This window comes from Macaca mulatta, chromosome 5, assembly GCF_049350105.2.
Source record: "Macaca mulatta isolate MMU2019108-1 chromosome 5, T2T-MMU8v2.0, whole genome shotgun sequence".
Classification (NCBI taxonomy): domain Eukaryota; kingdom Metazoa; phylum Chordata; class Mammalia; order Primates; family Cercopithecidae; genus Macaca; species Macaca mulatta.
In genome coordinates this window covers 28,183,777-28,255,865 of record NC_133410.1, presented here as the reverse complement: position 1 = coordinate 28,255,865, position 72,089 = coordinate 28,183,777, and positions in this window count along the sequence as shown.

Below are 72,089 nucleotides of genomic sequence, written 5' to 3'. Positions count from 1 at the left end.
GCAAGATCTTCCAGTGGAGGACTTATATCAGAAGGACAGAATTTATATACAATGACTATTCGATAATGATATGGTTTGACTGTGTCCCCACCCAAATCTCATCTTGAATTTCCACGTGTTGTGGGAGGCATCCAGTGGGAGGTAATGGAATCATGGGGGCAGGTCTTTCCCGTGCTGTTCTTGTGATAGCGGTTCTCACAAGATCTGATGATATCATAAGGGAGAATTTCCCTGCCCAATCTCTCTCTTTGCCTGCTGCTATCCACTCAAGATGTCACTTGCTCCTGCTTGCTTTCCACCATGATTGTGAGGCTTCCCCAGCCACGTAGAACTGTAAGTCCAACTAAACCTCTTTCTTTTTAAATTGCCCAGTCGTAAGTATGTCTATACCCGCAGCACGAAAACGTACTAATACAGATAACATAGAAGGAGAACTTAGAAGGCGTATCTCCTTTTTGAGGCAGTATCAAAAAGCAGTAAATATTAGATTACCTAACTTCTTTTCATAGGAAATGCAACCTTGTGTAAAATGAGGATTTAGGAGCCCTAATTGGGTGGCATTCCGTGGGACAAACATAAGTCTTTATACACTGTACCTCCAGTGGAATAGATCTATCAGTATCTACTTTCTCTGATTTTAATTAATAACAGGATACTTCTGGGAGGCAACAGGATGGTTCCCTTCCCTCATACCTTTGTATTCCCACCTGCTGCTGCCTAAAATGATATTGTTTACAGCTATGGCAATAAGTGTACTATCTCCTTTCTGTTATGGAGTCAATATCCCCATTGCATTATCCTTCCAGCTTGGCATATAAATAAAAGTGATATTTTTCTTATATTTATAGTTAAAATGATATTTTCCTTATTTGCAGCAAGTTTCATAGTCCTTGATCCATTCTGAATTTGTGCTTTCTGAGTGCTGCTTTTCTGTGTAGAAATAAGGATGAATCGTAATACTCAAACTCAGATATGCATGTTATTTTTTTACTCCAAGCTTCCTTTTGGATATTCTAAAAGAATGCTTGATCTCAGTCCTTCTTCTTATCCTCTATGACTGTGGTTGAGCCACAGCTATGTGATCTTAGTGCCAAGGTCTAGATGGGTAGAGTTGATGTGAACACTGGCTTCTCTGTGAGGTTTTCTGTCTACACCAACAGCTATTCAATTATAGCCATTGTTTTTGTAATCTTTAATTTCTGGTAGCTTTGATATTTCCATGTCTCCCTTTTCTTAAACTAACTTTGTCAGAGAGCTTCTTGACATAAATGTTTTTTTATTTTTCATTTTTCTCATATTCTATGTAATTCTTAAGATCCCAGAAAAAAAGTCCATGCTCCTTGTGTTCAGGGCGCTGCACATGGCTCTTATTTATTCTTTTCACATAATTGAGGAGAATCTTTCATTTTAAATATGAGTTTAGCATTTTGGAAATGGATTTCCCCTAGAGGAAAAGTTTTTCTGTTTGCTATCTGTTGGGCTGGGTGGAAGACTCATGGGAAGATAATGGCAGAACAAAAATAATTTAAGATATTATTTAACATGAATATAAATGATGCATGAAACATGATGTATGTTTTGTTCATTATTTTGTTTGTATCATCCCTTCTATAGAAAGAATTTGTTATTATCACAAAGTAATCTCTGCACACAAACTAGTATCATTCACTTATTCTATCAGCACCACCAAAGAGTCACCATTTATTCATTATATTTACATGTATATCTACATTTACGTCTGCATCAAGCTATTTAATTACTGTCCATGAAAAAATTTTTTATATATTTAACTCTTTTAAACCTCTTGTTAATCCATATCCTACTTATTCTGTCTATAGTGTTTGCCAGTGACACTGAGAGTCACTAATTCCACAAGCTGCTATTTAAAGTGATAAACTAAAGTTCTTATACCCACTCCTAACTACTCGCCAGGAGGAGGAAATATCAATCCAGTCAATGATGTTCCACACTCTGATAGGGCTACATCTGTTGAAGAGCAGCAGACTTTCTATTCATTGTCTCATACCCGGTTGTGACACCAGCTCTGTTCTCCATATAATATCCATGTTACAGAAATGGTAAGTAGGAAGATTCAATGCCAAACCTAGCTTTGTTCTATTCTGCTTTATTCTTAAACATATGTTGATTAATAAATGCTCTGGGTGAAAAGCACAACCACATGCACGTATGAAACTGAGTCCCTCCAACTAATTCAATTTGGTTACCAGAGCATTTTTCATCTAAGTTTTAGTATTAGGCACGGTTTAAACTTGAGGATATAATATTACTGTTTTATTGCTGCTCTTTTCCACATCATTTGAAGAAAACTTATAATAAAGAGAGGTGCCTAGGCCAAGAGCATTTGAGCTTCCCTCATGACTACCAAACTGTAAGAAGTAAACACTCTACATAAGTACTATCTGAATTCTTCATTCTTACTAGTATCTTTGATTTGAAATAAAATAACTGTTTTTAATAGGGCCAGATGAGTCTCCACAGACAACAACTTATTTTAAATATTTAAATACTTAACTCACTCTCCTTACTATATTCAGTTGCCGTAAGGCTCTTCTATTCGTTCTAGACCTACTAACCTACTGTACTCCTTTTACCACAGGACTTATGAACATAACATTTCATCTTCTTGGAAGATTCTCTTCTTTCCTTTTCTGGTTACTTGATTTCCATTCTTTATGCTTTTTCCTCTTAAACCAAGCATTACATCTTCAAGTCCTTCTGTGGCCTCTCTAAGCAGACTTCTTCAGAAGACTTCATCTAGTTGCCATTTTACACCTGTTTGTGTGAGTACTGGATAAATGTCCACCACATCCAGAGGCTGTGAGCTTCATGAGGAAAAGTTTCTGGCTGTATTTGTTCCCTATTCTCAACTATAAAGTCTATTGTGTAATAAACCTCAACAAACACTTTTGAAGAAAATGATTTTTTTTAACCACATTGTGTGTCCTTTTTGTGTAACAATTAACACTTAGTTTATTCTAATTTTTATTATAATAAATTTTTCATGTGCCCTTCTTTTTTGCCCCACATTTTTGAAGACCCTACATTTTGTGTACATTTTCTCATGGAACTTAGAATAGTTTGGGTGGTATGTTCATAACACACATTTGTAAAACTTTAAATGAATAAAAATAGCCTTTTTAAGTGGTTTACTTCTGATAAGTAAAAGCTTTTTAATAGTCTAAATACAAAGAATGTAAAATATTTTAAATGAATACAAACATATTTGCATATTTAATATAATCTACCAAAAATAAAAGTACTTCTAATTAACTTTATTTTTTTAAAAAATTAATTGACACATTTATTTATTTATTTCAATAGGTTTTTGGGAAACAGATGGTGTTTGGTTACATGGATAAGTTCTTCAGTGGTGATTTCTGAGATTTTAGTGCACCCTTAACCCTAGCAGTGTACCCTGTCCCTAATGTGTAGTCTTTTTAATTGTACATATTTATCATGTATGATTTAATGTTTCAATGCATATAAGTTGTATAATGATTAAATAAGGGTGGTTAATGTATCTATCACCTCATGCATTAGCTTGCTTCCATTAAGAATATTAAAAAGTCTCATATTTAGCTGTTTTGTGATATACAATAACTTACTGTTAACTATAGTCATTCTAATGTCCAATAGAACATTAGAACTTCTTCTTCATGTAAAATGGTAACTCTATACCCACTGATCTCTTCCAAACCTTCTCCTCCATTATTTGTTCCTCTGCTTTTATGAATATATATGGATATATGAATATATATCCATATATATGCATATATATGAATATATATCCATATATATGCAGATATATGAATATGAATATACATCCATATATAGGCATATATATGAATATGAATATATTTATATATGTGAATATATATCCATATAGTCCATATATGAATATATATGAATATGAATATGAATATGAATATATATGCATATATATGAATATATATGTATTCATGGAATATAATCATTTTCCCATAATCAAGGAGAATCTTTCATCTCAAATGTGAGTTTAGCATTTTGGACATAAATTTCCCCTAGAGAAAAAGTTTTTCTGTTTGCTATCTGTTGGGTTGGGTGGAGATCCATGGGAAGATAATGGTAGAATAAAAATGTTTTTAAGTTATTATTTAACATTAATATAAATGACACTTTAAACATGATGTATGTTTTATTCATCATTTTGTTTGTATCATCTCTTCTATAGGAAGAATTTGTGATTATCACAAAGTAATATATTCTACCAGTATATATATATTCATAGAAGTAGAGAGTCAAATTATATATACATATATATATATTCCACATATATATTCATAAAAGCAGAGGGTCTATATATATATACACATACATATATATATTCCACATATGACTGAGATCATACAGTATTTGACTTTGTCTGTCTGGTTTATTTCACTTAACAAGATGTCTTCCAAGTTCATCCATGTTGTCACAAATGACAGGATTTCATTGTTTTTTATAGTTGAATAGTAATCCATTGTGCATGTATAACCATCTTCCTTTATCCATTCATCTATTGTTGGACACTCAAATTGATAATATACCTTGGCTATTGTGCATAGTGCTATAATAAACATGAAAGTACAGATATCTCCTTGACATAATGGTCTCATTTCTTTTGGATATATACCCAGTAGCAGGATTACTAGATCATATGATAGTTCTATTTTTAATTTTTTGATGAACTTCTATACTGTTCATCAAAAATGGCTGTACTGATTTATAATCTCACCAACAATGCATAAGTGTTCCCTGGGAAGTTTTCAGCTACTTTGTTAAGTAGGTTAACTGTGTATTTTTAAATCTCTTATCCCTCTTAAACTCCAATAAGAAAATATTTAAATGTTGGCTTTACAGTGTACCATTACCTTCATAGGCCTTTTTTGGTTCACATTTATTACTTATTCTTTGACTGGATTACTTCAAAAAACTTGCTTTCAAGTTCAATAATATTTTCTTCTGCTGATCTAGCTTGTTGTTAAAGCTCTCAGTTTTGTTTCTTTAATTGCAGTTTTTATCTCCACGATTTGTATCTGATTCTTTTTTATAATATCTTTTTGTTGAATTGCTCATTCAGAACATGAATTGTCTTTCTGATTTCAATGCGTTGTTTGTTTGTCTATATTCTCTTATATTTCGCTGAGTTTCCTTAAACTCATTATTTGGAATTCCCTTTCAGGCACTTTGTAAACATCCTTTTCTTTGAGATCTCTTACTGAAGACTTGCATTCCTTTGGGGGTGCCATGTTTCTTTATTTTTTTGCAGGTCTCTTATGTCCCTATGTGGATAACTGTACCTCCAATGGAACATATACATTTCACAATTTTATAGAGTAGATTTTGTAGGAGGAATGTTTTCTTGTAAATGTGTCCTAAGGTGTTGGTTGGGAAGAGTGCATTGGCTTTGATTCTGAGTGGATTGTCAGGCCAGACATGTGCATGTATGGCAGCCAATGGACTATGTGTCAGGCTCTTTGGGAGAGTGGAGTCACTGCTGGAGTGGCTGTTGCGTTATGGTCAGGTGTGTTGGCCTGGGTGTGCAGCTGTGCTGCGCTCTTTTTCAGGAGGCAAGGCTGCTCCTGACTGGCTGCTGAGTCACATATGAGTGTAGGCATGTGAACATGGAAAACCAGATGTCCGTATGGCAGTTTCTTTGGGGAGGCAGGTCCATTGCTGGGATAGCTGCTAGACTTGGCCCTAGCACTCACCAGCTGGCTGGGCTGTGCAGTCAAGCAGAGTGTGGGCACTGGGGACTGGCCAGCTGCTCAGTGGTTTCCCATTGAGTTGTTTTGTGAAGCCTAGACTCCAGACAGATGATTTAATGGTACTGCAGGTATTTATAATTATTATTATTTTTAGTGTGGTGTAATGCCAGCAGATCCTCAGTGATGGAGAAAATCAGTGGTTACTTGTCCCAAGGGCAGGACACACACTAGCAGAGGGTTTAGTTTCAAGGTGTTGCCGTGTAATAGCAACTTATATCATGGGGGTGAGGACTGGAAGAGAGGGTTCTTCTCTGATGCCAGGCAGCCACATGTACTCCTGGAAATTTTCCAAACTGCATTTAATGCCTAAGTGTATTGGCGACTCTCTTGAAGCATGCATTACTGGTATCTTTGGCAGTATTGAGGGCAGCTAGGGGTTTCCATATTACCTTTTCCTCTAAGTCTCCCCTGATTCTGAGCCCATCCAGCAGGGCAAACAATTTGACAGAGGCAGGGGGCCTCACTCCAAGCTCTGTAATGCTATGCTATGCATAAGTTTCACAAAGATCTTGAGGCTCCCTCTAGTGTTCTCCAGCATACTCCCTCAGTCAATACAGTTGAAATACAGTTGTTTATCTGCTATTTTGGTCACTTTTAGTAGGAGGCACAAGCACCAGGCAACTCTATTCAGCCATCTTTTCTGATATCACATAACTGTAAATATGTATTTAAGTAAAGTAAAAACAACTATTTATCATTAAAACAGTGTATTTAATTTTTCATTATAATAAGGTGAAATAATATTGCTTTTTAATTAGTAGGTGATAGAACAATGAAAAGTGTAGAATTACTTAACTTTAAGTCTTAAAAAATTAGAATTAATTAAGGAGTTGGGCTTAACTATGTAGTGTCTATGGAATAATTGAAGGTGTCTACAGTACAGTAATTCATAAAAATGCTAATTTGTTTTGACAAGCAGCTTAACAATAGTAAGGAAAATCAAATTTATAAAGATTACAATATCTTATACTATTAGGTATTAAAATATATCCATTGATTCTTTTAAGGTACAGACAGCCATGGAGGAGTGCAGAAATTGCAGGTAAAATATACCAACTTAAAATGGTCGAGAGTCATCTGTGAAGTGTAGGGGCTGAATAATATGTGCAGAGTGTCGAAGGAACTTTTTGGAATTGTCTGGCCTCTTTATGTTTTAACTGGCATATGATTCTAAAAAATACCTTCTTTGTACATTTTATCTTTATGTTAGTTTATGTATGTGCTTATTATTATTTGTTATTTTGCTAGAGGCAATTTTTCCAATACTATCAGATTGTTTGTCCATGGATTTTCTTTATGTCAAGGTTAAAATGTCTCTAAAATAAGGTGAAAGATGTCTTCACATGTGTTTTGATTCTGAGGGACCTGACCTCAATGTATTTATCCTATTTCATTTCTGAGTGTGAATGGGGGAATTTCTTTGTCATTTCCCCAAAGCTTAAACCAAGAATGGAATAAATATTGTCACACTGGCTTCTGAACTCTTCAGTTACCTCTTCAATGCATTCTAATTCCACAGGATCAAATAATGTTGTCCTCTTTCTCCCAACTACCACCTGGACCTGGGTAGCACAGCAGAACCTTAAGTCACTTTAGATTGGCTGACATTTTTACAATGTTATTGTGGAAGTCAAATTTAAACATGAATATTGTGTTTATTTCTATAAACTGTCCTAATAACACTTCTCTGTCCTTAGATGGCTTACTTGAAGTACTAGAAAATAATCTGCATAAACACAAGAGTTTTGTTTTGGTCACTGATTTAAAAGTCTTTCTTGGTCACTCATGCATAGGTAAGACTTTGAGTGTTCACATATACCCTATTCTCTTCATTCGTTTTCCACCTTCACAATTCCAGTAAGGCATGAGCATGGGACTGCTTCAAGCCAATTGGTCAAGACATAAGTGATATGCTTCACTTCCAGGACAAGCTATTTATTGTTTATATAAGGCCAGCATTCTTGACCCTGCTTCAGCAATTTTGAAGAGAGTCTTGTGTTGAGATTGTGAGGTTACAAGATTAAAAAAGTCTAAATTGATTCATCATTGCACACTGGACATTTCCCTGGGTGATTTACATATGTGAAAAGTAAATCTTGTAGTATGAAACCACAAAGATTTAAAGGTTCGTCATTATCACTTTTGTGTTTTTGTTTTTTTTTTTTTTCAAAAAATAACATAGCATGTACTGATTGTCTTTAAAGGGATCCAAAACAGTGCTTGATACAAATAAGCATGAATTAATTTTTCTAGTGCTACATGAACTGCCACAAATTTAGTGGCTTGTATCATCTCGCATTTTTTACCTCAGCATCTATAGGTCAGAACTTCAGCATAGCATGTTTGGGTGCTTAATCTAATCTGGAAACTCTGAGGAAAAATTCACTTGAAAGCTCATTCTTGTTGTGGAAAGAATACGACGACTTGTTGTTTTAGTACTAGGTCTCCACTTTCCTGACTCACAGTTAGGACCTAGCTCAGTTCCGTGAGAGAAGCACATTGTTTTCCATGCCTCCTCCTCTATCTTCAAATTAACAATGGGAGATTAAATCTTATACTTGGATCACTGGATTCTCTTTTATCTGGCATTTAGGCACAAATTTAAAGGCACATATGATCAGCGCAGGCTCACGTAGATAATCTACCTTTCAATTAATTCAAAGTCTACTTGTTAGTAGTAATCATAATTACATCTTCAAAATCTCTTTTGCCATAGAGTGTAATACAGCCTTAGGAGGTATACCTCATGTTCACCAGTCCTAACCACACTCATGAGAATAAATTATATAAACTAGAGGATATTTGAAGGTAATCTTAGGATTCTGCCTACCACAAAGTGCTTAGAAATTTTTTACTGAACAAAAAATGAATGAACAGTAAGAGAACAAGTGTATGGTCAAGTACAAAGAAACCAAACAGGGAAACCAACAGATACACACACATACAGTGTCATTAGAACGATTACTTAAAAACAATTTTGTACTAAATGATGTTGCATTATAGCTGCTACTACAGATACTTTATAGTTTATTTGAGGATACAAAGATACCTCATTATGTAGAATAATCATCCTTCTGATTTCCTGCTGAGAAGTCCTTCTTAAGACTGCATACAAGTCCCATCTTCTCCAGGTGGCTTTCCTGTTAGTCATTCATTATTTATATAAAAATAACTTCCAGACGTCCTTCTGTAACTCCATATTATAATATGTGAAGTAATGTCATAGTGCTCTCTCCATCTAACGTTAAAAGTAGCTCATCATTCCCGGCACTTGACTTAATCATGAGCTCATCACTTTATCCTTAAACCTTAGTACATGGTATTTATTGCATAAATTGTTTCAGTTTTTGTAAAAACCTTGCATTGTCCCCCCGTTGCCTAAATTCTACACTATTAGTTCTTTTGTTATTAAGCACTCAAATTATCCTGAAATTGCTTTGAGTGTTATTTGTATTCCCCAAAATAAATTTTATGTTTCTTGAAGGCAGGTGTTACTTTTCCCCCTCTACTTTCCACAGTATCCAACATTATCATGAAAATAGGAAGTATTTTGTAGAGATCTATTATTTGGTGGGTCAATAAACAAGATAGTATCTGGCAGAGCAATTTTCATGAATCAGAGTAATTAGTAAATAAAATGGCATATGAGTTGTTAATTATTGAATACAGTGCCAAATTGGGAAAAGAAGGTGAAAACTTCATATAGGCTGGAGTCATTAGGGAAAAGACTTTGTAGATGGGTGGAGTATAGATACCTATCAATCAGACAAAAAGACATTTAAAAAAGTTATCCAGTTGAAAATGCTCCCATCACCCAAAGCTGGAAAAATTAAAGGAACATAAAAATTAATGTAGCATTGGATTCCAACCCAAACCACAAAACAAAAACCCTTTTTGAGTATGAGCTGGTATTGACTTGTATCCAAAGAATAGACTATGGGAAGGAAAAGCATAGTAACATTATAGTGGAAAAACCTAGAAAACATACAATAAACAAGTAATCAATGTTAGCATCATCAGCATTAATCATATTGATATGATGTACCCTTCATATGATGTAGTAAGAGGATTCTTCACCTCTGGGATTTTCTACCCCCAAACCTATACACCAATCTAATATTGAGAAATTGAGGAACATTCTACAAGGTGAACAGTGTTCTTCAAATTCTCAAGGTCGTGAAACAAATAGAAAGACTGATGCACTGCCATTAACATGAGGAGAAATGGAAAGTAAACGCAATGTGGTATTCTAAATCAGATGCTGGGACACTCAAAGGATATTGTTGGGAAAAGTGATAAAATCTGAATAAAGTCTGTTATTTAGCTAATACTCATGAAATATTATCATTTTTAAAAATTTATTTATTGGAGACAGAGTCTCACTCTTTCGCCCAGGCTGGAGTTCAGCGGCATGATCTTAGTTGACTGCAACCTCTGTCTCCCAAGTTCAAGTGATTCTCCTGCCTCAGCCTTCTGAATAGCTGGGATTACAGGAGTGAACCACCATGCAGAGCTAATTTTTGTATTTTTAGTAGAGACGAGGTTTCACCATGTTGGCCAGGCTGGTCTCAAACTCCTGACCTCAGGTGATCCACCTGCCTCGGCCTCCCAAAGTGCTGGGATTACAGGCATGAGCCACCGTGCCTGGTCAGTTTTCTTAGTGTATTAGTCCATTCTCACATTGCTGTAAATAACCACCTGGGACTGTGTAATTTATAAAGAAAAGAAGTTTAATTGACTCACAGTTTTGCAGCAGGCATGATTGGGGAGGCCTCAGGAAACTTACAATCATGGCAGAAGGCAAAGGGAAACCAGGCACATCTTACCATGGTGGAGCAGGAGAGAGAGCGTGGAGGGAGAGGTGCTACACACTCTAAAACAACCAGATCTCGTGAGAACTCACTCGCTATCACGAGAACAGCAAGGGGAAAATCTGCCTCCATGATCCAATCGCCTCCCACGAGATCCCTCCCCCAACATTGAGAATTACAATTCAACATGAGATTTGGTCTGGGACACACAGCCAAACCATATCTCTTAGGTCTGAAAAATACACAATGTTTATATGAAATGACAAATTAAAGGGAGATTTATTGGAGTGTGTATGGAACTCTAACGTCTGCAATTTTTCTGTAAATCAAAAATTATTCCCCCAAAAAAGTTAACTCATACACACACACACACACACACACACACACACACACATATTTCCCATCTAACTCAGGAAATTTCCATGCAAAACATCACCTATGAAGTCTTTAATTAATATTCTTAGCCCTGAAAAATGACCTTCTTTGGATTATAGATAAGTATACCTTTGAAAACTAATGGAAGCAGGCACTCCATTAATGCTTGCTTATAATCATGTAATTTATAGCATTTTGTTAAATAAAACCCACTCAAAGTAACCCTCAATAAAAGGAAATAAATGCACTCATACACACATACATATATCCACAGAATTAAATAAACAGAACGTAAGAATAAAAGCAGGAACTCTTGATGGCAGACTCTGAAGTAGACTCCCAATCTCTGGCATCACCTCAAAGCGAGTTATTTCTCTAAGTCCCAGGTTATTATCTGTGAGATGGGGATAATATTAATATGTCTTGTATTGCAGTAGTATTCTGAGGCTTAAATATGATAACATGTAAATTGTGCTTAATATTGGCACATGGTAAATTCTTGTATAATAGCTATGAATACAATTATTTTGGGTTCCTACTCTGGGTCTACCATGAAAATGCAATTACTATTTCCTCATAGAATAAGAGTGTTAATTAATACATATTAAGCAACTATGAAGTCTGCCAAGTACTATGCTAAATAAACTATCATTGGATCCTTGTTACAAACATATAAATCAGTATATCCCTATTATTCCCCCAAGAAAGTAGAATTAATTTGTTCAAATTTAGAACAGCAGCAGAGAAAAGTGCTGAATGTTTAAACTAGCCTGGTTAACTCCAAAATTTGTGTTTTCTATGGTAAATTTCTTTCACTGGCAATTTCTTTTCTTTAAGGGTGTAACGTGATTTGGATAAGTTAAAATTTAGATTAGCTAGAACCATGACTGGCATATAGAATACTTTCTTAATAAAATTATATTATATTTTTAAATTTGTGTTTTAATTTTAAACAGTTGCTGTAGCTCAAGGAAGAAAAATAAAAAATATTTTATATAAAAGTTTATCTGATAAAATAGACTTTCAGCTCCATTAATTTTTTCAGAAATTCTTATTTATCATTTCCCTTATAGTCACTGTTTTCTTGTATTAAAATATAGTTTTAAGAACTTTCATTGTTGTCATTTACTGAATTTTTTTCCTTTTAAAAATCTAATTATATTTTCCACAAAAAGTAAAGAATGTATAGCAGTAAGCACAAAGACATTTAAACTGAAGTATAATGAAATTTTTATAGATTGTGAAAAGTAATTTTTTTCCAAAAATAAAACATATTTTACCATATAGAATCTAAAGAGATATGCTACTAAATAGATAATTTGTGCAGCATATATAGCATTAAAAAAGATTATTTAGATAGAATGGAAAATACTTAAATGATAAAACTGAGTTGTTTTGAGGATGCACACAAAGTTTTGAAGCTTGTATAACAGGATTGATGAAACAGCTGATAGGATATCAGGGGAAATAGATCCCCCAGAGGTCCTTTCCAGCCCCAAAATTCTCACTTGCTGTTTGTGATTAGGTAGCTGATGCTTTTCCTAGCATTCCTTCCCAGATTGTTGAACAAGGATAGTTTTCATAATAGGTACATCAGTGTCCTGGAGAACTTGCCTGCTGTTGCAGGATCTGCTGCCCCATGACATTGAGTTCCCAGATTATCAGTGGAGTTCACAGGCGGTCTCTCACACATGTTCAAGCACAAGTCCTTCATTCATAACAGAACAGATTCTATTTTCTTCTCTTCAGTCTACCTTTGGAGAGACCTGACAACGAACTTTAACTCCCTGTTAAGAGCACCAGTTAATTCTTTGGCGTCTCCTCAAGACAGGCTGTGGGGAAAGTTTCTATTCAGGGTTTTGTTATACTTTATCATGTAGGAACCACAATATTCATGCGGCTGACATTATATACTTTATTACTCAAAGTTTCTTTTAGCTTTTAGCCAATCTTTTAACTCTCCTAACAAACTTATGTCTCTCTACAATTCATGACTGAAGCACAAGGTTTTGACGGTGGAGGAAGAATTTATGTATAAACCCTCCTATGCAAACACATAGATCACCTTCCAAGGTAGGCGGGAAATTTATCTTGCTAATTTTCCTGATATGCAAGAACCAAGAGGAAGCTGAGTTACTTCCTAATGGTAATAAATAATTAATTTAAAAAACTTAAAGATATGAAGGGCCCAGGAAAAAACATGGATGAAAAAAGGAAGAAAGAGCAGGCAAGAGTCAACAAAAACTGTGTGACTGTGGAGAATAAAACTAGACAAATGCATATTCATTTGTTTATTGTAATACAAATATTCCTTCTCTGTTTCCCAGTTAAAAACTACAGAAAATAAGCATTGCACAGTCATGTTTTCATTAGTGGAGTTTTAGGAGAGTCTGAAAATATGTTGAGCTTTACATCTAGTTGTAAACAAAAGAGGAAGAACCTAGGAGCCACCACGGGGAGATAAGATAACTGATGTCATTTTATAAAAATGACAGATGTTGGTTGGGCGTGGTGGCTCACGCCTGTAATTCCAGCACTTTGGGAGACTGAGGTGGGTGGATCACCTGAGGTCAGGAGTTCGTGACCAGCCTGGTCAACATGGTGAAAACCTATCTCTACCAAAAATACAAAAATCAGCCAGATGTGGTGGTACATGCCTGTAATCCCAGCTTCTCAGGAGGCTGAGGCAGGAGAATCGGCTTGAACCAAGGAGGCAGAGGTTGCAGTGAGCTGAGATAGTGACACTGTACTCCGGCCTGGGTGACAGAGCAAGACTCCATCTCAAATAAATAAATAAATAAATAAATAATAAAATAAAATGACAGAGGTAAGAATCATCCATCTTTTGCAGGGAGTAAGGTTTTATTATGAGGTCATTGAGTCTTCCTTATCCTCTTCACTTTGGATGCATTCAATAACAGACAGTCCTTCAATCCTTTTGAAACACCTTTGCAAACAGTATGACTGAGAGAAATCTAACATGGCTGATTCCACCTTGCTTCTAGCTTCACAGGCTAGCTGTCTTCACTCATGACTGGGTGTAGGCCAAGTAAACTGTGGGAGAAATTTGGTTTATAGTTTAACTTTGAAACAAAGATAATCATAGCCCCTCCCTAAAACTGACCCCCTACTCCATCTTTAGGGGCTGAAACTACCTTTGTGAAATTAATAAGAGGCCACAGGATTAGGATTATGGAAGGGGCCTGAATTATGTTAAAATGTAGGCATTGTTTCTGTAATCTCTTACTCTTAAGGAGTTATGTGGCCAGAGAGTGAAATATTTCTGACTTCCCCAGTTGCTATTACAAGTAACATAACTATTTTAGAATGTAAGACTAGTCTTTTACGATGTTTTTTCAGATTGGCCCTACCTGGACTTCTGACTCATGGTTCAGCTAGTCCTGTGGCTCCATACTAAGTGACAGACTCAGTGCATGAAGACTATTTACCACACCACTATGATCTCATTCCCAACCAATCAGCATGACTGATTCCCGGATCCCCCACCCACCAAACTACCTTTGAAAAACCCTGATATTCAAGACTTCAAGGAGAATGATTTGAGTGATAACTCCAGTTCTTCCATGTGGGCAGCCTCATATTAATTGAACTCTTTCTTTACTGCAATACCAGTCTCTCAGTATACTGGTTTTTTCCGTGCAGTGGACAGGAAGAACCTGTCAGGCAATTACACTTTCTTCAAATAGATTTATGGGCATATTTCCATTCATGTTTGAATACAGGTGATGGGTACAGTTTAAGCTTCAGAAGATAAGTCTTGCCAGTCGAAACAAATGTATGCTCGAAACAATTATAAATGTGTATATACATGGTTCATGGGCAATGTTTTAAGTGTTTTTTCCATAGAATAAATTTTAAAACATGAAAACATAGGTACTTATGCTTTCCTTCTCTTTATGTTACAGTTATCCACAAAATAAACCCTAATAAAATACTGAAAAGAATAGAAAAACCTTACAAAGTTCTTGTTTCCAAGAAAACACTGTGTAAGCCCAGCTTGAAAGGGTTAATGCTCTTTATTTTGTTTTTGCTAAATAAAACTTTTTTTTTTTTTTTTTTTTTGAGATGGAGTCTCATTCTGTCACCCAGGTTGGAGAGCAATGGCACGATCTCGGCTCATTGCAACCTCCACTTCCTAGGTTTAAGTGATTCTCCTGCCTCAGCCTCCTGAGTAGCTGGGATTATGGGCACCTGCCAGCTCGCCTGGCTAATTTTTGTATTTTTAGTAGAGATGGTGTTTCACCATGTTGATCAGGCTGGTCTCAAACTCCTGACCTCATGATCCGCCCACCTTAGCCTTCTGAAGTGCTGGGATTATGGGCATGAGCCACCACATCCAGCCAATAAAACAGTTTTTTACACTGTTAAGGGATCCTTCTTCTGTTGTCCGAGAACAGGCAGCTCCTGCCATGAACCTGAGAACAAACAGGTGTCCACTCTCAATTATTCCAACACAGTGGGAGCCATTAGAGAAGCTGGACTGCTCCCACATAAATGGCAGCTGCCCTCCAGGAACCTTCCAGTGTAAGGAGGCTGCCTTCAGGGTTCAAGGCTATAGTTGTACATGAATTTAGGCTCCGAAAGGAACGACCAGGGTATGTGACAAGGAGATTCTACATGACCCTCAGTGGAGAATTGAGAGAGGAAAGGCATCCTATCAGGCATCCAGTGTTTAAATGCTGACTACAGAGACAGCATTAATATCCAGACACCATCGTCCAGAGAATGGGACAACCAGCAGAGCTAAGACCAGCAGTCTTGCCTGTTAACTGTAAAGGCAACACATTTTCATTCTTTTTCTCTTCTCTCCTTACCATCACATTACATTGAAGTAGCTGAACTTCAAGAAAGAGGAGACAAGTGATGTCTCAGACAGATCAAGGAGAGACTGCTCTCCCATCCTCTTTCTATTCAATCAGCCTGTGCTCTGCAGGATTTCTGCAAGAAGAGATTTAAACTGAATAGGAGTTTTGATAGATAACTTGTTAGCTTTTCTCTATACTTCTCTTTCTCATTCAAGGGTTAGGTTTGTTTCATAGTTGAAAGACAGTACTTCTTGATTTTTCCACTTCTCAGTTACTGTTCAGAATCCTCTGTTTCTTCTTGACTCTCTCAGCTTAGCTAGATGCTCTTATCATGACCATACCTTAGTATTTTTGGACATGTCCCTCTAATGGAGTTTCACTCTGTTGGCACAGGCAGAAGTTGAAAGTAACGGGCTGCAGAGAGCCCACCTTTCTACTTTATTGTCTTCTCTCCTTATTCATGCCAAGTTCATCACTCAAGAAGCTTTGGATGCCTTTCCATTGGTTTTTTTAAGAATTAGAATAATTTAATGAACTTATGAAGAAATAGAAAATCTAAAATTGCAGGCTATATCACTTTTTATCCTTGTAAGGCACACACACACCCTAGGAGATTATTAATAGAATAGCAGTTTAAGTAGTAAAACAACATGATTGGATTTCATTAAGAAACAGTACTTTAGTAGCAGAGAGGAATGGGTGAAGTTAATGAAACTAATGAGAATGATATAGAAGATGCATATTTATAGGTCATCAATACGTCAATTAGTACATTTTAAGAACTTATTACTATTATATACATTTAAAAATATCTCATGGAAACTAAATACTCCATTCTTAGAAATATGCACATGTAAAAATTTCACAATTTCGAGGGTTGTATGGATCTCTTTTATCCATTGGAATCCAGAGAGGATCCCTTTTGCTACAAGTAAGGGAAAACTCCAGATTACAGCAATTTAAATTATAAGAAAAAAATATTATCATACTTAAGATCGAGTTCCATAGTTGGTGAAACAGTCACTCAAATTACCACTGTGGATATATACATATTTTTGTCTTTTTTTCTTCACCTTCCTTGGCATTTCAGTTTGTGTGTGTGTGTGTGTGTGTGTGTGTGTGTGTGTGTGTGTGTGTTTCTTCACCTTCCTTGGCATTTCAGTTTGCACTTGGACTAGTTCTCTTCATGGAAACAAGATGGATGCATGAGTTCCCAGAATAGCACTCAGAGCTGTCAATACCCATGTAACGAACAATGACTATTTTTCTATATATATCTCTCTGTCTTTTTTTTTTTACCAACAAAGAAAACTTTTCTGGAAACATTCTGGACTTCCTCCAGACAACTTCATCTCCTGCTCATGTTTAATTACTAAGATTGATTCATATATTCATATATGACATTCTTCAATCAATCCATTGGAAAAGGAATGAAATCATCTTTCAATGTGCTACAATTTTTTACAAAAATTTGAGATACTGCCAGCTAAAAACCAAAAAAAGAATGACTATTAACTCTGAGATAGCATTTGAATAGTTATTATTAAACTATATATAGACTGAATATCTTAGTCCCTAATTTAATTGCAGTTCAAGAATTGGAGTCCATATTTGAACAGCTTGCAGAATAAAACCTATATTTAAGGGATAAGCCCAAAAATGATTAAAGGAGATTGATAACAAATAGAGAGATGAATGGAAATAAAATGGAATGAGATCTCTTAAGCCTGAGATGAACAGTTTCAAAAATGTAGTAGTCAAGTGCTTTAAATGCTTCAGATATAATAATAAATATATATAGAGAGAAAGATTCTATTCAAACACTGTCATATAAACAAGGTTTTTCTTTCCTCAAGTTGTTGGTGGTAAAATTTCTCACATCTGAACTACCAAAGAAATATTCAATCTTTTCGATAGGAAGGCAACTCTAACTACTGCTCTAGACTTCAATATTTGGTGCCACATAACATCACAATTATGCCTAAATTAATTTACTTACGTAGTTGGGCAGAGCAGGAATGTTCTCCCTCCTTTACTAGACTTATTTAAATTCAGTCATTCTTCAGTGTTATGGTGAGTCCCACTTCTCATTCCCAAACTCAATTACATACCCAAACTCAGTTATATTTTCCAGTGAAACTTTCTTTTACCATTACAGGCCACATTGTTCTCTCCAGAGTATCATAGAAGTTGAGAACCTGGGTATGTAAATGAAATTTACCTTGTTTTGAATGTCTCCTCTGATGACAGTTTCTGTGATCTTAGGTCAATACCTGTCCTGGTCTCAGTTTCTTCATTTGTAAATTGAGAATTCAAAACTTCTCTCTTTTTAGATTTAAGTTCGGTTTTTACCTAAAGTGCTTAGTACAGTACCTGACACATGGCAAATTTTCAATAATTGATATTAATAAACCAAATGCAGTGCATTTAAGGACAATTTACCACTTTCCAGTTTTCTATTTCTTAATATCTCGTTTCTTTCAAGCCTTCTGATATGGTTTGGATTTGTGTTCCCACCCAAATCTCATGTCAAATTGTAAACCTCCATTACTGAAGGGAGGGCCTGATGATAGGTGGTTGGATCATGGGACAGATTTCCTCCTTGCTGTTCTCATGATAGTGAGTGAGTTTTCAAGAAATCTGGTTGTTTAAAAGTGTGTAGCACCTCCCTCTTTGCTCCCTTTTTTTCTGCTCCTGTCATATTAGACATGCCTCCTTCCTCTTTGCCTTCCTCCAAGAGTGTAAGTTTCCTGAGGCCTCCTGAGTCAGGCTTCCTGTACACCCTGAAGAACAATGAGTCAATTAAACCTCTTTTCTTTGTAAATTACTCAGTCTAGTCAGTTCTTTATAGCAATGTGAGAATGGACTAATACACTTTCACTGTTAGTTTCACAAATGAGGGTTTATCACTCCAGATAAGATGTAAGGATTAGCACAACTAAGAAAGTGGCTCTCTTGCTTTACAGTGTATAATAATTTCACAGAAACCTGGCTGAAATGGAAATTTTCTGGCTGTTCTTTGAGAGTTTGATGTGTAATTGTTATGTTTGTGGCTAGAATATGCATTTTTACATAGTTCGGGTAATTCCCATCAGGTAGTCCATGAATGACTTTCAGAAAAGCTCTGTTTTACAGTTAAATGAAACAGTGAACTGAGAATTCTTCCTGCTATGCCCTGTTAGAAGCTCTATAATCTTGAAATTACCGTTTAAAAGAAATATCAGGAAGATAATATTACCCTTGCAAAGGTTAAATTCATTTACATATGCTAGAATAACACACACATTTTAGTTAATATAATTCTGACATCTTCAAAGTAATTGTCATGGTTTTCTATGCATGACCAAATAGTATTTGGAACATAGTAGAAAGTAATAAAATTTATTGATCCATTAATTTAACAATACAACTTAACTGTGTAGACAAACTCCTCTTGTAAATAGTTCGTAATCAAATGTGATCATATGCTAACATCAAAGAATATGTACTGTGTAAATATCCCAGTGTAGAAATATCTTTTTAATTTAAAGTCTTTTGTCGTTTGCTCAATTTTCTTTATAAATTCAGAGTAGTAGCCTTTCCAACACTTCTCTAAAATATTAATAACACTTTTTATAGGTTTTCTTAAGCAATCATAGAAGCAAAGACAATACAAAGTTAATATAGTGAGTAGGTCATACATTCGCTCCTGGGACACATTATTCCCTGAGTTACGATTGTTTAACTCTCCAGGGCTACATTTTTCCAATAATGTGCATGGATAGTTCCATTATCATCAAAGGTAGTTGAACATTAATGAATCACTCAGCATGAAAAGAATAATGTTCTATATCTTCCTGCATTTTCTAGGAATTCATCTAACAGTAGTTGGGTAAGTCTAAAAGAATGTTCCCTGAATAGGCATTCTTATTTTTGATCTGAGTTGGCTGTACCCATTAGTGTACAAGACACTATTAAATACACTGCATTTTTAAGCCAGATGGCTTCTCCATCTAAGAAATGTGGATTCTCATTGTAGCATATTCTTTGGATGTGAAACATTAACAGTGATACATTTTATTATCTTCTTTTCTGCACTAGGTATACAATCCAGATAAAAAGAAAGCAACAGAAAAACTTCTGCAACTCAAGACAAATGCAACTGAGGAATGGAATCTGTGTTTAATTAACTGGACAGAACTTCTTCATTTACATCATTCTATAATATTGAACAGGATCATTTTAGTGAATAGCTACCTTGTAGTGCAACTTTATTTTTGACAGATTGTGTTGATGAGTTCCTTACATAATATGCACATGAACATGTTATTTGAAGAATGGTATGCAACATTTAATTGGCCAAAAAATGTGGTTTCCTAATGTTTTCTCTTGTGAGGATCTTCCAGTTGGCTAATAGGGATCAAGATTTCTCACTCATAGAAATTTGGAAAAATTTTTGCAGTAGACATATATTTACACAACTGTTATAGTAGGGATACTCTGAAAATGGCCTTTAAATATTCGTGCTTCCTAGTATTTACACCTTTGTGTAATTCTTTATTTTTGAGTGTGGGCTGGGCATAGTAACTTTCTTTTAATAAGCAAAATATGGCAGAGGTGACAGATGCCACTTCCATCTTGTTGGCACTCTTGCTCTCTCTCACTTGATCAATTTGATAAAACCAGCTGTCATGTTATGAGGTGACTTATGGAGAGAAGTTAGGACAGCCTCCAGCCAACACTTAGACCAGTCAACAACTGAATCCTGCAGCTTAAAAGCTCAGGAGGAACCAGTCATGCCATCAACCTTGTGAGAGAGCTTGGAACGAAATCTTCCCCAAGGAAAGGCTTATGATGACCGGAGCGTTGGCCAACACTGATTGCAGCCTTATGAGAGACTCACGATCAGAGGACGCAGCTAAATTATGCCCAGATTACTGACTCACAAAAGTTTAAGATCATGACTGTATGCTGCTTTAAGCCCCTAAATTCTGGGATAATTTGTTATGCTGCAATAAACAACTAATACATTCCCATTACACAGTTATTCATATGTATACAAATAGTATGAAGAGAAAATATGATTTGCTTTACCACCTCCCTTCTTACTAAATGCCATTCTTGTCAATTAAAGCATTCATATTTTACTTATTTTACATTTATATTTGCACAAAATGCCTACGTTTATCATAATACTTCTCTCTAATACATTGGTGATGAAGAATATTGAAATATAGAAGTAAAAAGTTCTTTTTATGTTTACATAAAATATACTAAAACTCAAATATATGAAAACTAAACAAACAGTGCTTTACAGCATGTATATATGGATACTAGGTGTAGGGTTAAGGAGAAACCAATTATTTTGTATTTGTAAGTTTTCTAAAAGTTAGTTTTGAATAATTTTAAGGCATTTAAATTCCCAGGTGCCTGTAAGAACATACTACATTTTTACTAAATAGCTTTTGCAAGCATTTTCATTTGCAGAAATAAAAGTTTATGTATGAGAATATAGGCAATATAAAACACAAAAATGTTATGAAATACTAATGACATGTTAAGCACATACTGATACACAAAAAGAAGCAAAAACATCTTATTAAAAATTTCCCGAATATAATCTATCACCTTTCTCATATGAGAAAAATTCCATATTATGAAATATTATTGATTAGAGAAACAGAACTATTACATTTAGATTGGATTTATATCTATTTATTTATTTTCTAATGTCTCATATGCTGTTCTAAGAGACAATTAGTATCATTAAAATATTTATTGGAGTAAAATCTATTTGAGAGCAAATTCCACAGTACTATTTTATTTAGCCAGCTTATGTTAATCAAAGTACTCTATTAATAAAATAATAGAAAAATGAGCTAAATATATAAAATCGCAGAAAGTTTTATAGTAACAATAATGCAAATATTACTGAAAAGGACCATAATAATTCTCATGGAGATAGTCTAATGAAAAGTAAAGAAAATTTGTTGCAATATACACATTCACCACATTCAAATATTCAGAATGTTTCTTTGTGTTTTATGTTACAGAAATATGGTTTCATTTGAACTCATGTAAAGAATAAATTGATAACACTTTCAATGAACAAAACTACTTTGAACTATGTTTATAATTAACTTACTAATGTATATAAGCTTATCTTGTAATAATCTTGCTTTGAAAAATTAGTTTTTAAAATAGTTTTAGCCTCTAAAACATTTCACACTTTGATCTAAAGTTAAACAATTTTTTGGAAGAAAGACTCTTCATTTCTTGTATAAGAGTCATTTCTAAGAAGATTTTGAAATTGTTTAATATTTATCCTTAGGCAGTCTTCCAGCAGCATTACATGTAGATTTTACTTCAACTATACAAATTTAATTTCACACTTTTGATTTACAGTAAAGTTTAAATAATTGCTAACATTTTTTATCTAAACTATAGAAAAAAATTGGAACACACAAGCAAATGATACATTTTTGGGTTTCTAAAAATAATATTTAATGTTATGTATATGTTGGACTAGTTTTTTCCTAAAAAGGAAACATTTCAAGTAAGTTTATATAGATAATAAGACTAAATTGTATTCGATCGTACAGATGATTTACCAATACATTAAAATGAACCTTTCTATTTAATTCTTTTGAAATTATGCAGAATCTAAAACATCATATTTGAAGATAGAAATATTATCCAAAATATCTTCATTTAATTGTTTAATTTAAAGTTTATATTATATTGCAGAAAAAAAACTAAAGAACTTTAGAACCTGAACTTACAGTTTGATCATCTATTTTGTTATGCTGTTAGCTCCACTGGGCTAATTCTTTTTTTTAATTTGACAAAAATCATATATTTTTATGCTGAGCCTCAACTCTAACATTTATGCTAATATTTCTAACTTCTCTTCTGCTCCTTCCTCCTAGTGTAGGGCCAGATATTAATTTAATTAATGTATCATTTGACTTTTTCCATATCATAAGTTAAAGTTTAGCATCCAAATCCTAAATGTCTTCTCAATGGACACTTCATTTTCGTTTGTAATTTATTAATGCCAATGGGCAGTAATCCCTTTAAATATGTTAAGATGTTTTATGATTATAAAAAGTAATTCAACTCGACATACTAGGATTTCTCTGAAACTCATCTCATGAAAATAAAATATGCCTCAATTCCTGGGCCTTAGAAACTATATTTTCCTCTTCATGAAGTACAGTGTCAGTTTTCTGCTTCTTTTATGATTATCCATACTTGCCATTTTTTCTATACTGCTCATAAGATAAGGTGACATAACAATATTTCATCATTTTCTCCTACTATATCATTCTGAATTTTTCCCTTCTAAGCTATAAATTGAGAAAACATACAAATGCATACAACATGCACAATTAAATGAGGGTGTTCTATGTGAAAACATACACATATAGAAGATAAAGTCACAGGTAGGCAGTACAAGCATTATGTGAAGCTAAGAACCTCAGAAAGGTGTACACACATACAGAATGTAAGAAAGGCAAGATTTTACCATCACACCAGAGCAATGGAATACAGTATCCCAAGTATTAAACTGGTCAGCTGATATAGGGACCTTTGCAGCCATTACACGCATCTGTAAAACTCTGTCTCTACATAGAATTCATAAGAAATAATTGGTTTGAAGACACATTAAAGACAGTAGATTAGAGCCCAAAATTAAAGCACGTCCCTTAAAAAAGGATCTATACAGAAAGAGGTCAGCCCATCTTCCTGTGATTCTAGGAGCACGCCTCAGAGTTGTGGTGATCACACAGTTTCAAAGTTTAAATCATGTCCTTTCCACCTGTTAAAAATTCTGAATGAATTTCATTGTCTTTAGAATTAAATCTAAGTATTTTAGCAATTTAGATGATTTCAAGCCCTGTGCCATCCCAGGGGTCCCATCTGTGACAGTTACCTACTCACTTCCTGTGCTATCCCTACACTGTTTCTTAGTTCCTTGAAAACAAAATTTCTTTCCCTTTGGCCATATTTGATCTAATATTTTCTGAGTAGTCCACCTTCCCCGATCTGTACCTCTTTGCTTTTCATAACTAATGCACACTCATTGTTCAAGTTTAAGCATAAATATCACTTTTTCAGAGAAGTAGGGAGCTCAGTTACTGTCTCTTTCATATGCAATTGTTTAGTATACTACATCTGTCTTTCATGGTACTAAGAGAAAAATTTTTAACATTGCCTGAGGTTTATTTTGTGCCTATTTCCTTACAATTTCTTACATATTTCTATCGGCAGGTATCTTTCTATATGTAGTATCCTCAGTGTTAAAACTTGTGTAAGTCAAGAATGTCATTTTTTTTAACTTGTAGTTTTACATTACTTGCCTTTTTTTTTCTGAGACAAAGTCTTGCTCTGTCACCAGGCTGGAGTGCAGTGGCACGATCTCAGCTCACGGTAACCTCAGCCTCCCGGGTTCAAGCAATTCCCCTGCCTCAGCCTCCCAAGTAGCTGGGATTACAGGCATACACTACCACGCCCAGCTAATTTTTTGTATTTTAGTAGAGATGGGGTTTCATCATGTTGGCCAAGATGGTCTCAATCTCCTGACCTCGTGATCCACATGCCTTGTCCTTCCAAAGTGCTGGGATTACAGGAGTGAGCCACCGTGCCTGGCCTATATTACTTTCTTGACATTCTTAGTATAAAACAGATCTTGACATAACACTTGAATTGCAAGTGGCACACATTTTTGAGCAACAAACAGGCTTGTGATTTCAAAGCCTGGCTTTTAAATAATAAACACCAAATATCTGAGTGAAAATTTTATCATTAAATGAGAGAATAAATAGAATTGGGAAAAAAATGAGGAACCATGTAAGTTTCCTCCTCCAAATGTATGGAGGAGAGGGTTGGAGATGGAAGAATTGAGGAGTCATCTATGTGGATTACCAATGCATGTACTATGTATATTAGCTCCTCTCAAGTCCAAAAAGTGTGTAATGAGAGATGGAGACTGCAGTAATGTAGAAAGAATAGCTTCAGGATACAAAATCAATGTGCAAAAACTACAAACATTTCTATACACCAATAATAGACAAACAAAAAGCCAAATCATGAGTGAACTTCCATTCACAATTGCTACAAATAGAATAAAATACCTAGGAATACAACTTACATGGGATGTGAAGGACCTCTTCAAGGAGAACTACAAACCACTGCTCAAAGAAATAAGAGAGAACACAAACAAATGGAAAAACATTCCATGCTCATGGATAGAAAGAATCAATATCGTGAAAATTGCCATACTACCCAAAGCAGTTTATAGGTTCAATGCTATTCCCATCAAGGTACAATTGACTTTCTTCACAGAATTAGAAAAAAAACTACTTGAAGTTACACATGGAACCAAAAAAGAGCCCAGAGAGCCAAGGCATTCCTAAGCAAAAAGAACAAAGCTGGAGGCATCATGCTACCTGACTTCAAACTATACTACAAGACTACAGTAACCAAAATAGCATGGTACTGGTACCAAAACAGATATATAGACCAGTGGAACAGAACAGAGGCTTCAGAAATAACACCACACATCTACAACCATCTGATGTTTGACAAACCTGACAAAAACAAGCATTGGGAAAGGATTCCTTACTTAATAAATAATATTGGGAAAACTGGGTGGCCATATGCAGAAAACTGAAGTTGGACCCCTTCCTTAAACCTTATACAAAAAATTAACTCAAGATGGATTAAAGTTTTAAATGTAAGACCTCAAATCATAAAAGCCCTAGAAGAAAACCTCAGGCAATACCATTCACGACATAGGCATGGGCAAAGTCTTCATGACTAAAACACCAAAAGCAACTGCAACAAAAGCCAAAATTGACAAATGGATCTAATTAAACTAAAGAGCTTCTGCACAGCAAAAGATACTATCATCAGAATAAACAGGCTACCTACAGAATGGGAGAAAGTTTTTTCAATCTATCCACCTGACAAAGGGCTAATATCCAGAATCTACAAGGAACTTAAACAAATTTACAAGAAAAAAAAGAACAACCCCATTCATAAGTGGGCAAAGGATATGAATGGATATTTTTCAAAAGAAGACATTTACGTGGCCAACAAATATGAAAAAAAGCTCATCATCACTGGTATTAGAGAAATGCAAATCAAACCACAATAAGATACCATCTCATGAAAGTTAGAATGGCAATTATTAAAATGTCAGGAAACAACAGATGCTGGAGAGGATGTGGAGAAATAGAAAGGCTTTTACACTGTTGGTGGGAGTGTAAATTAGTTCAACCATTGTGGAGGACAGTGTGGCAATTCCTTAAGGATCTAGAACTAGAAATATCATTCGACCCAGCAATCCCATTATTGAGTATATACCCAAAGGATTATAAATCATTCTACTATAAAGACACATGCACACTTACATTTATTGCGGCATTATTCACAATAGCAGAGACTTGGAACCAACCCAAATGCCCATCACTGGGGCCTGTCGGGGGAGGGGGATAAGGGAGGGATAGTGTTAGGAGAAATACCTAATATAAATGATGGGTTGAAGGGTACAGCAAACCACGATGGCACTTGTATACCTATGTGACCAACCTGCACATTCTGCACATGTATCTCACAACTTAAAGTATAAAAAAACCCCACAACCTTATGAACATCTTTAAAATATATGTATAATCAAACATACACTTGATAATTATAGTAACCAATTATTTATATAATATCAGTGTTATAAATATTATAGGCCTCAATTATGTTATATCATTATAATAATTATTAGCATTTATTACTCATCTATTATGTATAATATCACAAATATATTTGACATTATTTCTAAAACTTTACAATGAAATTTTGCACAAGTTAAAGTTGGCATGCTAGATATTCATAAGAAAACAAATTTTGCTTTCACACCTAATTCCACAAATATAGTTTACTTTAACATCCATGCATTCATGGTATTAGAAAATATTAATAAATTTTTAAAAAGAGAAAACAGCTTTGAAATTTAGAAAGCAAAAAGCAAAAGCATCTTAATCCTCTTTTCTATTTGCAAATCTGGGAAATTTCACGTTATATTATAGAATTACTTATATGGAATACACAGAGTTAAAGAGAAATGGCATCAAGGCAGGTCGAGGAAGTGAAGAAGTAAAATGTACTGTAAATTTATTTTTACTTTGACCTCCCAAATGTATAGTACCCTAAGTCAATGAAAAGGAATATCCCAAGATTCCTCTCCTAAGAGAGATACAGAAGATGCCTGAATTTTATGAGCAATTTTGAAGGGATTCCATGACTCAGACAAGAGGACAGAGATACAGTAATTTCAGCCTGGAAATGGAGAATGAAAAGGTAGCATATTTTCCAGGCTCTAGCATGAATAACTTCCCTTGACCATGGTGCAGACATCTTTTCAAATGAGGTAGAATTATATGGAATTTTCTCTGGATTTTAGATCATTGCACGGGAAGTAAAATAAGAAGATAAAAATAATAATAAATTGACAGAACCAGTAGTGCTCACTATCTTGAATTTGCAAGACTATATTTTCTGCTACCACTGAGGAAGAGGGTTGAGAAATAAATAGAAGTGTAAATAAATTTTACTTTGAACACCATGTCTCTGAGATTTAAATATATAAATACACAAATCCTTTGGTTTGTGACTAGTTTATTAATATCTACCTCCTCTACTGGTTCATAAATTATTAATTCCGTAATAACTAGAACTTTGTGTTTTGTTTATCACTATATCGCTAGGGTCCGTTCTTGCAAATAGTAGTGTTCAATAAGTACTTGTTGAAAGAAGGAATGAAAGTGGGAGTAAAGAAGAAACGAAGGGAAGGAGGCAGAAAAAAATGTTGAAATTAAACAAGACTTCAGTAGAACAAGAAAACTACAGTACAGGCTCAGTCATTGATGATTTAGGATCCTGACATGCAAATGATGACAACAATTATGCACAACCCTAGTTAAATGGTTTTACTTCATTTTTGTAAATAATGGTATATGGGAGAAGAAATTATTAGACACTGCATAAACTCTAGTTTCTTAGTAAAAACTTTGAAGTAGGGCAGTACATCTTTTTCTCCTGTGACTGTCGCATGTCTTTCATATTCTTATTTAATTTAATGCCCTCATCCATCCTCCAAGATCTTGAATATGACCTATCCTCAAACATGTTGTTAATTTCCAGCCCTGTGCCTCATTTTGGGGATATAACGCAAAAGGAAAACTGTAATTTCTCTAAAGTGATTAATAATCTCAAAAAAATAATTATTTTACTCTAAACATATTTATTGAATCAAACAGCACCCTGAAAATTACAATCAGAATTTATCAGCAGATGAAAGATTGGATTTTTCTTACTCTCCATCTTGAAAAATGAATCCAATAAAGTTAGAGGTGACTTTTTTCAAATTTCACAGTAAGATTGAAGAGCAGGGATTCTCCTCAACCTCTTCACAGACAGTATTCCAAAATATATTAAACCGATTGTCTAAAAAAAAAAAAAAAAAAAAAAACTAGAATTTTCACGACTATATGGTGTGAAATCAGACTTCCAAGCTCTGCCTAAACATTACAACATCAAGGAAACCTCCCTAACTTTCCATATGTAGTTCATATTCATTCTCATAATGCAATATTTTTCCTTTCCAGAGTACTTATGAAAATTAGTTAATTATTATTTGATGTTTTGTTTCTGTCTAGAATGTACGTTCTATGAAATAGCTGTATTTCTCTTTTTTCAAGTCTATATTCTCCCTACTTTGTAAGAATCCTTCACACAATTAACATTTATTAAATAGTATTAACTAGCATATAGCTTTTGAACTAATTAAACAGAAGCGATCAATTCTCTGAGTAGCAAAGCTCTATTGTTTGAAAATAACAGAAGGTAAACCTGACACTGTCACCGAAAGGGAAGTTTATTGAAAGAATCCTGGTTTATCCGTGATGTAACTAGAGCAAAAACAGCACTGTGGCTGGTTAGCAGGAAAAAAAACAAAACCAAGGATTCAAATGCGGGCAGTTTTCTCCTCTACCCATTACTCACTTGGGAAAATCTTGGTGCCAGCTTTATTCTCTGATTCTTCACACCGACTTACCCTACATGGCAGAAATGTGAGCACTAATGCCCAGGAATAAAATCTCAGTCTAGCCCCTGGAAGGGAGTCAGCGTTATGTATTCAATCCAGTTCAAAAATTCCCAGTAAAAGTTATTTCCCACTGTGAGCTCATTCCTGGACCATTCAACTGAGACCTGGGATCGTTAGTGCTATAGTAAATAGCATAAGGTCTCTTGCAAGGCCTTGTCTGAATTTCAGGTCATGCATTTAGTTTGCTAACCACTTTGGGAGAAGTGTACTCAATATATTAGACTTTGTAATATAGATGACTCTCAGGAAAGGTTCCTGGATGTGCCTGAGGCCAACTTGACATTCTCATTTAAAGTTTTTTCCTTTTTACTGAGACAACGTGTATAATATGCTGCCATTACTATCAGAAAGAAGGTATCTTAGAGTCTAGTTTTCCTATCCAAAAAGAGGACACACACACACCCATAAAATGAAAGGTATTTAAGGAGTGTTTTATAATCTGTTGTTAGAAATTGCTTTTTATGTTTAACTTTATGTTAAATTTGAAGGTGTCTTACCCACTAACCACTGATATTCCACCTACAGAAATAATATTTATTATTAGATATAATTATAACTCTTAACATAGTATCTTTCTCAGGACACTTACAGACAGGACTATTACATAGTTGTATTCAATTTATGTATATGACTACCTTTATATAAGTTCATATCATAACTCATATTATATAAGTTCATATTACATGAGGTCTGTTCCTTGGCTTTCTAACAGGCTGAAATTTTTACCTTCAGGCAGGAAGACTAGAAGCAATATGGCTACTAAAGTTTTAACGAACAGGATGCCAACTTTACTTGGTATTAGGCTATGAATCTTTCAGTTTATATTTTATTAGGCTTCTAAATCATACTAAGTTTGGGACTATTTACAGAAAAACGTAATATGATCAAGAGTCTTTTTTCAAACATTCATATAAGAAGTAAGCTTGATACAAAGAATGAGCAAAGGATAATTTTAAAAATTGTCCAGGATTCTTAAGTCATTTTGTTGACTTACGCCATGCCAAGCAATGATCTATTTTCTCTTAGTTTACGTCCCTATAACCATAGATGGAGCTGATGTAAATCAAACACTACTAATTTAAATGTTAATATTAAATAAATAATCAATAAACTATGAGAACTGATAAATCAAAAATTTTAATCACATAATGTACATTATCCATTAGAAGACTAATTAATCATGCTCATTGAGTACATCATTACATTAGCTCATTCAACTACTCAGCAAACATTCACTCAGTATAGTAACCTACAGAAAATATAGTGAAAAATTCTATGAACAATTCAATAATATACAGTTGGAGGTGCCATATAAATATGTACTAAAGAAGACAATAGTCGCTATAGGATTTTGCTTTGACTCTGCAAATGAAGAAATTATAAATAATTATATTTATTCATTTTCTGAATAAAAGGTCCTTACTCCTATATAATGGCTTACCACTGTAGTTTGCCAATTCTGTTTAATCTTCCTACTCTGAGATAAAACTCAACTTCTGATATTTAAACTTTAAATTCTGGCACTGTGCTAGATAGTGTTCTGAGCATCTAATAAGGGTTAGTCATCCAAATCTATCTACCTGCTCTTATAAGCTCTTCATTATTATGCTATTACTAATAGCATTAATGTAAACAGTAGTAGTAATAATTGTGATAATAATAAGTAGCACATACTTCATGCTAGTCACTAAGCATGTTCAAATCTCTCTACATATATTAATTTATTTAATCCTCCTTATTGGCCTTATAGATAGGTATTAGATATTATTACCCACTCCGTAGTTTAAATAGTTTTTTAAAATTAATTTGAATACTTGCAGCAATTTAACAAGTGATCTTCTAATATAGTCATTCAATTGCAAAGGTTCTTCAGTCTAGCACAATACCAGGTTGCTTAGAATATTTGTGTTGCACTATATTGAATAACACTTTTCATGGATATATAATATTAAACAACCATATAAGTTATAAGATTACAGTTAAACACATTTTTATTTATGTTATCGTATATGTGGTGCTCTTATGTATAAACTTATAAATCTCTTAAACTATAATGTTGTTCTCAAAAATGGGTGTTTTAACAAACAAGTTTAATTCATTAATTGTTGCTGTACAGCAGCTACAAAAAATCAATTTTATTTTATAATTTTGTATGTATAATTATATATTAAGGGAATTCCATTGTCAAGAAAATTAAGTTTTTGTGTACTTGTGAATAATTGGAATCTGTATTTCTAAAAAAAAATTAAAATGAGCTTTTGAATTTTAAAATGGACATTAAATATCATTTCTTTTAAAATCATTTGTAAAATTATTACTAAATATTAGAAATCTAAATATTTAAAACACTTTTCTCCCCTTTCAACTCTCAAAGGGAAAATACTATCTAATATTAGATATTAGATAGAGATATTAGATAGAGATATCTAATAGAGATAACTCTCAAGGGGAAAATACTATCTAATATTAGATATAAGAGAATTATCGGAAGATTCTCTCCACTTCCTATAGATATATATACACACAAACACACATATATACATATATGCATATGTGTATGTATGTGTATATGTGTATATATGTGTGTATGTATATACATATGTATGTATATATGTATATGTGTGTATGTGCATGTATGCATACATATACATATGTATGTATGTATGTATGTATACATATGCACACACACACATATATATATATATATAAAGACTCTGCCTGGTCATTGGAGTCTAGATTATTCTTTTTTTTTTCTTCCCTATAGCTGGGACCAATTTATCTCTCAGTGCTGCATTAGTCCTTAATGTTTTTCTATGGATATTATGTTTAAGCTGAGATATGAATGACAAAATGCCTTCTATGTGAAGATCAGGGGAAATAAAGATAAAACAAAGGTGAATTGAACATATTTAGAAACAGCTTTCATCTCTCAGTGCTCTACTGGTCTTCAAGGAAGGGAGGCTGTGTAAGAGAATATGAGGATTTGGACATGTGTTTTCATCATCCGCAGATCTAAGACTCAAGTGATTTAGGCACCTGTGCCCTTCTAATAGGGGCCCATTCACCAAATCTAAGCCTCCATTTGATCAGCCTGAAATTAGCCAGTACCTTGGGCTTTATATTCAGAACACTTTAGCTTTTATTTTATTTCTGACTTGTCTTTCAGTTTTAAGAGCTTCACTTTTCCTCAACCATGAGACACATTTTTTCCCATATTCTTCCAGGACACTCCTATCTCTATTGCCAGCTGTCATCCTGGGCTCAGGTCACTTGTTGCCAGCGCTTTTCTTCATCTTTGTGTAACTCCATGGACTAAGGCAAGGAGAGTTCACAGCCAGGTGAATGTGCAGTGGGAAGGTGGTTTTTAGGATTGTCTCCAAGATAATTCAATTATTTTATACAATCCAAATCTAGTTTTGTTTTAGAAGATAAATAACATACAATATAAGGCAGTAAGGCAAGAAGGTCAATTCAAACATGTTTACTGAAGAGGCCACTCAAACTAAAAAAGCCAGAGCTGATGGAAGATGGTTAAAGTGAAGTTTGGAGGAGTGGATTTGATCCATTCTTTACGTATTTGATGAGTTCGTTCTGTATGTCAGACACAGCGTTAGCCATAAACAAGGTAGTTACTCTCATGCTGTTTATATCAGTACGTAAATAATCTGAAATCAATCAATAAATCCAAAAGTATCTATTACTATGTACCATATAGAGAATTAAGACAGGGGAACAGGACATGATATTAAACATCAAATAGGAGGAGGTAGTCTGGTAAGATTTTTCTGTGGACATTATGTTAAACCAAGATATGAATGACAGAATGTCTTCCATGTAAAATCAGGGGGAGCAAAGATAACACAAAGGTGAATTACACATGTTTAGAAATAGTTTCTGTTAGTAAGGCATGCTTAAAGTGGTTTGAGTGAGATTTGCCAAACCAGACAGAAAACTATTTCTAAAGAAGTAGAAATATCCCTTCATTTATTCATATTTATTTATTAAACACCAACTCTGTGTCAGTAACTCTACAACATATCTGGATATAATGATGAACAGAATCTCTTCTTCCTTTTAGGTACTTAAGTTCCAAGGAAGGAATAAATATATGGATAATATTATTTATGTATTTATTTATTATATTTTAGAGACAGGATTTTGCTCTGTCACCAAGAGTGCTGGAACATCACAGCTCACTGCAGCTTCTAACTCCTAGGCTCAAGCAATCTTCCAGCCTCCTGAGTAGCTGGGAACAAATGGATAATATTGTGGCAGATATTACAGATATTGTGGCTCATTTACATTCACTCTCAATGTCTACTTCCTTTTCCCACAATATAGAGATAGGAAGCTGAAACAATACATAATTTATAGATGTCCTGGCTTCAAATTGTCCACATATGGTCAATGTTTCTGCCTAGTGGTCTTGGAAGTATGTATGAGGAGCATGTGTTAGGAAACACAGGACACCAGCTCTTTCGGGGAGTAGGGTAGAGAGGAAGGGGCTTTTGTATCTTCTGAAGTAGTTGTGGTATGGTTCATCTTTGGTCACAAGCCTCATAAATGCAGAGCTGTAAGTATATAACTGTGAGGTTTCTATCTAGAACAGTCTTATGGTACAGTTACATGTCTTTCCCATATGTAGACTCCTGGCTGTTTGAATTTAATCATTTTACTTCTATATTCTACATGAAGTTCTATAAGTTACTCAATACCCAGTTATAGACAGAATTTAGCTTCAAATGCTTTATAACAAATTATCCTATAACTGAGCAGTTTATTTTAGCTCACTGATTCTGTGGTCCTGGAATCAATACAGTAAACGGCAGACATGGCTTGATTTGGCTCCAAAATATCTCGGTCTTCTGCTGGGAAGATATGATGCCTCAATATCTGTGTCTGGGAGCTAGAATCATTAGGTGAGGTCTTCACTCACATGTCTCACTACTGATGCTGGCTGTCGCCTGGGACCTCCGCCGAGCCTGTCATCTAGAACAACTATGTGTGGCCTTCCTAAGTGTTCCCAGCTTTCGTATAGCATAATGATCGTGGGGTACTCAGATGTTTAATATTGTGACTCAGGAAGTATTAGTTTTCTATGCTGTGTAACAAATTATGACAAATTGAGTGTGATGTGACTCAGAAAAACAGTCACTTAGTATCTTGCCAGTCTGTTTGTCCAAAGTCTGGGTTCGGTCTCGGCTGGATTCTCTACTCAGAGTTTCACATCCAACTTTTTGGCCAGCTGTGTTCTCATTTGAAACTCTAAGAAAGAACTGGCTTCCTAGCACATTTTGTTGGCAGAATTGAGTCCCTTGCGGTTGTGAAACTGAGGACCCCTATTTTCTGATTGTCAGTGGAAGGCTGCTGTCATCTCCTGAGGGCCAGCAGAAGTCCTGTGCCCCAGAATTTCTCCCAGGCACTCAGACAATTCCTCAAACATTGCAATTAGCATCAGGATCTCTCACCTCAAATCCCCACCATGCTTCACGTCTCTGTAAATTCTTATTCTGCTGCTAGACAAAAGAAATGTCTATGATGTTAAAGGTTTCATGTGATTAGGTCAGGCCCAGCCAGATACCCTGTTGATCAATATGAAGCCTAATAGAGATACCTTTAATTATGTTTAAAAAATTTCCTTTTGCATGTAATATAACACAACCACAGGTGTGAAGTCCTCAGGATGAGGGCAAGGAAACTTGGGGTACCAGTAAAGAATTCTGCCTCCAACAGTGTGCAGGGTGGAGCCTGCATCACCTTTTCTGCTACAGTGCCAGGGGTCATGGAGCATCACATCTGGAACATTCTCTTGGCTAAAAGTGAGACCCTCTGATTAGGCCAGATTCAAGTGAAGAGAATGTTGAACCTGGAATTATATTTATCTATAATAATTGTATTTATCTATAATCACGATTCCTGATCACTGTTAATTACAATACAGAAGTGCTTTGTAGACTCCTGTGAGCACACAGAACAGGTCCCTCAAATCAAGAGTTAAGATTTTGAAGGGTGATATTTCCTGAAGGAAATATCTAAGTTGACACATGAAAGTTTGCTACAAGTTTGGTATGTCAAAGAAGGGGATAAACAGAGAGCATTGACAGAGAGAAGAGAATACGTAATGTCCTAGGTTTGAGAAAAAGTATGATACATTTGGAAATAAAAAGGAGTTTGGTGTGGCAAAAATACTACATTAGAGGTAAAAGAGTGGAAGGAAATAAAATTGAAGAAGTTAGTCAAGACCAATCTCTAAAGGATTTTATAAGTCATATTCAAGAGTAGAAAAAAAAATGCTCATCATCACTGGTCATTAGAGAAATGCAAATCAAAACCACAATGAGATACCCATCTCATGCCAGTTAGAATGGCAACCATTAAAAAGTCAGGAAACAACAGATGCTGGAGAGTATGTGGAGAAATAGGAATGCTTTTACACTCTTGGTGGGAGTGTAAATAAGTTCAACCACTGTGGAAGACAGTGTGGCGATTCCTCAAGGATCTAGAACTAGAAATACCATTTGACTCAGCAATTCCATTACAGGGTATATACCCAAAGGATTATAAATCATTCTACTATAAAGACACATGCACACATATGTTTATTGTGGCACTATTCACAATAGCGAAGACTTGGAACCAACCCAAATGTCCATCAATGATAGACTGGATAAAGAAAATGTGTCACATATACACATGGAATACTATGCAGCCATAAAAATGGATGAGTTCATGCTCTTTGCAGGGACATGGATGAAGCTGGAAACCATCATTCTCAGCAAATTATCACAGGAACAGAAAACCAAACACCACATATTCTCACTCACAAGTGGCAGTTGAACAATGAAAACACATGGACACAGGGTGGGGAACATCACACACTGGGGACTGTTCTGGTGAGTGGGGCTAGGGGATGGATAACATTAAGAAAAATACCTAATGTAGGTGACAGTTTGATGGGTGCAGCAAACCACCATGGCATGTGTATACCTATGTAACAAACCTGCACATTCTGCACTTGTACCCCAGAACTTAAAGTATATAAATAAAAAAAGAGTAGAAAATAATGAGAAGTGAATCCTTGCTACTGTTATGACTCATAAACAATTCCAGTGGCCACCTGATGGCTTTATGGATCTCTGTTACCAGAGTCCCTGCAACCACACTCAGCTTGTGTGGATGTCAATCTGTTACCTATCACTAGCATATCTGAATAGTGACTTTGGTCAGTGGAATGGCCTTCCACAGACACCAGCATCAGTATTTTCACAATTTACCTGCTCCTTCCAGGTCTTGGCTCCTGTACTGTTTTCTCTGGCTCCTCGCAGTGATGCAGTGTATTCTGAAATACGAAATTGAACTACTTGTTGTTATAGTTAAGTGGTTGCATTCAGAGATTCTGTACTACCTATGTTTTCATCCAGACATTAATTTTCCTGACATTTAGACACCATCAGTGTAATCATTAATAATGACACACTTATAATAATATACACTTATATACCACTTCAGCTGTTTCAATCCCTTTTAAATGAATTTTCATACTGTATCTATCTCTGAACTTTCCCTAATCCCAGTTGTGTGCACCCAATACTGAAGCAACACATTTACACTTTGTCTAGCTGATTCTTTCTTATGTTCTCTTTAGGTCTCAGGTTAAATGTTTCTTCCTTAAATGTTGCTCTTACACCCTTGCAATGAATCTAAATTTCATTCTGCTACCATCTTTCAGCATATTTCATATTCTTTCCTTTAGAATTATATATTGATTTTTGTTATTTGTTTAATGTCTGCTTCTCCCATGATAATGTGTTGTCTCACAGGAAGTCTGCTTTTCTCACTTACCATGTATTACCAGCATCTCATAGATTTTAATAAGTATTTCTTAAATTGATGTATAATTCATTGGCATTTCCTGGTTCCAGTAGAGAAGTAGAGGTGAAAGATGATTAAAAGTATGAAAAAAGTATCTTCAGTATAATTTACAATGTGCATTGATTTTGTCACAAAATGTAAGTAAAAACGTCCTTATAGGTAAATACAATTTGAAGATATGTCCCATTGCCACCCATGTTTTCCTCCCCACCTCAAAGAATATATTGATGTGCTCACCAATCTAGTTATAGTAATCCCAGAGCTGCTGTTGGATTAGAGAAGCTTGCTCGAGCTTTTCCAGCATGTGACATGACTTAGGGCAGATTTTCCCCGGTGACATAGATTTCCTGTGACTGTGCAGTGAATAGGTGGCAAAGCCTTGGAAGTCTCATGCATGTTACAAATGAGGATCTCTAAAACCATACTTTATCCTTCTTGCCAAATTGCTCTTGCTATAGTTTTCCTAATTTTAATAGAAAGAACCTCCATTCTTCCAGTTGTTCAAACCAAAAAACCTAGAAAGCTTCTTAACCTTTCACTTTCTTTCATATGCAATGTTTAATCCATCACGATACCCTGTTGACTGTCCCTTGAAATACCTCAGAGCCTGGTTCCTTCTCACCATGCATGTGCCCCCCGGACAAGCCAAACAATACCTTTCACCCCTATCAGGTCATCATTCTTGTCAGCATTGCCTTTCACTTCTAATCAGGACTTCCTATTTCAACTTTGCCCTCCACGTTCTATTTCCTTATTAAGCATTTATCTATATGCCTCTATGATATATACAATAGAGCTTATATATATGTTTATATAGCTTGTATTTGTTATATATATTTCTATGACATATGATAAGATGTATGCTTACAATATATATATTATGATATGTCTATGATATATAAGATATATGCTTATAATATAAGCATTATATTGCATATATAAAGAGCATATATCACTCTACATGCTCTATATGCTCCTTCTTTGCTCAAAACCATCCAATGACTTGACATTTCCTTCAGAGAAAAATCCAAAGTTTTCCAAAAGCCTAATATGCCTGCCCTCAAATCCCTAATACATCTTTTCCTACCCATTCTCTTCTTGCTCACCAGCTCAAACCACAGCTTTGTTGTTTCATCAACTCACCAGGAATTTTGCATTTGCTCTTGCCTCAGCCTGAATGTTTCTTGTGTTCAGGGTCCACATGATTCTTCTTTTAATTCAGGAGTCTAAAGTGGTGTCTAACCTGGTGTCAGGTGTTTAAATGACTGCCACCTTGTGGGACTTTCTTGGCTACTTTACATAAGAGTTTATGCTCTTTGCCCTTAATCTCCGATTTAGTTTAGATTTCTCCAAAAGCAGGCCATGAGTGATAGTTCATTTTACGTGTGAACTTGACTACACTGAAGGATCCCCAGATATCTGGTTAAACGTTATTTTGGGGCATATCTGTGAGAGTGTTTCTGGAAGAGGTTAATGTTTGTATTGATAGACTAAATAAAGAAGCACATCCTAATCAATGCAAATGTACAGCATCCAATTAGTTAAGGGTCTGAATACAACAAAAAGATGAATGAAGGGTAAATTTGATCTCTGCTTGAGCTGAGATATTTGCCTTCTCCTCCCCTAAGACATCATAATTCCTGATTCTTGGGCCTTCACATTCAGACAGGGACTTATACCATTGGTCTCCCGGCTTCTCAAGCCTTTGAATTTGGGCTGGAACTATATCATCACCTTCCTGGGACCTCTAGTTTGTCAATTTTCAGTCTTAGCCTCCATAATCACGTGAACCAGTCTTTCATAATAAGTCTCTCTTTTTGTATCTACAAATATCCTATTGGTTCTATTTCTCTGAATCACCCTAATAGATCCTGAGAAAAATATATGGGTGTAAGTTGGTTTTTTTCAGGAGATGACCCCAGGAACACAATGGGGAGGGAGTTTACAGCAGTTAATACAAAGTGTGTTACTGAGTAGGTTAATGCTATGGGATAGCTGTAAAACTCAGTAGATTTCATGAAACAAATCAGTGTTGTCCCACCTGAGGCGAAAGGGGGCTACAATAGCCACCCTGCATTACATAATGAAAAAAGAATTGTTCCTGGGTTACTACAGCCTCATCTTTTATCTTTCCTACCTATAGCTCCAGTGCACTGAGGCAGCCAGAAGAAGACCTCAGTCACGTGTTACTTTGCTAAGAAGTGTTTGCATCCCTACACATAGAGACAAGGAGTACAGGTATGGGGATGGGGCTCTGACAATGTGTATAACCCCTTCCCCTTTTATGAGATGATCTATTATATCATATCATATCATATCCTATCGTATCATATATCATATCATATCATATATATCATATCATATCATATATAATATCATAGCAATTATCTATCAGCCCTCTTCTCCAAATAAAATGGTAACAACTTAGGAGAAAAAAAATATTATTTTGGCCATTGTTCTATTTTCAATGTCTGCCAGGTACTTGTTAGATTCCCCCAAATTATTTTTTATTTCAGCAAATAAAATCAAAGTTTGCAGTCACATCTCTAGATTCTCAGACCTTACCACCTACTAATGGACAGTACATTATGCAGGACATCTTTAGTAGATATAAGGCATAAATATACCCAGTTCATAAGATAGGAGTATAAAAAGATTGTCAGGAAATTTACCCATTTGATATCCATAATTCTAAGACCTCTTGCTTTCCCTTTTTGGCAAATCTTGTTCAGGAAAAAAAAAAGACTGACATTTTAAATATTATAAATCTTAACGTGCATGTAGGAATAGGCACTTATTTTAAAAATATAAGATGTTGGTAAACTTTCTGACCATCTGTGTTTTTGAACAAAGCAGATGCCCTTTTGACCTTTTCCTAGAGCTATGGCAGTGCAGTTAGTGAAATGAAACTGAGAGAGCAGTGTGGAGGCAGATGACCTATTTGAGCGGTCTCATAGAAGGAAAGGCAGATTTAAATATTAGATCCATCATATCCCTTGAATTTGAAAAGGTAATCTCCCTAAACTTCATTTTTAATAAGACTTGACTATGCAAAGACTAGAAACCACTCATCTGGCCTCTCTTACAAGAAAATCTGCCATTACTGGAATCCATTACTGGAATCAGCTAGTATTTTATTTGAAATCACTAAAATATCTATTTTATGCCAATATTGATTATATAGATGTTTACATTTTTCTTCTTGAGATCATATTTTTTATTGAATATCATTGTCTAAGAGAGACTGTAAGAGTCTTAAGAATACATAGATGTGTCTCTTTCGGTTCATTTATCAGTTGTCTTCCTGTGAGTTTGTGCAAAGCAAGAGAAGGCTGGTAGCACATAAGAAATACTGAATAGATATGCAAAAACTATTTAGGTTTTGCAAATTTCCTTAAAATCTTTATGATCACAGAAATAGAAATATCTATAAAGGTCAAAACAGTGGTTACAGAGGAAGGATGTTTAGTGACTTTTAGTTTTAAATGAATAGCTCCCCAAAAATAGAATGTGAAAGGTAAGTCAAAGATCTTTATTTCGCTTTTTAATATTCTAAGATTTTGGTCAAGGTAAAGTTTAACAAGAAAAAAAGTTCCAGCTGAAATGTTCTCTCTTCTTTCTTCCAGTTTTTTTATATTCAACTTATATGCAGAGACTTGTAAAAATGATGTCTTGCAGAGAATTGGAAAAATGACGTCTTTTTTATATTGCTTTGTTTATCCAAGTCTTCTAAATTATACTTACTTTTTCATTTTCCAGTCAAAAGCTTTTCACCATACAATTGTAGTCTAAATTCTTAAAATAATAAAACAAATGTTAATGAAGTATATATTTGTCAATGCATATTCAATAACAGTTTTTCTTCTCTGTCCGTACCTAGAAAAAGCCATGTGTAGTAGATAGCAAAAATCAAAACACTCTTCCTTTCTCTTGAAGATGTGGGGACTGACACTTCCCCCCCAACTTTTTAATCTGGGCAGGATGTGTGACTAGCTTTGGCGACAGTGTGGCAGAAGGGGCAATGTATGAGTTTAGAACCTAAGCCTCCAGAGACTGCACCATTATGCTCTCTCTTGGAATTCTGGGACTGCGACTTTAACAAGTGCTATACTCTCCTGCTAGAAAATGAGAAAAAAAGGTGAAGTGAGGCCCCAGTTGGCCTTTCCTTATGACTGTTTCATACAAGGCTCTCATAAAGCAGCCTGATGTCTAGTTGATCACAGCTGTGAAATTTACCTCATTAAGATTTCATATCAGAAGTACCACATAGCTGAACCCAGTCTAGCAGATTTGTTAGATTCATGAATATTTGTGGTAGGTAGGATTTCTCACCTGCCAGATATATATATATGTACCATGTGCATAAGCACACTGTAAATTTGGTGTGTTTTCATGATTAAGTTATAGTATATGGCATCGTTGGCCTTAATATAGATTATCTGGGTAAGCCTGACCTAATTACATGAACCTTCTAAAAGTTTTCTCTAGCTACTCTCAGAAAGAGATATTAAAAAGATCAGAAGCATAAGACGGTTTTCAACACAGGGGAGCTGTTCTCCATGACTCAGTGGAGCCCAGATGGCAAAAACTGGAGAGCAATCTCTAATTGCTGAGAGAACTAACTAGCCAATAGCTAACAAGACAAAGGAGACCTCAGTTCTGCAACCACAGAAAGTGAATTCTGCCAACAACCTGAGGGATCTGGGAAATAGATCTTTCCTAAGTCAATCCTAGAGATAAGTACACAACCAGTCAATGCCTTGATTCAATCTTAGGAGATCCTGAACTGAGATAGAAAATGCTGGATTCTTGACACATGGACATTGTGAGATAATACTATTACGTTGTTTTAAGCACTAAATTTGTAGCAATTTGTTACATAGAAAACTAATGCATTTGTTCTTGTTTTAAACTGTTAAGTTGTGTTGATGTTTTATTATAATGCAAAAATTAACTGCTACCTTGAGGTAGAAATCATAAGATTGCAGTTGATGGTCTGCTGTTGAGTTGGCTAGATCGGAGCTACATTTCTGATGTAGAATCACATCATCCTAAATATAATTAATTTTTAAATGTTCATGTAGGGCATCCCCTTTTCTTCTCTTCTAAGGGAGCACTCTCCTCTTTAGGGTACTATTTTTTCTCAAACATAATAATAAGCAAATACATAAATAATTAACATAGTGAATAATATTAGAAAAGGCAAATTTGTTAACCCAGTTTTTGTGGGGTTTTTTTTAAATCTTGAATATTTATCTGAAGATAACCATAGTAATTACCATTCTAGCACAATTGGTAGATCATTTCAAAAGATGCGAGCCATTTATTTGAATATCTGGATCATGCCTCCATTAAGTTCCTTGATTCTCATTTGCCTTTTCCATATTAGCTTAACTCAGCAACTTAAAAATATTAGGAGATCAATAAAAATTTTGGTGAAGTTATTGCAAAATTGTTTTAGAAAAGATCAAAAATATGCTGCAAAATATTACCTCTTGACTTTCCACCAAGAAACAGCAGCTAATCATCTAACTTCTATAACAGGAAATGAAATCAATGATTTTAGCTCATCCATGTCATTTGTCTTAGATTACTGTAGATAACAGCACAGTGAGACTCAATTGCAAACATACCTTTAACAGGGGTTATTAAAACTAATGGGTAAGATATCGTCATAGCAAAGACCTGCTTCTCAATATGTGCACCTTTGCATTTAACCTCCCTATGAATAAATCTTTATGGACTAAGAATATATACAGAGAGAAAGAAAAATATAATATTATATACCAGATAACTGAGAAGCAAGTCTCAGAGTAAATTAGCATAGGCAACTAGGCAATTCAAGGAAAATATCAAATATTACAGACAATATTTTAGAAGTAGTTATGCTTTTAAAATATATTTTATTTGTTATCTGAGTCTGAAAATGTCTCTTTTCTAAAATTCCTTTTCTATTATGATCCTACCCTGGAAGTATTCCTTTATCTCTAGTTTTCAAGCTGATGTAAGATTTCAAAGTTATGGACTTATATTTCTTTATAGTAGAATTTCTTTTGTTAGCCTAACAAGAACTGCAAAAACTTCACTAAATGCCTCAGAATAATTATACCACAGTTAGAATAAGCCAAATGGATACTTTTTAAAAAGATAGTCTATTATTACAAACAAGTTTCATGTTTAATTCTAACAATAGTGGTAGCCATTTATAATACAATGAGTACAAATAAAATAGGTTCTGTTTTGAGTACTGTATTTATATATTGTTCAAGGTCATGCTTAAAGAAGTCTGACCATTATATTTGTAGATGCACATAATCTTTCAGCTTTATAATTCAAAACTGAGTGCATAAAAGGATAGAAACACAAATAATAAAAATGTGAAGTCAGGTCCAAGAAAAATGTGAACTAAATTTTTTTCTGATGACATATTTAAATAATAACTAAATACACAATGAATTGTGAGGAGAAAAGAGAACATATATTATTGCGTCCACATTATATTGGGAAGGATAAGAACTAGAAAAATCTCCAAATACATCGTAAGTTACACGATCACAGTATTTAAAACATCAGGCCAGATTAAGAACGCAATTTCTATCACATTAAGAATATTAACTACTATTGACTTTTTTAATGACATATGAGAGGGCTCCAAATAAAACCTCAGAAGTTTAAAGACGTGCTTTAAGAAAGCTTGAAGATAGAACCACCAGTCTGAAAATGAAACGTCTAGAACAGACTGTCCTAGAAAATCAGCAAAGAGCAGAAATTGGAAACTGGAAGCAGAGAGATTGTATAGTGTTCGTACATACGACATTTACCAATCAATAATAATGATAGCGATGATGGTATTAAAATTACTAGCTGTTATTTCAAAATACACATTTAAGATTATCTTATAAAAATCAGAGTATCTAGCCACATTTGGTGGTCAGCATTCTCACACGGCAAAAATAAGCCAGAATTAAGAAGCAACCTTACCATTAAAGAGGGCTACGCTTATGTTCCCCAGAGTCTTTAAACTCCCTTTTGAATTATTTTAGTTATTTTTTTTCTTTCCTCTCCCTACATCAATTTGATAACCTTATCAAAAAACAAACAATGAAAATAAAAACTTTCGGGGAAAGGAGCAAATATAATTGGTTTCTAATCTAGTCCTTCTGCCCTTTCATCATTTAATCCCCCATTTCCTCCTTTTCTCTCTTCCTCCCATTTTATTCATTGATACATTTAGCAAAAATAAATCAAGCATCATCTATGTGCCAGGATTTGTGCAAAGAGCAGTGGGCAAGACATAGCATCTCTTCTTATTTACAAAACATTTCAGCCAGAAACAGAGAGAGGTAAGATGCCAATAATCACAGAAAGTGACAGATGCTATGTCAGTGTTCAGTGTTAAGTGTTCAAACACAATACATGAGTAGTATTTGAGTGTCAGAGAATATTCAACTGAGGAGATGATGTAAAAATGATGACAAGAAATTAGCCAGGTGAAAACTTTGAGCAATTTCTGCTGAAAATGAACAGAATATGCAAAGTTCGATTTTAAGAAAATGTAAAGTATACTCAGGATGCATAAGATGCATCTTTCAATGAAACATGTAAAGCATGTAAAGAAAGAAAGAGAGGACTAAGCCATCGTAATAAATTCAGAGTTCATCCAGAGGGCACGGGTATTCAAATAAGGACATTAAGTAGTGGAATGTTAGTTCATAAATTATTGTATTCATGAAATGTATAATGATACAAATATTCACATGACACATGTGTACTCCTTGTTCATGTCTGAAAGACACTCCAACCATTTTTCATCTCTTCTTACACCACAGCATCATCAACAAAGAAGAAGACTTCTGTAACCAAATGTTCGGGGAGGAGTTTCTCCCCACCACTGAGCAAGAAAACATTTCTTCAGCAAACAACTGAGTGTCCTCCAATTCAATTCTGACACTATCTACTTGGAGATAGCATCAGATCCTACAGGTTTTGGGCTCAGTCCCCAAAGCTATCCCCACCTTCACCTTCAGAGACCAGTTGTAAATCCAGGTGTTGAGAACTTCTGACCAACTGGTTTCAAGTTGGAGTTTACACATCTTCCCCTTTGGGTTCCATTAATTTAATAGAGCAACTCACAAAACTCAGGGAAATATACACTACTCTATATGCCCTTTCCTGTTTTATTTTTCTTTATAATGTTATTTTACTTAATGTCACATTATATATCTACTTAATTTTATTTATTATCTATCTCCCTCACTAGAATATATATTTCAAGACATGAAGCCAGGATATTTTCTGGATTTTCCCTGTTGTAACTCCCTTCTGTAGATTATTTTCACACCCTCTTTGAAACCATTGAGATCCATTCCCAAATAAATAAATGAAAACATATGTAGTTTAATTCCAAATTGTCCTCATTTCATTCTTTATCAGAGCTCTTTAGAGATGCATCATAGTTGCCATCTCTAAGAGTCAAATATCAGGATAGCGAGCGCTTTTGAATTCTGTGCCCAGAGTCTCAGAAGGCTGATTTTCGTAACCAGAGAACTAGAAATTGGAGAACATAGCACCAGACAATAGTACTTCATGGAGTATGAGGATGAATAGTGAGAAAAAGCTAAATGTGGATTGAAATTAGGTCCTGAGACAATTAGAGAAAATGAATTGGTCCCCGCTTTGAGTAAAACTCTATCCGAAACAACTGACACAATGATTTAAACACAAGTATACAATAAATAATTAGAAGAACCAGGAGGAAGAAGAGCAAAAGGGACAAAGAGAACTGGAAGGAACTGGAAATGGCAGAGTGACCAAAAATGACTCTGAGCATCACGTAACAAGGCAATTTTGCCATCATAACATTAAGGCTGTAATCTGTCTTTTGTGGCCTGGCTTGCATGGCATCTCTCTAATCTTTAACACAGGATACAGATATTGCTTTAAAGCTAGAAACTTGGGCTTAAATATTTTGAGTAATTAGTTTGGCAGTCAAAGCCATATCATGTTTCCTCATTACGTCAAATTTTCATCGTGAATATAATCAAGTTGAGGATGAATGTTCTGAGATCTATTTCTATTTTAAGTGGCTGACATTCCTATATGAAAAGTCAATGTCAATGTATACTCCGTCTTGCTTACGTTTTCTAGGAGCAAGAAATTTTGTAATATCAAACAATATTGTCCACAGAAGTCTGAAATATTAAAGTATCCCCAGTGGAGTCAGTAGGCAACGATAGATAGAGCAGAGTGTCATTGGCATAACAGTGATGAATCAAGCTATTTTGTTGGAAAATTGAAGACCATGATAGATAGATAGTAAGGAATTTATTTGGTGAGCAGGCAATCTCTCACAAAAAAAAAAAAAAAAAAAAATGTGTAGCAGTCAGACACACTAACATTTTGTATTCTCTTAAAGCCTTAAATACCCATATTTTTGGGACTACTCATCTCCTAGCTAATTAAGATATACACAAGTAGAATGTGTAAGTGACAGGGTTAAAATCTATTTCTTAAAAAAGACTATAACTATTTGGCTGATTTCATTAAAATTTGTCAATTTAAAGTCTTCATTGTGAAAGGTCAATATCAGGGGCAGACTAGACTTTGGCTTTGAAAAATCCTTACTGATTAGTAGTCCTTTTTTTCTGATGGTTAAATAGATTCATGTCCACTTTGATATATATGTTTGGAAAATTAAGTCAATTGGACAAAAATGTTCACTAAGAATAACAAACTTCATAGGCAAAGGTTTCCTAGCCTTTCCATTCTGACACCAAGACACCAATTTGGTGGATATACATATGAATACTCCTCTGTCCCAGAGTACAGGAGGAACCTGTGACTAGGAGGATCAACCAAAAATGACAACATTAATGGGATGTCACTCCCTTTATTAAGTTATACTATATTCCAAAGGTGTTGAGATTTATTTTCATGATCACAATATGTTATAAATGATGCCACTTTAGGAGACTGGGGAGACAGATTATCCTTCTGGCCATGAACAAGTAAGCTGCCACGCTATAAGAAAACCACGTGTCAAAGAATTGCAGGGGGCTTTTAGGGGTTGAGACCAACCCTCAACTAACAGTAAGTGAGAAAATAGGACTCTCAGACACACAGCCATAAGAAAATAAATGCTGCCAACATTCAGAGGGAACTTAGAAGCAGATTCTTCCTCAGCTAAGCATCCAGGGGACCATACTACTTGGCTGACCCTTGATTGCATACCTTGTGAGACCCTGAGCAGAGGACTCAGCTAAATAGTGCCCAGGCTCCTCAACTGCACAGGATTAAATAATAAGGGTGTTGTTTTCAGCCATTAGGTCTGTTGTCATTTGTTATGCAGCAATAGAAAACTACTACACTCACTGTGGTAAGCATTATTTTAAACATCTAGCAATGGCAGAATATAAAGTTAAGGAACATATAGAGACAAAATAATGATGTCAGTTGTTTGACATGCACCTGAAATTATTGTATTCATTACACAATTTTATTGTCTGCTTCTTGCCTAACATTGCCGTTTATTAGGCCTACAAAAAGTTATACCAAAATAGAAGATGTTTGCTCATTATCTTTAAAAATCTTGCAATGTGAAGGATAAGCTTCCACTTATAAAAGAAAAGGTGATGGGCGGAGCAAGATGGCCGAATAGGAACAGCTCCAGTCTCCAACTCCCAGCGCGAGCGACAGAGAAGACCGGTGATTTCTGCATTTTCAACTGAGGTACTGGGTTCATCTCACTGGGGAGTGCCGGACGATCGGTGCTGGTCCGCTGCTGCAGCCCGACCAGCGAGAGCTGAAGCAGGGCGAGGCATTGCCTCACCTGGGAAGCGCAAGGGGGAAGGGAATCCCTTTTCCTAGCCAGGGGAACTGAGACACACAACATATGGAAAATCGGGTAACTCCCACCCCAATACTGTGCTTTAAGCAAACAGGCACACCAGGAGATCATATCCCACACCTGGCCAGGAGGGTCCCACACCCACGGAGCCTCCCTCATTGCTAGCACAGCAGTCTGTGATCTACCAGCAAGGCAGTAGCGAGGCTGGGGGAGGGGCACCCGCCATTGCTGAGGCTTAAGTAGGTAAACAAAGCTGCTGGGAAGCTCGAACTGGGTGGAGCTCACAGCAGCTCAAGGAAACCTGCCTGTCTCTGTAGACTCCACCTCTGGGGACAGGGCACAGTAAACAATAACAAACTCAGCCAAAACCTCTGCAGACGCAAACGACTCTGTCTGACAGCTTTGAAGAGAGCAGTGGATCTCCCAACACGGAGGTTGAGATCTGAGAAGGGACAGACTCCCTGCTCAAGTGGGTCCCTGACCCCTGAGTAGCCTAACTGGGAGACATCCCCCATTAGGGGCAGTCTGATACCCCACACCTCACAGGGTGGAGTACACCCCTGAGAGGAAGCTTCCAAAGCAAGAATCAGACAGGTACACTCGCTGTTCAGAAATATTCTATCTTCTGCAGCCTCTGCTGCTGATACCCAGGCAAACAGGGTCTGGAGTGGACCTCAAGCAATCTCCAACAGACCTACAGCTGAGGGTCCTGACTGTTAGAAGGAAAACTATCAAACAGGAAGGACACCTACACCAAAACCCCATCAGTACATCACCATCATCAAAGACCAGAGGCAGATAAAACCACAAAGATGGGGAAAAAGCAGAGCAGAAAAGCTGGAAATTCCAAAAATAAGAGCGCATCTCCCCCGGCAAAGGAGCGCAGCTCATCGCCAGCAACGGATCAAAGCTGGACGGAGAATGACTTTGATGAGATGAGAGAAGAAGGCTTCAGTCCATCAAATTTCTCAGAGCTGAAGGAGGAATTATGTACCCAGCGCAAAGAAACTAAAAATCTTGAAAAAAAAGTGGAAGAATTGATGGCTAGAGTAATTAATACAGAGAAGGTCATAAACGAAATGAAAGAGATGAAAACCATGACACGAGAAATACGTGACAAATGCACAAGCTTCAGTAACCGACTTGATCAACTGGAAGAAAGAGTATCAGCGATTGAGGATCAAATAAATGAAATGAAGCGAGAAGAGAAACCAAAAGAAAAAAGAACAAAAAGAAATGAACAAAGCCTGCAAGAAGTATGGGATTATGTAAAAAGACCAAATCTACGTCTGATTGGGGTGCCTGAAAGTGAGGGGGAAAATGGAACCAAGTTGGAAAACACTCTTCAGGATATCATCCAGGAGAACTTCCCCAACCTAGTAGGGCAGGCCAACATTCAAATCCAGGAAATACAGAGAACGCCACAAAGATACTCCTCGAGAAGAGCAACTCCAAGACACATAATTGCCAGATTCACCAAAGTTGAAATGAAGGAAAAAATCTTAAGGGCAGCCAGAGAGAAAGGTCGGGTTACCCACAAAGGGAAGCCCATCAGACTAACAGCAGATCTCTCGGCAGAAACTCTCCAAGCCAGAAGAGAGTGGGGGCCAATATTCAACATTCTTAAAGAAAAGAATTTTAAACCCAGAATTTCATATCCAGCCAAACTAAGTTTCATAAGTGAAGGAGAAATAAAATCCTTTACAGATAAGCAAATGCTTAGAGATTTTGTCACCACTAGGCCTGCCTTACAAGAGACCCTGAAGGAAGCACTCAACATGGAAAGGAACAACCGGTACCAGCCATTGCAAAAATATGCCAAAATGTAAAGACCATCGAGGCTAGGAAGAAACTGCATCAACTAACGAGCAAAATAACCAGTTAATATCATAATGGCAGGATCAAGTTCACACATAACAATCTTAATCTTAAATGTAAATGGACTAAATGGTCCAATTAAAAGACACAGACTGGCAAACTGGATAAAGAGTCAAGACCCATCCGTCTGCTGTATTCAGGAGACCCATCTCACACGCAGAGACATACATAGGCTCAAAATAAAGGGATGGAGGAAGATTTACCAAGCAAATGGAGAACAAAAAAAAGCGGGGGTTGCAATACTAGTCTCTGATAAAACAGATTTTAAACCATCAAAGATCAAAAGAGACAAAGAAGGCCATTACATAATGGTAAAGGGATCAAGTGAACAGGAAGAGCTAACTATCCTAAATATATATGCACCCAATACAGGAGCACCCAGATTCATAAAGCAAGTCCTTAGAGACTTACAAAGAGACTTAGACTCCCATACAATAATAATGGGAGACTTCAACACTCCACTGTCAACATTAGACAGATCAACGAGACAGAAAGTTAACAAGGATATCCAGGAATTGAACTCATCTCTGCAGCAAGCAGACCTAATAGACATCTATAGAACTCTCCACCCCAAATCAACAGAATATACATTCTTCTCAGCACCACATCGTACTTACTCCAAAATCGACCACGTAATTGGAAGTAAAGCACTCCTCAGCAAATGTACAAGAACAGAAATTATAACAAACTGTCTCTCAGACCACAGTGCAATCAAACTAGAACTCAGGACTAAGAAACTCAATCCAAACCGCTCAACTACATGGAAACTGAACAACCTGCTCCTGAATGACTACTGGGTACATAACGAAATGAAGGCAGAAATAAAGATGTTCTTTGAAACCAATGAGAACAAAGATACAACATACCAGAATCTCTGGGACACATTTAAAGCAGTGTGTAGAGGGAAATTTATAGCACTAAATGCCCACAAGAGAAAGCAGGAAAGATCTAAAATTGACACTCTAACATCGCAAGTAAAAGAACTAGAGAAGCAAGAGCAAACACATTCGAAAGCTAGCAGAAGGCAAGAAATAACTAAGATCAGAGCAGAACTGAAGGAGATAGAGACACAAAAAACCCTCCAAAAAATCAATGAATCCAGGAGTTGGTTTTTTGAAAAGATCAACAAAATTGACAGACCACTAGCCAGACTAATAAAGAAGAAAAGAGAGAAGAATCAAATCGACGCAATTAAAAATGATAAAGGGGATATCACCACCGACCCCACAGAAATACAAACTACCATCAGAGAATACTATAAACACCTCTACGCAAATAAAGTGGAAAATCTAGAAGAAATGGGTAATTCCCTGGACACTTACACTCTTCCAAGACTAAACCAGGAAGAAGTTGAATCCCTGAATAGACCAATAGCAGGCTCTGAAATTGAGGCAATAATTAATAGCCTACCAACCAAAAAAAGTCTGGGACCAGATGGATTCACAGCTGAATTCTACCAGAGGTACAAGGAGGAGTTGGTACCATTCCTTCTGAAACTATTCCAATCAATAGAAAAAGAGGGAATCCTCCCTAACTCATTTTATGAGGCCAACATCATCCTGATACCAAAGCCTGGCAGAGACACAACAAAAAAAGAGAATTTTAGACCAATATCCCTGATGAACATCGATGCAAAAATCCTCAATAAAATACTGGCAAACCGGATTCAGCAACACATCAAAAAGCTTATCCACCATGATCAAGTGGGCTTCATCCCTGGGATGCAAGGCTGGTTCAACATTCGCAAATCAATAAACATAATCCATCATATAAACAGAACCAAAGACAAGAACCACATGATTATCTCAATAGATGCAGAAAAGGCTTTTGACAAAATTCAACAGCCCTTCATGCTAAAAACGCTCAATAAATTCGGTATTGATGGAACGTACCTCAAAATAATAAGAGCTATTTATGACAAACCCACAGCCAATATCATACTGAATGGGCAAAAACTGGAAAAATTCCCTTTGAAAACTGGCACAAGACAGGGATGCCCTCTCTCACCACTCCTATTCAACATAGTGTTGGAAGTTCTGGCTAGGGCTATTAGGCAAGAGAAAGAAATCAAGGGTATTCAGTTAGGAAAAGAAGAAGTCAAATTGTCACTGTTTGCAGATGACATGATTGTATATTTAGAAAACCCTATTGTCTCAGCCCAAAATCTCCTTAAGCTGATAAGCAACTTCAGCAAAGTCTCAGGATACAAAATTAATGTGCAAAAATCACAAGCATTCTTATACACCAGTAACAGACAAACAGAGAGCCAAATCAGGAATGAACTTCCATTCACAATTGCTTCAAAGAGAATAAAATACCTAGGAATCCAACTTACAAGGGATGTAAAGGACCTCTTCAAGGAGAACTACAAATCACTGCTCAGTGAAATCAAAGAGGACACAAACAAATGGAAGAACATACCATGCTCATGGATAGGAAGAATCAATATCGTGAAAATGGCCATACTGCCCAAGGTAATTTATAGATTCAATGCCATCCCCATCAAGCTACCAATGAGTTTCTTCACAGAATTGGAAAATACTGCTTTAAAGTTCATATGGAACCAAAAAAGAGCCCGCATCTCCAAGACAATCCTAAGTCAAAAGAACAAAGCTGGAGGCATCACGCTACCTGACTTCAAACTATACTACAAGGCTGCAGTAACCAAAACAGCATGGTACTGGTACCAAAACAGAGATATAGACCAATGGAACAGAACAGAGTCCTCAGAAATAATACCACACATCTACAGCCATCTGATCTTTGACAAACCTGACAAAAACAAGAAATGGGGAAAGGATTCCCTATTTAATAAATGGTGCTGGGAAAATTGGCTAGCCATAAGTAGAAAGCTGAAACTGGATCCTTTCCTTACTCCTTGTATGAAAATTAATTCAAGATGGGTTAGAGACTTAAATGTTAGACCTAATACCATAAAAATCCTAGACAAAAACCTAGGTAGTACCATTCAGGACATAGGCATGGGCAAAGACTTCATGTCTAAAACACCAAAAGCAACGGCAGCAAAAGCCAAAATTGACAAATGGGATCTCATTAAACTAAAGAGCTTCTGCACAGCAAAAGAAACTACCATCAGAGTGAACAGGCAACCTACAGAATGGGAGAAAATTTTTGCAATCTACTCGTCAGACAAAGGGCTAATATCCAGAACCTACAAAGAACTCAAACAAATTTACAAGAAAAAAACAAACAACCCCATCAAAAAGTGGGCAAAGGATATGAACAGACATTTCTCAAAAGAAGACATTCATACAGCCAACAGACACATGAAAAAATGCTCATCATCACTGGCCATCAGAGAAATGCAAATCAAAACCACAATGAGATACCATCTCACACCAGTTAGAATGGCGATCATTAAAAAGTCAGGAAACAACAGGCGCTGGAGAGGATGTGGAGAAATAGGAACACTTTTACACTGTTGGTGGGATTGTAAACTAGTTCAACCATTATGGAAAACAGTATGGCGATTCCTCAAGGATCTAGAACTAGATGTACCATATGACCCAGCCATCCCATTACTGGGTATATACCCAAAGGATTATAAATTATGCTGCTATAAAGACACATGCACACGTATGTTTATTGCGGCACTATTCACAATAGCAAAGACTTGGAATCAACCCAAATGTCCATCAGTGACAGACTGGATTAAGAAAATGTGGCACATATACACCATGGAATACTATGCAGCCATCAAAAAGGATGAGTTTGTGTCCTTTGTAGGGACATGGATGCAGCTGGAAACCATCATTCTTAGCAAACTATCACAAGAACAGAAAACCAAACACCGCATGTTCTCACTCATAGGTGGGAACTGAACAATGAGACCACTTGGACTCAGGAAGGGGAACATCACACACCGGGGCCTATTATGGGGAGGGGGGCGGGGGGAGGGATTGCATTGGGAATTATACCTGATGTAAATGACGAGTTGATGGGTGCAGCACACCAACATGGCACAAGTATACATATGTAACAAACCTGCACGTTATGCACGTGTACCCTACAACTTAAAGTATAATAATAATAAATAAATTAAAAAAAAAAAAGAAAAGGTGATATACCAAAGAGAAAATTTTGTCAAATGGTAAATCATAATTAAAGTTTGTCATTTACACACCCATATATTATTTATAAAACAAATGACCATCTCCAATTTGGGTTAACCCGTGTTTTTATAATACATTTTTATAGGGTATGAGAACATCAGAATACTGAACTTTTATTTAGTTTAGTTGTAAGATACAGTCTTATCATTCTTTGAAGGGTGGATTTGGTAAAGGGGTTACGAATACATTAAAACTTAATCAGATAATTTGTAAATCTTAAAGCTCAATTGAATGTATATATCATATATTTCAGTTATAGTAAAAAAAAATCATATGGATATCTATCTGTGAGTAAATCAAGAGAAAGAAATGTAACTTGTGTTCATTCTTAGATTTCCAATCTCTAGCATAGTAGTATGCATGTTGAGGCATGAAAATGGTTGTGGACAGAAAAAAAGTTTAGAGCATAGAAAGTATAATGCAGTAAATTACAGTCTCCGGGGCAGATGATCCCTACAGTTACAAAAGAGAGTGAAATTGGTATGAGTTATAGGATATAGGGGAAGTATTAGGGGAAAATGCAGCACTTAGATTATAAGATAGTGGTGGCAGAATAAAGAATACATTCAAAGATGAAAAAAATAGCAATTTAGAAACAGAAAATCACTGGGTTAAAGCAATGAACCCAGTTCAATGTATAATAATAAACACACTGACTGATGTGGTGTCGATTGATTATACAGAAGCATAATAAAAAATCAGGAAAATTTTCAAGTGTTTAAAATATTTTGGACATTTGAGATACTCAATTGGATGTACAAATCAATACAACGTAACAGCATGCCCATATGAATAAAACTTGCATAAAGATAATGTTATTTAAGAAAGGAAAATGTATACATGAGATAAATTTTGTTACCTCTTACATATAGCAACTGAGAAAGTGTGTCCAGAAGTCAGAAAGCATTAATCAAAAACCAAGCTTTTAAATTATCTTGCTGTGCTCTGTTCTTTAATATATCCTTAATCCCAGCTACTCGGGAGGCTAAGGAAGGAGAATTGCTTGAACCCAGGAGGCAGAGGTGAGCTAAGATTGCGCTACTGCACTCCAGCCTGGGTGACAGAGCTAGATTCTGTCCCCTTCCAAAAAAAAAAAAAAAAAATAGACTTATTATGACAGGATGCCTACTGTCGACTGTAGGGTGTGAGTGTTGACCAAGTGAATTTAGGACAATTAAAGACTATTTGTTAGGATTATTTTACTAAGTCTTTAATTTATAAACTACTTGGTTTCTCCCAAAGTAGTCGGAGTATGTAGGATCACATAGGTACGCATAGTTGTTCTCTTTTTCAGAATTGTTTTTCTTTACACTTTTTTATAGCTTAGATTTCTGTAATGCATTAACACTTAGTGACAAAAAAATGGGTTAGACAAAAAAAAAATTGCTTAATAGCTAGACATATTTGAGAAGTTACAGATAGGTTTAAAGAGTCTCTAAAGTGTCCTACACCTTACACTTAATAACTGGCCTTTCCCAGGACGTGCAAGTCAATCTTAAATTGTGAAATTTGAGCAACTTAACTTTGTTAAGAAAATAAAATTATGAATTCACATTCTCTGTCTCTGTGTGTATGTGGGTGTGTGTGTGTGTGTGTCTGTCTGTCTGTCTCTCAGTCATTTTCAAAAGGTGAAGTTGCATAAATATAAACACTGGCCTGGGAATATCTCATTTTATAAACATGCAGAAAGAAATACTGCCTCTTTCTTTAATTCAGGCACTTAGACTCTGCTAGTAGAACTTGTGAGTGGAGTCAGGCACTTTCTACTATTACTGCTTTTGGTAGGAAAGGAAGCCATTGCTTTCACATCTGTGAAAATCCCAGAAATTGAATCTTCAAGCCATTGACTTCTGAATTAAAAATCAATCTGGATGAGAGACTTGGAATGGTCCGCCTGGATTTAAACTCCAGTTGCACCATAGGAACCAAATATTTCCTCTGCCGTGTTGAAAATTGTGAGCCATGCTCTATGACAAATATCCTTTTGATTAAACACCCACTCACATTTGTCAAGGTTCTGTCAAGCGAAAATTTCCGATTCTAAGGGGACCCTTATCCTCCAATTATTTTGTTCAGAACATTTGGTGTTTTGATTTCTGGGAAAGTTTGCTTTCCTGCAGCATGAATGAGCCTTGCCAAGTACTGAGACGATTAGTACCAACAATGATAATTGAGCCATCATACAAGGGGAACATTTGAATATGGATAGATTCTCAGTTCCTGCTTTATATATAAAAAAGAAAGCCAAATCTTCTGTGGAAACCAAGGAACCATCACAGCTGTAAAACTGCAATTTTGTCTTATTATTAGAAGTTTCAAGAAAATAAAACCTCGGCATAACAATCAAAAGTTTAGTATTGTAAAGAAAACTCATGTTATGATTCTGGACATACTCACTTCAAATGAGTTACAAATTCCAAAATAAAGGTACCTTTTAATAAATATTTATTGAATTAATGTTAATTACAATTGCATTAAAAAATGAAGAAATTCTCAGCTCCACACCAAGGTGTGTAGTATAATTTTAGATTCTTCTTGACTTATTTGTATGTGGTAATTATTTTCAAGTAATGCCATTAAATGATAAATTGACAGACTGTTTTTGCTTACCTAAGAGTCATCAGTAATTTCTTGGGGCCACTTTCAAAGTTTCTAAGTATTTATTTCCATCAAGTATTTAAATGAAATAATTTTGAACTGTCTTTTCAGAAAAAAATAGCCGATCAGTATATTCACGAAGGCCAACAATATATTTAGTCCTTTAACAAATAGTTTCTTATTCTGACTGTATGCAAAGGCTGTAGACAAGATGTATATAGTGAAGAGAGAATATTTTACGGCTTTGACCATTATGGATATAATATTCCGATAAGTGACATAGAAGTAACACATAATTATAATATTTACTTTAAAATAATAAGAATTATGAAATAGAAGTATATGGTATCATGAGCATATACAGTCAAACATTCATTATACCCTTGGGAATCAGCAAAGGCTTACATAAGGAATTCATGATTGAACATTTTTGGAGTAGAGTCAGAGGAGGTATTCTAAATGGTGAACGTAAATTTTTTTTGTTTGTGCCCAAAGGAAGCAGAGGCACGACAAAGTCAAGAAGTAAACACTTTTACATAGTAAATGACATGAGAAGGCACGTTACAATGATAAAAAGCTTTTATATCAAATTAGTAGCTTTCTGTGATACCTCCTGGATGATCAGTTCTTGCATTGCTATAAGAAATACCTGAGACTGGATAATTTATGTCTCATATATACACATACATAATTTAAGTCATATAGATACATATATATGTCATATATACATATGTCATGTATACATATATAATGATGTCATATATACATATATGGAGTTTCACTGGCTCACAATTCTGCAGGCTGTACAGGAAACATGGCAACATCTGCTTCTGGGGAGGCCTCAGGGAGCCTTTACTCAGGGCAGAAAGCTCTCACATGGCAGGAGCAGGACCAAGAGAGAGTGAGGGAAGGTGTCACACACTTTGAAACACCTAGCTCTTCGAAGCACTCATTCACTACACAGTACCAAGTGGGGACAGGGCTCAACCATCCATGAGAATTCTGCCTTCACGATCTAATCACCACCCACCAGACCCCACTTCCAACACTGGGGATTACAACTCAGCATCAGATTTGGGTGGGGCCACAGATCCAAACCATATTACCTCCTTAGATACTTCCAGCACTGATTCCTATTCTCAGTAATCAGGGATTCTTCTTGTTTTTTTCTTTATTTTAAGTATAGGCTCATGAGGTTTATTTTACTATAAGTGGCCACAGTACCTCCTTTTGCTTTGAGTAGTGACAGCCTCTTATTTGTGCCTTGCCTGCTACAACAACTTTTAAGTGACAAGTTCAATTCTCTTCCTTCTGAATGGTAGTTTTGGAGAATTCACATTTGTCTTTTACCATGTTGCCATAATACTGTAAATAAATTATCCAGAAATTTTTTCAAAACCCTACATTGACACATTGGGGCAGGCTTCACACAGAATTTTGGGGGCTAAAAATTACATACATGTATGTTTACATTGGTACAGAGAGTGTTGTCACACAGTATTAAACATAACTCCTGTAATCCTAGCACTTCGGGAGACTGAGGCAGACGAATCACGAGGTCAGGAGATGAAGACCATCCTGGCTAAGACGGTGAAACCTCATCTCTACTAAAAATACAAAAAAAAAAAAAAAAAAAAAAAAAAACAAAAAACTAGCCGGGCCTGGTGGCGGGCGCCTGTAGTCCCAGCTACTTGGGAGGCTGAGGCAGGAGAATGGCTTAAACCCAGGAGGCGGAGCTTGCAGTGAGCCGAGATCGTGCCATGGTGCCATGGCATTCCAGCCTGGGCGACAGAGTGAGACTCTGTCAAAAAAAAAAAAAAAAAAAGGATAGATTTACAGATTTAGCAAAAAAACAAGAATAGCTAACACAATACTGACAGGAAGAATAAAGTCAGAGAATTGACACAACTCAACTTCAAGACTTACTATAAAGCTGTATTACTCGTCAAGACTGCTGAAAGAACAGACAAACGAATGGAACAGGCTAGAGAATGCAGAACCAAAACCACATATGAAGAGTCAACTGATCTCTGATAAAAGAGCAAGGAAAATACAATAGAGAACAGGTAGTCTTTTTGACAAATTGTATTGATGGAACTAGATAACCATATGTTAAATATATAGAGAGACAGACACACTTACACCCTTCCCAGAAATAAATTAAAAATGAAACATAGACTTGTTTGTAAAATGAAAAATTATAAACTTCCTAGAAAATAACATACAAAAAATCTAGATGACCTTGGATATGATGACTTTAGATACAATACCAAAGATAATACGAATAATTGATAAAATTGGATCATTAAAATTAAAGACTTCTGCTCTGTAACAGACACTGTGGAGAGAATAAGAAAAGTCAAAGACTAAGAGAAAATATTTGCATAAGGCAAATCTGGGGGAAAAAAACACTTTTATTCAAAATATACAATGGATTCTTAAAACTCAACAATAAGGAAATGAACAGCTCAAATTTAAAAATTGACAAAAATCTGAAAAGAAACTGCTTCAAAAATATGAAGATGGCAACTAAGCATATGAAAAGATGTTCAACATCATATGTCATTGGGGAATTGCAAATTAAAACAAGTTACCACTACACACCTATTTGAGTAGCCAAGACACTGATAATACCAAATCCTGGTGACAATGTGAAACATTAGAAACTTCATTTCATTGCTGGTGGGATTGCAAAATGGTACAGCCATACTGGAAAACAGTTTGGCAGAACTGCTTCTGCAAAATGAAACACATTTTTAATCATAAGATGCAGCAATTGTACTCCTTGACATTTACCAAAATGCATTGAAACTTATGTCCATGGAAACCTACAGAGTAGCTTTATTCATAATTGCTAAAACTTGGAAGCAACCAAAATGTCCTTCAGTAGGTGAATGAATAAACAAACTGTGGTACATCCAGACAATGAAATATTACTCAATGCTAAAAAATGATCTATCAAGTCATGAAAAGATATGGAGCAACTTTAAATGTGTATTACTAAGTGAAATAAGCCAATCTAAAAGGCTATATACTCTATGATTAGAGCTCTGTGAAATTAGTGAGAAGGCAACACTATGGAGACAGTTAAAAAAAAAAAAACATCAGTGGCTATCAGGAGTTAATCAAAAGGAAAGCATGGATTGGTGGGCCACCCAGGATTTTTAGAGCAACAACACTATGCTGTATGATACCATAATGACACATACATATAGTATATGTCACAGATATGAATAAAGGTGGATACATTTGCTCAAACTCACAGAATGTACACCACCAATAGAACTATGGACTTTGGTTCACAGTAATATCTTAATGTAGGTTTATGGATTGTAACAAATTTACCACTTTGGTGGGGGATGTTGATAGAGGAGGAGGCCGTGCATCTATGCTATGCTTCTACTTCCTTTGACTCCTTTGTTAGAGGGGGAGGCTGTCGAGTATATGGGTTATCTCTGTACTTTCCACTCAATTTTGCTGTGAATCTGAAACTGCTCTAAAAATGATAGTTTATTTAAAAATAAGGAAATAGTTAAAAAAGCAAACTCCCCCCTTCCAGTAGAAAAAAAAAAATAGATTTCCAAAAACTATTTACAGTTTTCTTTGTGAAAAATATGACAGTAAGATTATCATATAAATCAGCAAATGAGTGGTAGACTCTCTTCGTATTTGATGCATGCTCTCCAGTTCATCACATTCCAACATTTTCAATGGATCTTGAATACGGAGGCCAAATGTTAGATGCCATTTAGTCCACTTAATTCTATTAAGAAGTCTGTGTCCCATCTGGGCAATTACACTGATGACCCTGACAATGTGGATACAAGTTTCATCATACTCCTAACTGCATTCCCATTTCTCTTATATCATATGGTGTATCTATTAACTCTCTCTTCACGCAGTTTAATTCTTATACTATTCTGTTTTTCACTGTAATTCATGTTGACATTATAATTTAGCTTATCAATGCCTTCTAATATTTTAGTATAGAATTGATCACTTCTTGTGTGAAAAATTGCCTGAGCACTGGTATACGGTGAATTTGATGAAAGGGGTTAATATCTCCTCAGTCTCTCTGCACTCCAATTGGCTGCTTCATAGGTGAAAGTCTCTATGACATACCAAATATATCTATATTCCTTGATAATTTGATAGTCTTCCAAAGACAAATAAATAAGTTAATTTTAAAAGTAACTTTGGACTATACTACTTTTTATATTTTTAATGCATCATTTCTCATAAATACAATACAAATGTCTAATATTAAATATTCAATGATTATGTTCAAAGCCAAAAGTGCTATCTTCCTTACATAAATGATTAAATATAGAATCACAACAAATACTTTGTTGACAGTTAACAAATTGGTAACTGGGATCAAAGATCTGGCTTCAAACCTGGAATTCTGAAATCAGAACTTTGCTGTAATGGCAGATAAGGTAAGAATGCATTATAAAATAACAACCTGTTCTTTTCTATTTTTTCTAGTAGATTAAACATTTAATCATGTAGTATTTCTTATTATGAAGGTTTTCATGAAATATTTTATTCTTTAAGAAAAGAAAAAGAAAATATAATACAAACAGAAATATAATTAAAATGAAACACACTATCCTATTGTATTTATTTTGAATTAGGTTATAATTCTATGCATATTAATTAAATACTAGCCTAACAAATACATAACATTGTTCTAATAAGAAATTAGCATTACTTGTAATTTGGTCATTACAAATCTAATCTATTCAGTAGTTTCTCTGATACTCGTTGTCAAACATTATTAGCCTCTTTTAAACTGGCTTTTCAAAATGAGCATTTTAAAAAATTATTATGACTGCTACTATTATCACTACTACTACCCTGACTTTTATTTTTTAACTAACTGCTATATTGCAGTGTGTTCCAGGTGTGTATACATATTTCTGATTTATGTACCTTTAAGTTGGAGTAATGATATGTCATGTTTGAAAATGGTTGCATATACCTCAACTAGGGCTAAAATTAAAAGCCACTAAGAATTTCTTACATAACTTTTAAAAGGACTTTCAAGATATGTTCAGATTGTTTAGAATCCCTAATGTCCTTAGATTCAAGTCATCAAAATGGAAACATGTATTTGTTTAAATGTATTCTAGGCATGAAATCAAGGCAATATATTCTAAGAGAAACAAGATAAATCGTACTTATTTTTTAAGGCTATGGATTACATAATCTCAATTATTTTCATTGAGTCATGGTTTTCTTAAGTGTTTACTTCCAGTGGCACTCTGTGATCATATTTGAAAAGTGATCAGATGAATAAGTGTAAAGTTTTTGTCTACTTTAAGTGATTAAACTCTTAAATTTTATCCTTTAGATCAAAGTTCCCAAGGACAATTTTATTGCATATGCAAGACTGTTTTCTTATGGGAAATAAAGTAACAAAAATAAGATCACTTTGAAAAATTCACCCATATCTGAAACTTGTGGTTGAGTTCTTACTTCCTTTGCATGCCTCAAAGTTTATAGGAACCGTTACATTATGAAACAATCCTTTTGGGATATGAGTAAATCCTCTAGCTCAGCACAACCCGTGAAAATTCTGGACTGTTAGATATATGCAATTCTTTTGTTCTTTCTTCTCAGCAGTTATCCCTACTGATACAGTCAGTGTTTCATCTCAGCATGAAATAACATCAGATAACACTGCACTCTGAAAAGTAGATAAAATGAGGACTCTCAAATGAGAATGAATTAGAAATGTCCCCACAGTAGCAACCAGGAGTTAAAAACATGAAACTGACAAATGTACTACAGAGGGCGTTTACAAAGAGTTTTCCACTTCGACTTCGTATTCTTCACAGAGATTATTAGTACTGGAAAGTGTCAGACAGCAAATGATAAAGCTGGCCATGACAGATTTATGATTTGAAGCAAAACCAGCTGTCTAGTAGATATCCATCTGATGACAGCTTTTAAATATAAAAACAAATAAGCAAGGCATTTTCTCAAATTGTCTCAAAATTATCTGTTTCGCTGGATGGGTGGATGTTGGAGGGGGTCTTATCTTTTACTTCACTGTGATAGTGATAGAATATACAGAGAATATTATTTTTTTAAATGTCTAAGGAAGAAGTCATGAGAATACCTTGTAATATATAAAACCTTTTCTGTTTAATATTTATTTATATAACAAACTATTTTCCTGAAGGATACACAATTTGTTATGAGTCACTTAAAAAATGTATTGTTTTATTCTTAAATGAAACTTACTTATTTTAACCCTTTTGAATAAAGAAAGAAAGAAACTGAAAACCAGAAAGATTATTTTTGGCATATACATTTTATAGTTAATGTTTTTCTTCCTGAAAGCACTGTTATTATTCATATATTTTATTCATAATACAAAAATGTTCGAGTTTCTGATTAATCTTCCTTTTTAGTGAGTTAAAAATTTGGGTTCCATCACTTTAAAGATAGTCAAGTAGCATAGCATATATAGGCTTAGAGGATGAGTTTATTAAATTCCTACTAGGATCAGACACTCTTCTAAACTCAAACTGGAAGAGTAACACTTACACATGTGTGTGCATACACACACATACATACACACAATTATTTTTTCTCAGATGTTTTTTAGAATTATACAAAATTAAGGCAGCATTGCAATTAAATGTCTAGAGTAATATGATCAAACAAGCACATAGTATTTTGGCAGATTAACATATTAGTATTAAATGTCTAGAGTAATATGATCAAACAAGCGCATAGTATTTTGGCAGATTAACATATTAGTAATAATCAGATGTAGGACAGATGAGGGAGTACATTCCACAGAATCTAAACGATCAACTGATAGATAAAGTGTACAGAGAGTTCACAAATTAAGGTGAGTGGAGGAATCAAGTAAACATCCTTCAAATCAAGTTCTTACATGAAAAATTTATAACCTAAATATAATTATATAACATATCATAGCATATCATATCATATTGCATCCATTTCTCCAAGCATTATAAGCCAAACAAATTCTCTAGATGAACTTGATTACTCTATCGTCATCATTTATTTAGTAACTACCATAGGCCTCATGTCATAGTCTCTATATTGTTTATATCTGATGGTAAGATTAAGAAATAGATTTTTTTTTCACTTCAGACAAAAAGAAAAAAAGAAAAAAAAAATGAGGAGGCTTAACGGCATTGAAATCAAATGTCTTTTGAATGGCCTATACGTCTAACTACAAAACTCAGAATTGTAAGCACAATCCTACCCTTATTGCTTTTCCTTGGCACTGTATAGATACAGGAACCCAAGGATCTTATAGTTCATAGCAACAGTTTTACTTAATAGACTCTCAGTTTTGCTGAAATTACATGGAGCACATTTAAATGGGCTACTGTTTCCAGAAATTTGACATGGTCACTATGACATTACAATTTTTTCTCCAGCTTACTTGGTAGATATTAACCAGGAAACAATGTCTCTGCCATGGCATACTTGTTTCTGAAGTATGTTTGAAATGTTTTCTTCATGGAAGGACTAATTCTTAGTTCTAGCAGCTAGCAAAAACAACAAAATGTTTAAATCTGAGACGCTAGTGAAGAATCATGCCAGCGGATTTGGTTGCCATTTACGGATGCAACCTTTCAGAATCCGGCTCTGCGAAATTAGGTATGTGCCTGTACATCTATTGTTTTCTGGGGCCAAGGTGCTTCTCATAGGGCCTGCTTAAGTGAGTAAATGGTTTTAATATCAGGAATAGACACCTAAGAGATTGGAAGTTAGTAATTTAGAAAAGATCTTCATTTCTGACAAATTCAAGTAAAGCATTTTAGTTTGAATTATTTAACAACTAAGCTAAAAGCATAATAAAAAAATTAAAGAACACTTTTGGAAATTCTTACTATATTTCTATGTGTGACAGACCAAAATGCATCTAGTTTTGTGCAAAACTCACACATATTTGATAATGAATCCTTTCTCTGAGGGTTAAAGGCAAAGTCAGACTTTTGCTGGCAAGGTCCTCTGCTAAATCCTAAAATACTCAGGTCATGATTTTACCGTCTTCAAGATTTCTACTTCTTCACCTAAACACTGTATTTCTACGGGTGTAGACAGGCCCATAAAAGTGAACAAGAAAGAGGGATGATTATTTTATAGCAGTTACAAATAGAGGTTTGGGAAATAGTGAATACCTGCCTCAAGAAATCTATAGATTTTTGCCCATTTTTTAAAAAGACGGATTCTTTCTCTCCCTGTCCTGTCTTTTCCCATCCTGTCCCTCTTTCTCATGTACACACAACAGATTTTGCTGAAAATCGTTTGGTGAACAAAAGGATCTAAGAGACATTAATAGTTTTCTATTCATCTTCAGAAGGAAATTATATATTGTACTTTAAATAGGACATTAAGATTAGAAATAATTGCCAATGAAGACGTTAAGACATGTTTAAATCTATTTTAATAAAATAGAGTATTTAAATGCCATTTCACATTTTTTTTGACAATCCTGGTGTCACGCTGGTCTCCTTTGAGCTCCAGCTCAGTCCTTTTCATTCTGCAAAGTATGTTGCAGAAGTGTGCCCCATCCTCTCAGAAACCAGGGAGATCCATGCCAGAGAGTAGATTAATTAGTATCACTTTTTAAAATTAAAAACTGAAAGTAGTTATTTATTAGTACATCCACCGGACACAGTGAATCATAGATCTATCCAGGAAAGGGCAAACTATTGACTGGCTCCTCCTTACCTTGCGGGCTTCTCATTTCATAGGAAGGAATGGTTGCCCTTGGAGGATTTCTTCCCAGGCCTCCACAGGGATCTCCTTTCTTAATGCATTCCTGTAAACCTTGTTGTGTGGGTAATGAGTCTCTCTCCTTGCTTTCCTTCTTCATCTTTGAATTTTATTCATCTCTGCTTTTATTGGTGTTTATACCCTTGACATATTTATGAAATCAATCTCCTGTCCTTCACCTTCAGATTATAGTTGAACCGTGCCCCATCTCCTTGAGATCTCAATATCTAATTCTAGAAGACTCGGTTATCAAGCACTATTCTTGATTTATAAATGTATTCTTCGCCAAGAAGTAGTGTCTTTTGTTTGCCTTTTCCTCCTACAAACAAACAATGTAATCAATTTTTGATATTAATACTCACAATGATGGCAACATAAAATGCAAAATATAAACCCCTTTTAGAAAGTGATTTGGCAGCGAATCTGGAGAATTGACATTTTCATATATTTGGACTATTTGGAAAGTATTCCAAGACAATTATTCAAGTTAGAGCAAAGGCACAATATCTGAAGATATCCATTGTAATTTCATCTCCAACGGTAAACTAAACACAACTTGTTGTTAAGCAATATAATATGGTTAAGACAATTATGTTACATCAATTCAATGCATTGGGTTTGTTCATTTAAATAAAACCTATCAAGACGATACAAAAAAAAGCAAAAAGAATTTATGTTATAATTCCCACATAAAAACCATGAACACATACATACATGCATACATACACACAGTATTTATACATATAAATAGTAGAATCTATAATGGCATATTGGAAAAAGTGAATAGTTGTTTTACTAGACTCTAATTGTGATTAATCAACTTTTAATTTCAATTTCTGTTGGTATATTTTTATGTACACATGTTGAATAAAACAATTGACACATACGATTTGGAATATAACTTTGGAGAAGCAGTTATTAAGTAAATGTTAATAAATAATATGCATGTTGAGCAATGTCTGCAAAGTTTATCATCTAAAACATATTTATAAAATAGCAGCAAAATACAACACTATCAACTAAATCATAGCCACTGCATTTAGGCATGAAATACATTTATCTTAAGATGTCAGAATCTTTACAAGATTATTAATAATACACGTTCTCAAGAAGTTTACTGTTTTATTTAAGAATCGTATTTGTTTAATTGAACCAATTAAATTTGAAACTATTTTTCCATTTTTTTTCTTCAAATTTTGATGTAATAGAACAAGTGTTCAATAGATTTGGTGGTGAAATATCTACCATAGCAGAGTTTCTAAAGCCTGTTTGCTGTATCCTCTTGAAAAAAAATAACACATTTACATTAAAATGGAGTATACAATTGTATCTAGTATACAGACTTGCTCACATGTCTGGATTTTCTCCATAAATTTTGAAGTTTCCTTGCACCGGGTATAAAATCGGAAGCAGATGCCATTATATAAATGCTTCCTGAATGGCTGCTACGGGCCCAAAATTTCCAAATTCTATTTATTCAGTAGTGAATAAGACAGGCAAAATGCATACCATATGAAGCTTACATCCTACTGTAGGAACAGAAAATACAGAAATACACAAGCACATAAATAATATAATTTTAGAGAGTAGCAAGTACTATGAAAAATACAACTACAAAACTTATAGAGTTGGTTCTCTTTTGGTCTTAGAATCAAAAGCTAAAAGCATATCAAGTAATGATCATACATCAAACAGAAGTACTATTACAGCCAAAAGAGTATTACAGGGACTTAGAATATCTTTCTTTTGCACTTGTAGATTATGGATCAGCTCTGTCCTAACCCTGGTTAAAATAAAATTAACATTCATACACAAATAGGAAAACACAAACATTTAAGATTATAAAATTTGAAATGTCTGTGAAATTCAAGTAGAAAAAAAGTCCTCAATAAAATTTTAGATAATCAGTAATTTTAATATATCTTAAAATATTACAACTGTGAATCAGCAACGTGCACATCCTATTTTAGAGTGGACATGAGAAGAATTATGCATCTTACAGTTTGATTAATGTTTTAATATTTCCCCTATTTTCATTGAGTATTAGTTTATAAATAATCTTATATCTAACCCTGTCTTTGAACTTATTGTGAAGAACTGCATTATTCAGTTGACATTGAATAATATATTATATTATAAATACTTCATTTTAATAGACACAAAATAGATCCTATCTTTACAGGTTTTATATATAGCACTGTCTCATATTTGTGTAGCTCAAATGTATCATGTAATGATATGTTGTGATTGCCTTTATATTATGACTTAAGAAATACAGGCTACAATGGTGCTATGAACGTCTAATATGGGAACTTAGTGAGAGGACCAGTTCAGGTTGGTGGTCTGAGTAAAAATTTTTGAGGGCACATTCTCTGAACTTGAATCCCAGACTTGACATTTAAATCCTGAGTAAGTTTAAGCAATGTTTCAAATTATTTGTACCTCAGTTTTCTCAATTATAATATGGATAATATGCTAATACCTACCTCACAAGTTATTAAATGAGTTAACATTACATAAGAACTTAGAATACATGGTGTAGAGTAAGTGCTACATATGTCTTAGTAATTATTATTCTTTATTTCATTCTGAGTGTCTGGTCAAACTTCCAAGAGGAATTATAAACAGTACTTTGTCAAGGTCAAAATATAGAGTTTGCATATCTCGGAAGAATGACGGAGTGAGGAACAAACCTGGGGAAATATACCAGGGTGAGATTATGAATGCTATAGTAAAATACTAAGTCACAATTGAAAGTATACAATTTTGGGGGATAAAAGGGAAAATACACACATACACATACTCCTACATAAATACACACACACATACGTTACACACACACATTTAAAAATTGAATAATGCTGCCATATCTTTTATCACTGCTACTATATATTCTACAATTAAGTTGCTACATAGAAAGGACAACTATAGCTGCTACTTACCTATAGGCAAATAAAGAAATGAAGAATTTCTTTATAAAAATGGAAAAATAAATAAACTTGCCATAATGTGATGGTTAAAAGGCTAAAGACTAAAAGTCAAAACAAAGCTGCTAAAATGGTCCAGTAAATGATGAGATCATTTGCAGCAGGAACAGGAAGTGAGGCCATTAAGTTCCAGGTAAATTTGAAACCACATGAATAAGCGTATCAATGTGATACATTTAAAAATTGTTCTCTTTAAATAGCTAATTAAAATTAATCTACTTTACTGAGATAAATTAATTTAATTTAGCAATGTGTTGGCAATATAAGTCCTCCAGTAACTTATTAGTTTACTATGTAGAATAGATATATTTTGTTAACTAATTTAAATTCAGTGAGTACCCATTTTAATGAAACACAGTATAAAGTGCTGTGGGAAACCTGCTTCTGATGGGAGAAGAAGAAAGTTAGGAAGTAGAGAAAGGGAGAAAGAAAATTTCTTTTGCGGACTATGCCTTTAGGAATGAGTTAAAAAGGACCAGAAGATCAGAGATAGCAGAGGAAAAGAGGACCACATGGGTTTTAAGTAGGTTAAATTTTAAATGTAGCATGGAATAGGATTAAAATGAGGATAACAGAATTTTGTGGCTTCTGCACTTATTTTAGTAGTGTTTTTTTTTCTTTTCTGTTTTTTTTTCCTTAAATTAAATAAAAGGCTGAATTTCACTTTGATCTACTAAAAAGCTAAGTTAATGATTATAATTTAGATGCTAGTGTAAGGCAATAGCTATTTATACAAATTATTACCCTGAGCACCTGCTCCAATTTTTCATGTATTATGCTAACAGTGTTTTTTGTCTTAATTAAAAATGTTAATTAGTGGTGATATAAACAGCAAAAGAAGAGCTGGTAACATATGCACAAGAATTTTACAATATGTGCATAACTTTTTCAAATTGATAAACTAAGCATGAAAGCATCTAAAACACTTACAAACAGTTGCAAATTTTCAAATGAACCTGAGATTGTTCTCTGAACATTAGACTAGGTTAACATATGATTGTTTTCTGCTTTCACATATTTTACTTCTTGCCAAATTACTGCACATTTATGAAACTTGAACGCTGCTATCTCCATTTAAATGCATTACATTTGGATGCCTAGAGTGCTTTTCCAGCATGTTTTTACATTTTGAAGTTTGCTGATCATAACTTATCCCAAAAATCACTTTCTAGAATATTTGGAAATTTCTCCTACACAAATACACCACTCAAATTTTGGCAAGTATTTACATTCAGTATCGGTAAGGATGGGGAGAAAGGAAAGTGGAAAGTTGATGATTTCCAAAGGTGTAAATAATCTTTTGTTCCTTGTCCTTTCAGGGAATAATTCACAGGTGAAAGAAGCGTTATGATTTTTAATGCATTTCATATAGGGAGTTGTGTAATTCTACTCTCTAAAATATATTAGATTTTTTTGTATTGCACTTTAAATATCTTAAGACACTTTTCCTGCATGAGGCTAACCTATTAGAACATTTCTATCTGTTTTATCATTAAAGCAAATGAAAAATGTGGCAACTGAATAATTCAGTTAAAAGGTAGGGTATGGGAGGAGGGAATAGTTTTCTTATTTATATAATGTCTGACTTTTATATATTTGATAAGTTTTGCAGTGGAACAAATCACAATTTTTCCTTTCTTTAAGAGAGCTGAAACCCTATGGCATGTAATAAAAATTGGATAATTGAAAGAATTAAGCTGGACACAGTGGCGTTCCCTTATTGTTCCAGCTACTCAGGAGGCTGAGCCAGGTAAATCACTTGAGACCAGTAATTTGAGGCTGCAGTATGTGATTATAGCACCTGAGAAAAGCCGATATACTTCAACATAGACAACAAAGAGAGACTCCACCTTTAATAATAATAGAAATAATTAATATGGTAATTCAATGTTATTTCTTCAATAATCTTCTTTTTATCTCTTACAACCGTTTAAGGGGAAATATAAAACTACACAATCAATAAGCTTCAAATGTATGAAATTAAATGATCAAATTAACATATGGGCCCTTTATAAAACAGAACTAGCCCATCTTATTGGAAACAGTGTGCTCTAATTGGAAGCACATTGGAAATCAGGAGATCAAATCTTCAGTTCCCTCATTTTACCTTGACTGATTTCTTCTTGTCATTGGTTTCTGATCAAATACCACATTCTTTGAGAGAATTTTCTTAATAATCCGGATCACCGTGATCTCCTAACTATACATACATACACAATCTTGGCATACACTTACTACTGAGTTTTTTAAAACTTTTCTTTGTAGCCCTTTTCAACTTATAAAATCATTATATTTGTTTTTTTGCCTGGTTCATTAAAATGAGAGATCCATAAGAGCAAAGATCTAATCTACTCTTGTTCTACTATGTTTTCAGTTGACAGAACAATGCCTGGACCCCGACTGAATGCTTTTGTAGAATGACAGAGCTGTCAGCAAGTATTGAAGAAATAGAAGCTGACTGCTACTGGAATTGGATAGATTCCTCTTGACCTTGTTTATTTACCCCAGAAAAGGTTTAGATTATTGACAAATTAAAGAGGGTGCTGTAGAATCCTAGAGTCCTTTACCTTTGCCTGCAGTCTGCAGAACTTTTTTTTTTTTTTCCAATTATGAACTTTAAAATGTAACATTCACATCATTCTTATCATTGGCTAACCCAAAGTTAAGAGTAATGCCTAAGGATAATGAATCAAAAAAGATCTGAACAAGTACAATGAGGAACTGCATATAGCAAGATGGCATAAAATAGAAAAAGCAACATAAATGGCTTTACACTTGAGCCTTAATGTGAACATTTCCAATTTATGTGGGGGACAAGTACACACACACACACACGCTCATTTGCCAAATACAGATGTTAAAACCATAGCAATATACAAATTTTGATTGAAACATATATCTAATATCATGTTCTTTCATATACAAGCAGAGAAAGAGAGAGAGATTTAAAACACTGGAAGTGTAGCAATGCTGTTTAGAACAGAAGTAGCTGGATTGTGGGAAAATATAACCTGATCATAGCATAGGTTAACATTTTACCTCTGATTCATTACATAAAACATAAAACTTGAAAACATGGAAAGATGCCTCATTCTTCTACTTTCAACTGTCTCCTGACTCAAAGAGTCATATACATTAGCCAGATTTGGGCGTTGGCACCTTTAAAGTTTTTTTTAAAATTCATCCACTCATTTTCAATGAGTCAGAGTACTGTTCCCTTCTATATCTGATGTGACTAAGAACCCAGGCATAACAGTCTTTATTTTCCACGTCGTGTGAGGGTGATAAGAGGACAGAAGATGTATTTTGTGAAAAGACATGCATTCGTTGCATAGGGCTTTCTGGAATATGTGGCCACCATATAACAGAAGTGGCAACAGGAGGGCTTTAGAAAGCACAGCATATTGCATCTTGTATTTTCTGTTTATTGCACTTTTTCAGGGTACTAGGGAAAAGGGAGTAGGTGTTGGAACCGAACTGTCGATTCCTTCCTGGGCAGGGGTCGCCGCGAAGGATCACCGACACGAGATTCATAGCAGAGAGTTATTTATTACTAGCGCGCTAGGGTCCCAAGCTCTAAGTTGGCCCTGGGACCCCGACTGCTTGTTACAGGCTGTTTATATAGGCAAACACAAGTTCAAACACAGCTTATGGCGCGAAATTCAAACAAAGCTTAAGGCGCGTGGTAATTGGGTCTAGCTATGGCCTGAGCAAGGTGTCTTGTTCTAATTGGTTAGAGCAGGACCTTATGAGGTTTTTTCCTGGAGTTGTTGATTTCGGGAACTTTGAGGCAGGGTGGGACCCCCGGAATTGGCAGGGTGGGACCCCATGAGGTTGTTTCCCGGAATTGGCAGGGTGGGACCCTACCAGGGTGGGACCCTATCAGGGTGGGTCCCTATCGAGGCAGGGTGGGACCCTATACAGAGCCACCTGGTGTTAATTTTTTTTTTTTTTATATGAGGCCTAGTTTCTAAGTTTTATGAGGCCTAGTTTCATTCCCTCCTCTTTTTGTGTCAGAGGCTCAATCTTGAGCC